General features: G+C 37.8%; 1 protein-coding gene and 2 long non-coding RNA genes across 4 annotated transcripts; 2 read left to right on the top strand and 1 right to left on the bottom strand.

The window, feature by feature from the left end:
* Positions 1-16,378: 16,378 nt before the first annotated feature.
* Positions 16,379-20,828, bottom strand: Kr (Kruppel). Its single transcript, XM_020947904.2, has 2 exons — positions 20,468-20,828; positions 16,379-19,949 (listed from the first exon to the last, which is right to left on the bottom strand). The coding sequence occupies exons 1-2, from the start codon at positions 20,502-20,504 to the stop codon at positions 18,487-18,489; spliced, it is 1,500 nt and encodes a 499-aa protein (XP_020803563.1). The 5' UTR covers positions 20,505-20,828; the 3' UTR covers positions 16,379-18,486.
* Positions 20,829-21,716: 888 nt separating this feature from the next.
* Positions 21,717-68,006, top strand: LOC147642889 (uncharacterized). 2 transcript variants are annotated; one of them, XR_015272788.1, is made up of 4 exons: positions 21,717-21,758; positions 58,794-58,847; positions 67,751-67,849; positions 67,919-68,006. It is a non-coding gene; the product is annotated as an uncharacterized LOC147642889 (long non-coding RNA). The 2 variants fall into 2 exon arrangements; XR_015272787.1 differs by lacking the exon at positions 21,717-21,758 and adding an exon at positions 57,732-57,792.
* A 50-nt stretch (positions 68,007-68,056) lies between these two features.
* LOC147642888 (uncharacterized) lies at positions 68,057-69,872 on the top strand. The gene is made up of 7 exons (XR_015272789.1): positions 68,057-68,166; positions 68,236-68,331; positions 68,399-68,896; positions 68,972-69,049; positions 69,114-69,212; positions 69,282-69,380; positions 69,446-69,872. It is a non-coding gene; the product is annotated as an uncharacterized LOC147642888 (long non-coding RNA).
* Positions 69,873-71,340: the final 1,468 nt, after the last annotated feature.

Here is a 71,340-nt window from a genome sequence, read left to right as displayed (position 1 = left end):
TGGGTCTCAAATTGCAGCGGCTGCAAGCCAAGAAATAGGGGACCACCTGCTTTCCTAATCTCTAGAATAATTGCTGGCCTGAGTGTAGATTCTGTTCCTTCAACGCTTGTGTGCTGCCAAATAAAAGACGACAATAAAAGACGAAACAATATCGAGCTGGTTATGCAAAATTCGATTGACGATACATAGATCTACTGAAAACGATATTTAAGTATGGGCTACGAGTTCTTATGCATTCGACCAGTTTTTTATTCAAAAGTAGCTGTGTGATGGCAACTTAAAAAGCTATAAGAAATATATATTTATATATATATTTAAAAATTTCTTCATCCATTCTGGTGGCCTATTGGTAAAGCCTTTTAAGAATTCATTAGATCTGCCTTTGAGTTTTTGCAGAAGGACAAGGCCATGGAAATCAAATAATGAATAGATTTTCATTGTCTGAATGGAAACAAACCCAAAATGATTGATTAGAGGCTGGGTTGTCCAGTCAGGTACCCATTAAAGGCCTCATCCAATAGGCTCCTAAACCCAATCTTGCCTAATATTTTACGCTCATTTAGGGTATTACAGGAACAGAGCTAGCGGATTGTCTGTAACGCACCCTCCGTCTAACAATGGCCTTAACTCTTGAGCGGGCCCGAAAGGAATTGCAACTGTGGATCAAAGGATCACAAAGGAGCGGATGGGAAAACTAAAACCAACGCCCGCTTGACATTTGGCTGCTAAACAAACAAATACGGCAAAAAACGGGAGAGTTGCCAAGGGACAGAAGGAAGAGGGACTGTCAGCCCGATAACTACCGATCCTGTGCGGGGGTGAGGTGCAGGTCAATCAAGGACCAAGGCCCGACATATCTTGGAAAGCAGTTGCACTTCGGGGTTACCTTTCCGTAACGAACAGGAATATGATGCTCCTTCTTTGGTAAAAAAATTGAAACTGAAATTGAAATTGTGTCATTTCATGCCAAGGGGGGAAGGGGCACATATACACCTGGTCTTCAAGCAGTTTTATGTCCTTTGTGTACCCTGCTTCCTCCTAACTGTCATTTTTAATTGTTTGCGTTTAACGGTTATCAGGCAGGCACCAACGAATTTGAGAGAGAGCACAAAATTATCGGAATTTTTTGTTTTTCCTTTGGGCTTTTTATGGCCTGAACTCTTGACGTGGCCAGTTGCCCATTAAGCTTACTTTTAAGTGCCATTCAGCCCCATTCTTCCTCGTCTTCTCCCGAGTCTTTCTCTATCACAGCGCTTTGCACTTGAAAAATTTGCGCATGCACAGCAATTTCTTGTCTTGCCTTTCACTTTGTTTCTCATTTTCATTTCCTCGCCTTCCCCGTATTCCAATCTTAATTTTTTGTTGATGCTTCTTTGGGGTTGAAAATAATTCATTTATGCAAATGAGGGGGTGTTTAAAATTAAGCAAAGAGCACGTAGGCCAAAAGTAGCGGTACCAACAACAACAGCAGCCTGGGACGGGAGCTGTAATGAAGGAGGTGACTGGATGACTGAAAGGCAGAAAGGAAAAGAGCTCGATTTTCACGAGGGCAGCAAGGGCATTGGAAAATAATAAAAACAAAAGGTTTTCGTCCGCCCCAAGACCACTCATCACTCACCCCCTTATGGGTCCTCCTTTTCCCCCGCACAGCTTCTCATATTTTTGTTCATGGATATAAGTTACAATTTGTAAGCTTTTAATGGCGGCTTTGGACAAGAAAGAATGAGAACCTGGCATACAGTTTGAAATTATGAAAATTATTCGCGGCAGTACGCCAAGACTTTTAAAATTAGGGCATTTTAATTTTAGCCAGCAAAATGTGTATATTCTGTGAAGGCCATAAAGAAATGATTGCATATATAAGTCTTAATTAATTAAGAATAAAATAACACTATTTAAAAATTTTAATACAAATTGCGAATAGAAATTAATGCATTTTTGCTATGTTAGGATCAAATTCTTTTCCCTGATCCACTTCCAAGCTACAAGTTAGCATCTTTTCTTGATCTCTTTCAATATTTATTTACAGTAACTCCTACTTCTATTGAAAAGTGAGGAAGAATAAAATTTCGAAAACCATAATCCGATACGGCTCTCCTTCAAATGGGTTAACTTCACTTATCTACCATCCATCTCAAATCAATACAAAATGTGCCTGGAATATCATCAAATAAACAGCTCATTTCTCCGAGCAAATTGATAAGGACAAGGGGTTCCGCTTTCCCCATACGAGTGTGACCCTTTTCAGCAGGAACAACAATAGCAATTGAAAACGGTGAAAGGAGTAGCTCGGCCTGATTCTGGAAAACATGACATTTATTACGCTCTATTAGCGATGAGAGGCGAGCCGGAGAGAAAGGAAATCGAGGGGGAAACTGCGAATCTCGTATGTGTGGTGTGAGGTCATGCGAATCCTTTCACCGTTCTGGGGGTGAAGCGTATGTGCTTACGCAATGACGGTAGGTGAAGGGCAACGATTTGTAATGCTTTTGGTGCGAGATTCCTTATGCAAATATGGCACACATGTGGATGTGGCCACAGGAGCAAGGCGGGTAAACCAGCACTAAATGTTGACGCGTGCTGCTTCCGCGGCCAACTCATACGCATATGTGACTGTTGGCTCGGAAAAGGAGCTGGGATCTGGGGTAATACTGGGGGAGCGCTCCGGTATTGCCCAGAGCAGTTGTTTGTGTTTTCTTGTTTCCTTTCTACCACTCTGAAAGGTTAAATGTTGCCACTGGGCACATAATTTTGTCAAGTGCTGTCAGGAGGTCTCACACTCCGCCTCTTACTCCGCTGCCACATGTTTGTGTAGTATCTGCTCCTTACGTGCACAGCCTATAGTGCTTAATGGGAAATTAACAACTTAATTAATTCCAATGCCATTTATCTTCAGTCTGCAAAGGAACTTCAACGGCACCAAAATCAACAAATTTCCATTGGTCAAACTTCAGCGCATCCCTATCCCCGTCGTGCTCCAACTGCCCCCGCAGCCTGCCTTCTCAAATGAGATTTATTTATGCGCGTGTTGCAAAGACAAATACGAAGGCGATGAGTTTGGCTTTCGGCCGGTTCCAGTATACATAGGTCCAAAGTGATTCTCAAAAAGTGATAGTTTTGTGTTGTGTAGAACTAATGGTATTTAATGAGTTTCTCGAAAATACTAACATATACATATATCAAATATATTTATATTTTTCTGATTATAAATAGTGTATCTATTTGATAATTTTCTTTAGAATCCATGTGTAGTTCATAAAATACACTTTATATTTGGCAAGGCAATTTAATTTTAATGTTATTTTATTTCTTTCTTTATTGTATAAGCCGAATTGAAAAATAATTTGTTAATACAGGTTTTTCTGTTGATACAGCAGACTCCCTCCGGCACCGCATATCGCAGCATCATGTCTCATATTATGAACTATTAAATATTCATATGCGTTTCCCTGTACCAAGGAAATACATTAACAAAATTTGGTTACTTGGACGGAAATGTCGTCGAACTTGAAGTCCTCGCTGACTTCCCTGGCACTCATCTAATTGCATTAGAAGGAACGACAGTATCAGGAACTGTCTGGAGAACACCCCAAAACGGGAAAATTGCAATTCCTTGCTAGGCATATGTTGTCTCATCGTCCTTCTGTCACCGTCACCCCTGCATAGCTTGTCTGTCGGCTGCTTTTCAAATTTTATGACATTTTTATTCGCCATGGTTCCAGGAGCCCACAAAAGATGTCAACATACCTATGCTTTTTCTCATTCCTTCTTAAAAGGCGGATTTTCGGCAAAACAAAAACATTTTTGTTTTATTTCCCTAATTTTAGGTGCTTGTGCTTTTATGAACCACCTTTTAAGTTTTTATATGCGCAATAATTGGCGTAATTGTTTTGGTAGTTTCTTTGAAGGCTACATCTAAAAGCTTTTCAGTGTCCGTTGCATACTTACATCGCAGGATATTAAATTTTTAAGTCAGAATATTGAAACTCTCTGAAAGAGTAATTCCCGACTCTACAAATCATATATATTCTTGATCAGCATCAACAGCCAAATCGATCAAGCCACCTGCAACGGAAAAAAATTCAAATTATTTAAAAATGTTATAACGGGTTGCATAGTTCAATTTGTCAAAAATTGGCAAAAATTTTAATTTTTTTAAATTATATTATTAGCCTTATAAAAACTTAAATATAACAGCTTTGATTACAAATGAGTTTTTTAGACTTTTATTTGTTGAACAAAATGTCAAATATATTATTAATATCGACTAAAAAACTGTATTATAGTTTTAGTCAGAAGCTTGTGAATGAGTCATTTCGGACCCTATAAACTATATATATTCTTAATCAGTATCAACAGGCGAATCATCGCAGGCATGTAGGAAAGAAAATAAATTTTTGTACATTTAAATTTCGTTAAATTTGTCAAAAATTGACAAAATTATTGAATCTTTTTACATTTTAAATGAAGTGTGCAGCTTTATTAGCCAAATATAAACTTGCATAGCACAGCTTTCCGAATTAAAATTAATGCTTGGTTAAGTTATGATTCACATAAATTAAACTTCCTGTCGCTCCAGCGAGCTGGTTTTTCTGCCTCTCTCTCTCTCTTGGATCGATTTTTCTTCCCCTCCTTGATTCGAAATTAGTTTCATCTTTTTGGCCATATCTTTACATTTGACTAATCATTATTTTCATTGCTTCTTCTCTTTCCAGGTAAGTTTCCTTTACATTTTCCGAAATGCGAATTGAACAATTGCAGTAGAGAGTAAGCGTAAGTAAGTGCAGGATAATTGCCAAGAAGAACTCCATATACTTCTAGCTAATTGAAGGCACTTGTAAATCTATAAAATGAATAGGGAACAATTTAAGATAATTTAATTTAATATTAAAGAGTTAAAAGAATGTATATTACGGGTTTTAAAAAGGAATTTAATACATGTATTACATTAGTGAATCAGGGAATCTCTATAAAATCCATTTCTCCCATGATTTAAAATGTAAATATAGATTTTATATCATTACAAGAAAGGAAGCTAACTTCGGCACGCCGAAGTTTATATACCCTTGCAGATAGAACTTCTATGACTTGGAACCCCAACAATATAAATTATATTTATTTGTGTTAAAAAACAATGAAGTAATACCTGCTTTCATTTCATTCACCTTTATATATTATATTTGCAGTTTTACAGTCACAGATGTGCATTTTTCTCCACTTCTAACGATCGTTTGTATGGCACCTATATAATATAGTCGTCCGATCTTCATAAAATTTTACACAAAATTTAAGACTGATATAAAATGGCTTTACCTTAAATTTGATGAAAATCTGTTGAAAACTGAAAATGTTATAATTTTTAATTGTCTTAATTTCTCGATCGTTCCTATGGGAGCCATATGATATAGTTGTCCAATTTTCATAAAATTTTATACAAAATTGTAGAGTATAGTAAAATGGCTATATCTCAAATTTGATCATATTCTGTTGAAAACTGAAATTGTTATCATTTTTTTTGTAAAAATTATCCGATCATTCCTATGGCAGCTATATGATATAGTCGTCCGATCCGGCCCGTTCCGACATATATACAAGTGAGAGTATATAGAAGGCTAACTGCAAAGTTTCATTCAGATAGCTTCAAAACTGAGAGACTAGTTTGCGTAGAAACGGACAGACGGACAGAAGGACATGGCTAGATCGACTCGGCAGTTGATCCTGATTGTCCTGAAAACTGTATTATACTTGTAGTCAAAAGGTTGTAACGCTGTGAAGGAGGCATTTCCGACCCTATAAGCCATATATATTCTTGATCAGCATCAACTGGCGAATTATTTTGGGCATGTAGGAAAGAAAATAAATTTTTGTCAATTATTTAATTTGCAGATTTTTTAACCTAACAAAAACTTGCATAGGACAGCTTTCCGAATTAAAATGAATGCTTTTTTGGCTGAGTTACGAGGTTTTTTAACTTTAATTTGTATACTAAATTGTCATATAAACATATTCATAAATGTCGATTTAGAGTGTGCAAATATTTAAGATTCGTTTTGAATTTCATGTGCATTAACTTAAATGAAGTAATCATATTAGACTTCTAGCCATAATTATATGAAAAGTGGTCTATAAACTAGAGTTGCCAAGAATGGTCTATGGATATACAGGAAGCGCCGACTCGTGTCTAGATACCCGAAATGCAAACGTAATAACAACGCTCCACAAAGAAAGTGCCGTGGGGAAACGTGTGCACAGACAGACTAGAAGGAGAAGGTAGATAAGTAGAGATATGGAGAAAATCCAGGGGCTCGTAATGAAAACGAGTCGAATGCAAATGAACAAAAGGCAACCCACATATATTTGCAACACACACAGGCCAACACTTGCAAATCGAGCTTCATCATCAACATCCTTGGCAGGAAAATCAAAGCAGCAAATGAGATAAAAAAAGAAAAAAAAGCCAAGCCAAAAACCAAAGCTAAGGAAACGCATTGAGTAGAAAAGAAGAAGAAATGGAAAAAGCGAAAAAAATTAAAATATCGATCAACATCGGTGGTAATGAACTCCAACCCCTTTGCTGGGAGCAAAATTGCCAAATGAGACAGTACCATGCGAAAGGGATTCGTTCTCGTCTTAACGGGGGGGGGGGGGGGGGGGACAGTGGTATGACACAGTATGGAAGGGGTCCTGGGTATCTTCTCGACGTGCGCTCTTAAAATTAAAAGCATGTTTGTTGAGTAAATTGAACAGGCATGTGAGAGCGTCTCGTTGTACCTTCTTAAGAAATAAGTTATCGACGAATCGGACTCTCCGACTTTCAAAAAGTGTTTAATAAAAACATTCCATTTTGACATAAGACTTTGTAATCAGATACACTTCCAACGGAAATACAGACTGGTTATATGGACCAAATATAAAAAAAGCTAGCATTTGCTTCCCTAGCGATTTATTTGCTTGAGCTTGGTCGACGTGCTCCAACATCGTTCGTTTTTCCTGCTTCTCATTTCGCTTAAGTTTATTCACCCTTTGCAAATGAGCTAGCACGATGGCAGGACAAACGTCGCGAGGGGAGCTGCGCCCACAAGGAGAAAAACACAATTTTCCACATTATCCCCCGACGCAGGCTGCGCAGTTAACGGCGGCGTCGGCGTGGGCGCTATTCAAATTTTCTACTCTTGCTTTACACGCGCGATTTTCGTTGTTTTCGCTTTTACATTTTTTAATAGCTATAGAATTTTTTTCTGCGCCTGCCTCGGCCGAGGGTGGCACATTTTTTTCAACTCGCTCACTACAGTGAGCTACAACCCTGCCAGCCACTTTGGCTGTGTGGGCTTGGCACTTAAAACGGCTGCCAGAAACTGAATTTGTCGCTGACGCCGTCGCACCCCCGCACCCATTCCCAAGCCCTCATTCCGATTTTCAATGCTACCAATACTCATCCGCACTTGCGGGTATTAAACTTAATGTTTATACTGTAATTTTATATTTAAAAGAAACGGCCAAAGAAGCTAAGGGTTGTATTCAAGTTACCAAAAAACGAGAAAGGAGTTACCAAGAAAAGAGAAGCCGATTGTATACTCCCGAAGTAAGCAATTGGATCAGAAGTCCAATTTTGAATCGTTGATATCCAAGTCATAAATGCATAAATTTCACTTAGGAAAGCTCTTTTACAGATATAGTTTTATAATTCAAGTATGGATAAATGAAGTTGACTGGGTGACAATTGGCCATGGTGTCCCTGAATGCTAAGGTATTCTGCCGCCGATGTCCTTATCCCTTCTACCACTGCCTTAATCAGAAATTACTCCATCGATTTTTTATTTTGCCATTTCCCCCGCTTGGTTTGAAGAGGCCTCTGGCAACAAGCGTAGCGGAATAAAAAAATGCTTCTGACGCTAACTTCCGATGAAGCCACCGGCAGCGTGCTTGGGCCTGCTAACGAATTTTCCTGGGACCCCCAGAACTTGGGCAAAAACCTTTGACACAGTCATTTTTTCAAGCAGTTTTTAAGGGTAGCTCTCCACAATTTTTTTCTTACCCACTGCGCATCCTTTCAAATCCTTGCTTGGCTGCCTAATGAAACGCCGCCGTCAATTACACAAATGCCACGCGTCTGTAAAAAATAAAATTACAGAAAAAATGGAAACTTGTAAAAAAAAAAAAAGAAAAACAAAAAAATATATCAAAAAAATAAAAATAAAACAAAAAAGCTACGACAAGAAGTCATCAAACACGGGAGACTCTTGATTGAAATCCTATGTAAGCAATTTTGTGAGGCAAATTAATTTTTCTGGGGAAAGAAAAAAAATGAAAAGACAATTAGAAGCTAGATACTATAAAGGATGCTCGAAGTCGTGTCTGCGAATAAAAGTTAACGCTTAGGTATTCGATGACACGATCATCAGCTATGAATGGAATCCCAGTAGTTCAGTAGGTTTTAAAAGGTGATAGGTAGGGTCTAGCTAAATAACTCCTTTGCTGCCAAGATGTTTCAGCATTTCAAATGATAAAGCATGTTTGCGATGGCGCAGCTGATATAAGCGTTTGGTTTGGATAGGAACACAATACCTGAAATAGCTTTATTATCGTGAGGCAATGTTAAATGCGTTCAGAATAAGCAACTCATATACTGCTTAGCCCAGCCACTATTCCTGGGCAAGCTTTCTGCTTTTTTTTTTTTGGCCAGGACCTTTTGTCTTCCTGCTGTGCACGTGTGTTTACCAGTTTTCAATATTTACCTCGTATGATGTCACGGAAGCAAGCTGATTTCTAATACCAACTATTGGGGCAAATGATTGGGGGCGGTGGAGGCTTGTGTGAGTACAATGTGCGGCTTGTTTGAACATGTGTCCTTTTCTCTTCGCATAGAGACCGCTCTATTTGAAAAAGGTATTTGGATGCGTATATGCTTGAAAGTGGCAAGGGTCAGCGGACGAAGCAGCACCGCAGGACATGGAAATGTCGATGGAATGGGCAGCTGTCAGTGGCAGGACTTAAGCCCGCAAGCCTTTGAGTTTTTTGCTCACCTTTCAGAACAGCTGTCTAAATTGCTAATAGGCGTAAATGAGACGCCCATTGAGACCGAAGAAAATCTTTAAGGAAAACTAATTTCCGCTACTCTCAGGGACGGATGCTTCCAACTACGGCAAAGGACGAGACGTGTGCCAGTCTCATTCTTTGCGCAAAATCCATGATGATCTTCATCTGCGTGTGCGGCCCCTAAAGAGGGATTATCGTCGTATGCAAAACGAAAAATTAGGGGCAGGAAAACTACGAACTGTAGATACGTTAGATACCGAAACCCTTTTCAAATTTCAAAATCCGTATCCTGTGTTACACACAGATCTCTGTGCTGGGGTATTTTTTTAACAGCCGGCATTTGCATACCGAAAAAAAAATAAATATTCAAAAAAACGACGCTGTGCCTGGCAGGACACACGACAAACGCACCCCTCATAGTGATTTTTTCTGTTCGTTACCCAGACAACATTGAAACTCCTGCGGCTGGGATAGCGACAACCCTTTTTTGCACTTTTAAAAAAGGGTTTCCACAACTTTTAATTTGCATTTTGTTGCTTTGTGTTGCTGTTGGGATTTGAAAATCAAGTTCTTAACTTACCCCTGAAGTTGTCGGCGTCAGGACCTATCCATAAAAAACAAATGCCCTTTTTTTGGTACAGTTTTTTTTATTCAGAATCTGGCAAGTGAATATTCAAGTAAGCTATGCAAGGGTTAAAAAACGACGACAGCTAGGGTATAGGTAAAAAAAAAACGTGGGTACTCCAGCATGTGCTCGGGCAGAATAATTTGGGTTGCTGTGGTAAGGGTAAAGAAAAAAATGCAGGCAGATGAAAGGGTGATTCCTGAAAGCAAAATTGTACAAAATCATAATTTCAGAAAATATATCAGGTTTCTGAAAATATAGTCACTTATTATATTTTTACTTAAAAAATCCATTTTGTTTTTAATAGAAGAACAATAAAACAGAAGTTAAAATATTACAAATTAATCCAAGTAAATGCTAAAAACTTCAATAATTAACCAAAAGAAGAATCCAAAAAGGCACAGTAACCTTATTTTTTTTAAATATTCTTCGAATTATCGGATTTAGCCTAGCTTTCCGAACCAAAAAAAATGTCCAAAACTTTTGAACCTATAAAACTGCTTTGCTAAAAGCGAATTACTTGAAATGCATCAAAGGTTACCCCTTTGAGCACGATGCGTTGCATGCAAAGCGAAAGTTAATCACAAAATACATTACGGGGGAAATAAAAAATAGACGAACAAAAAAATGAGGCAGACGCGTATTTTTTTCTACCGAGAGGGGTTAACTTAATTTATGCGCATCGCTGGGTTGGAAGCGTGGCAGAGACGTCGATTGCGGCAGTAGATGCCAAGCCGAAGCTGATTATGCAGTGCGCCAGCATCACGAAATGTTTTTCTTCTTCGTTCGATTTTTCTAATTTGGAAAATATGCTTCGCTTTATGGAAAACATAGCACGGTTACCACGTTAATGGGGAATGGGGTACTTCAGCTTTATTGGAAATTATTGATTTATGATTTTGCAATGTGATAAACATGACTTGCGATGTAGATTGTTATATAGTCCCATAGGCATGGTATACACCGACTACCCTTCCTTCTAAACCATGAAACTAACGAAACAAATGGGAAAATTAAGAATATAAGCTAATTTATAAATCTTTCTCAGGTCCAGAGTGTTATTTATCTTTTCGGAGTTCCGGAACTCTTAAACTAATAAAAAATGTAGGCATTTGCTGTTAAGCTTGCTCTTATTTCTCTGCACCATCTCTACCATTAGGCGTACTTCAAACTCCAATTAAAAATTATAAGCAGGGGTCCTTAAGTCAAAGGCTCACCCTTAAAGTACACGCCATATACATAATACCACCTTGATAAAAATTTTACATTAAGAAAAACTGCGTGGCCACCTGCGCAACTCGACGCCAAATGATGCCGTTAAGATGCTTATAGCAAACGAAGGGCGGCAAGTAGGGAAGCAAATACTTCAAAAGGCATTTAGAACAAAAAAAGAGAAAACCAACTCAAAATGAAAGCCAAGTTTCCCCACTGCCGCAAAGGGGGGTGGTTAAAAAGGGGTGGAAAACGAAATTAAATTTTGTACTTCGCATAAACTTAATTACTCGCCTGGGTCGGCTGGATGGGACGGGTGTAGAGGGATGTCCAGGACGAAGGACTAAGGAGACCTCGTCCATCTCCTTGAGAGAGCCTGCGCAGTCGCGAGATTCGCCCTCGCTCCGTTCATTAATGGATGCGCTTAATGGGAAATATTAAATTATGTCCGCACTGCAGTGTGCTGGTGTTGCCTTCATTTTGGGTCCTTTGCTAATTTAACCCTCCAAACGGCAGGATGCCTAACAGAGAAGCCTTTTGTCTTTCCAGTGGGATGCTTGCTTTCATTCGAGTGTCAAACAAAGTCATTTCCATGTTAATTGCGCGCCATTTTGTGCCTTTTGTCCTTGGCCCGGTTGATAGGCTGATTATCCTTTCATTTATGCAAAGTCGTAGCTGTTGTTAATTCGCTTATTTCGTAGCCGTTATCCTGGCCTGGTCTTGGTTTTTGTCTGCATCTTAATTAATGTTTTCCTTGTTGTTATGCAAAGGAGTCGCCTTATTAAATGGATATACCGTCAAGCCCTGCTTCTTGCCCGGCCACTTTGCCGGATATAAAGGTAATTAAAATTTTTTCATTTGACTGTTTAATTGCGTTTTGCATATTTTGTGGTGAAAGCCGTGGTTGCCTTTCGAAAACGCAGATACTGAAACTTACTCTGCTGCTGACTGTAGTAACTGAAATGTGTGGCTTTTATGTCGACCCGAGGACTACTTTTGGTCTCAGCCGTAAATAAGTTAAAAGGCTACCAGAACCAAGGCTCGCAACTTGCACAGGCTCTATGGTGGGTCCTTTCTTCTGTAAGCGAATTACAAATCCATTAGGACACACCAAAGGCCGTATAAGTAAAACTTGGGTTCTCGGAGCGAAGGTTAATGCAGCATTATTAAATAATAAGTGGTTGTCAGAAAATCCTTTTTGGTCCATATATGGGTTATAATTTAATTGGATACTAATAGAACTATACCATGCTGGCCAATTTCGATTGCCTTCATCCCCGTGCCCACACGCAAGCTGAAATGTATGCTACAGTTTTTATCCTTTGTACAAGGCACCCGCAAAATAGAAACAACTGTGCGAAGGAAAACCCACAACAAATCGCTTAAATCGTATCAACAGTTTGCCAACACGCCCTCTCCCACACATGCATAAGCAGATACGAGTGTGTGTAGTGAATGATAGCTTGTTGATAGCTCACTTTCCTTGGGACACAGAATGTCAACAAGCAACACTCCTCCCCCATCGACTCTCGCCCACTCCGGCACCAACCACACCATGCATATAATTTTCAAACGTTTTTTACTTGATTTTCTCTAAACAAATTTTGCAAAAAAAAAAAAAGGGGAAGAAAGGGTCTACGAACTCCCCAAGGGAGCAACGAAATCCTCGCCGAAACTCATGGAAATCGCGTGTGTAGTGGCTTTTTGCCGTTATTGTTGTTGGAAAATTGCCGTTTCCGTCGACAAACTCGTCGCGGTTTATGGATGTAAATTTGTCCAAAATTGTCGAAATTTGTGGGAAATAAAAAACATATGGGTGAGGGTGGAAGTTATCGCACTTGTCTAATGTTTATGTAATCATCAGTGCTTTTATCATAGAATTGGCATTATGGTAACTTGGGCGGTGCTACTACCCGTTGTAAAGAGATGCATTCAATGGAAATGAGAGGGTGAAAATAGTATGTTTATTTGTGAAGACCATATGTAGAAATGGAATTTAAAGTGTCGTGGGAATTCTGAATGCTAAGGGAAAACGTTTTTAAATAGCGGGTCATTGGTCGTCAACATGTTCTTCTTATTTAATTTGATTCTTACTAGAATCAACATTTCATATTCCCTAAATTATAACAAGTAAGGAAACGAACTTTGGGAAGCCGAAGTATATGAACTCTTTCAATCGAATTATAAGATCGAATCAGAAGTGGACCATAATTAAGCTTTAATATTGCATTCTCAAAATCGATAATTATAGATATGTTCATATGAAATTATCCCTAAATTATAACAAGTAAGGAAACGAACTTTGGGAAGCCGAAGTATATGAACTCTTTCAATCGAATTATAAGATCGAATCAGAAGTGGACCATAATTAAGCTTTAATATTGCATTCTCAAAATCGATAATTATAGATATGTTCATATGAAAATTTTGTTTCAACAAATCAATGTTTAAAATACTCATATTTAAGCCAAAAAAGCATAAATTTTAAAGCTGCATGTTAAGCTTAGTGTTTGTCAGATTAACAAATCTGCATACTCAATTTAAATTAAAAAAAATTTTTATTTTGCAAATTTTGGAGAATTTTAACGATGTAAATTTTTGAAAAATTAAATCCGTCCGGATGTGACTTGAGCGAAGTGGCTGTTGACTATTTGACGAAATATGACTTCCTCTTACTTAAATTAAAATACCCTGCAAGAGAATACCAGATTCGTATATTTTTTTCTTTTATAAAGCCGAATATGTCTAAATTAATTTCAGTTGGGAGCCCTGCGTTCTCCTTTCATTGCCTCCCTTCGTGGTTTTTTTCCGACATTAATACCATGAATAATATACGCTCATTTCTTTAGATTTTACGCTGGCGTTTTTTTATCCACTTCCTCGACTCCTTACATTTTTGTCCTTGCTGAGCTTCTAATTCCAAAGGGGTTGTTCGTAATTTTCTTTAAACAAAAATGTCTTTTTGCTTTTACGTTGCTTTTTCGTAAACTTCAGAGAGACCGAAATGAAAAATACAAAAGTAAAATGAGTCAAAGAAAGCGCCGAGAGCTGCTGCTTGGAAAAGCTTCTTTTTTTGGGAGTGCTATGAAAAGGGGGGACGAGAAGACAGAAAGGGAGCAGAGATGCAAAACGTCTCAATGAGTTTAACGCTCGCTGCTTGATAATGAGCAGCAAAAGGAAGCGAGTCAGCCGAAGACGAAAGAGCTTTGCCCCATCCCAGCATCCTGGCTGCTTGCCTGGCTGTGACTGCGTTGTTCCAGCATTAAACTCTTTGATGAAGGCAAAGGTGTAACAAAGACGCAAGCGTAGGCCACCCTCTCTTTCGCACACAGGCGCAGGTGGCCTATTGCCGCCATACTTCAAAACAACGAAGGTGGCGCGCGGGGTTGGTAGAGAGAAAGCGAAAGCACTTCGTATGCAAATGAGTTTTCCGTTATCGTTGCTGCGGACTCCGCTGCCACCGTCGCAGTCGCAGTCGCTGCCGTTCGAGAGGGTTGTTTTTCACTTTTTTCTTACCGTAATTCCATTTTGCCCCTTCTGCACTGTTCTGCTTTGCGTACCAGCTCGATAAGAGAAAGAGCAAAGCTCGTAATTTCCAAGCTGAAATGAGTAGAACTCTGAATGTGAAATTATAATGAGCGTTGTTCTCTCGTCTTAGTTTCTTCTATGGCACTTACAATTTTGCAACACGCTGCGCCAATGTCCGCCAACCTTCTTCACTTTCTCCATGACTGCGTGCTGTGTGAATTCTATTCTGGGCATTGTAGCAGAGTACCGATCTTGATGCCGATCCTGGCTAATTGTGTTTGCCAAAATTTGCATGCCCTTTTTTTGCATATCCCGCCAGGCGCTGCCGGGGGTAGGAGGAAATCGTTTGGTATAGTTTGACCCTTAGCGTGTGTATGTATTCCGAAGACCTTTCAAACCATTTGTCCTGTCTTCCGTCGTCTATTATATCTACAACTATTGTTCCATTTGTTTACTATTTTCTGGGACTCGGTCTGTTAACTACTCTGGCTTATTTTTGTGTAGTAAAGGATCTTTGCCATCTGACAAGAACAGACTAAGTATTTTTTTAAATTAATTCGCATATAAGAAGTTGGGAAAGCAATCAATAGAAAAATTCGATTTTCGTTTAATATACTAAATAATAAGTGAACATCTAAATTCCCATTAGCTTAAAATTAAAAGCACATAGGGATACGGTGTATTCAAAAAATGAAGACGGAGATGTCCAACACTTTTTCCATTTTCCATTCCACCGTCCATCCCCTTCAGGGAGCTTATTATAATGCCTTGCTTGGCTGGGCGCCGATTTCGGACTGGTCGAGTCTGAGCCCTCCTTCTCTTTCTCCTATTTAGACGAGGCGAGTCGCGGGTGAAAATCATAATTTTTCAATTTGAATAATGAACGGCAGTTGGCTACGTCGGTGGTTCGTTGCCAGCGAAGCCTTTAAAATTTGTTGAATGGCTTTTATTTTCTTAGGGTTTTCTTTCGCTTTCCCCACCAAAAATATCCTAACAGCCAAACACTCGTAAACTCATTTGAGAAAAAATTGTTCTGCCTCCAAATCCAAATCATTTACTGGAAAGCTAAAAAATAAGATGAAGTGGTGAGGGGAAGAAAAGCATGGATGGCTACACCTCAAACAATTTAGTGAACATTTTAATTTAAAATACACATCCATATTAATAGAGTACATATATGTATATAAAGAACTACATATTTAGAGGCTTTAAGTTATAAATTATTAACTTGCAGTCCCTGACATAAAACGTATCTTTTAGCTAAAGGCTCTAAAAGTATTTTTTCTGTGCATGCTGACAGCGTTCTCGGAGCTCCAAACGAAGAAAGGCTAAAATGCTAATAAGCAGCGCAGTACGCGAGCATTTGTCCTCCGTCTCACTCTTCTAGACCTCTCTATGTAAGCACATAAGACGCCCTTTATGTAATGCTCGTACATACTACCATTTTATATATAGCGAGCTGCCAGGATGAAGCCTTTTTTTTGGCTGTTGAAAGGGGCACAAAGAAGTGGAGGCGTCAGTTTCGCTGGAAGGTTGAATGAGGAGCGGCCGTTGAGGGCGGTTGGGCGGGTGGTGCCGCCTTCCTCTCGTGGCGTTGTAGTTGTTTGCTCTCTCGCTGGAGATTAAATGGGGAAAAACACTGTGACATTTTCAGGCTGCGCGGCGCGTTTTTTATATTCCTTTCTTTCTCAGCTGCTGCTGCCTCCAGACGAGAATTCAAATTCCGGGGAAGGGATGACTGAACGGGGCCGAGCTGAGGAGTAGGGTGGATGGGGCGTTGTGGCGACAGCATTAGTGGGGCGTCTTGTGGCAAATGTAAAATAATGCGAAAGGGCTTCGTTTGCATAAATTAAAAATTTATATAATGCTGTCCGTTGTCGCCTTCGAGCAGAAACGAGAAAAAGCGCTAGCTAATTTTCCTGCTTCGGATTGGATTCGGTTCTTGTCTTATTGTTGAAGAAAAGAAAAGATTCTGAATATTTTTTAACACAATTTTGTAATATATATTATTTCGCAGACATATAATTCGTTTATTAACATAATATATTTTAGTTTTAAAGTAATAAATAATTTTACAGTATGTACACATTTTTGTGTATCGAATGCATAGTATTGGCATTTCAAGCCTAAAAGTACAACAATAAACTAGGAATGATTATGACCACAACTGACAGCGCTGTTTACTGGCTATATACGCTTACAGAAATATTTAATGCAATCATTTTATTTATTATAATTTGTCTAGTTCATATTTCCTAATGCATTGCAGAAGGTATTTTATTTTTAACTGGCTAATATGAAAACTGGAGAATGACTCTTGATTACTGCTTAGCGTCGAGTATATTGGTTGTTTAATCATGCGATGCACAACTTGAGCTGTAGAATATTTACATAAAAATTGACTTTTTTATACTAGTTACATCTAAGGATTTAAACATACTAAAGATTAGCGTCGAGTATTAATGTACACAATTAATATGAAACATGTGTGAGGTCTTTCGTGCAATGCGCGGAATTTCAAAGGACTTGAATCCGCTTGCCATCTGATTTTATTTTTTTGTAATCATTTAATCTTGAGGAACTTGTATACCATACACTTGAATGAACAAAGAAAATTACACAATATTTTGTTGCATTTTTATGACTTTAGAACATACAAACTAAGGAGGCATCGGCAAGTTTGTTTGCTCATCGATGAATTGAACCAAAGATTGCACTAAAATTATTATGTATTGTACGTTTTTTTTTTTTTTTGTTATTTACAACCTAAATTAATGTTTATACCCATAGATATTATTTACATTTATTCATAATTTTTCTAATCCGCCAAAATCCTGTTTAATCCTAGACCCTTTAAAATATTCATCAAAATTACAATACATATAACTTTGTTGCTTTAATTTTTTGTTTTTATAATTTTTTTGTATATAAATTCAGTTAAATTGTACGATTGCCAAATTGTTGTATGTATATACTGTTCAGCTCACAACAATTTCGATACAAAGAGGTATTGGAGGTATTTGGTTATAGCATTTTCTTCCTGTTTACTTGGTTCAAGTCTTACAATAATAGTTATTATTTACGAGTATAAAGTTGAATGATTAATATACAATTTGGTTAATGCATTGAGCTATACGTTTGTTATGTACGAATGCTTTGGGAATATTTTTAAGGTTCCTAATAGTTCTACAACGATAACCAAAACTATCATTATGAAATGGAAGATGAATAAAGTCTAACAGGGCCAGGAGCCTATGCTATAAAATATTCTAAACTGTTCAACGAAAAAGCAAACATATAAAAATAAATCGATGTTCTTTTCAATTAATTTATTTTTTCTATTGCATGCGGCAACATTTTAACTAAATATAAATTTAAATTCGAATTAAAAGTGAAAATTTAAGATTTAGTTCAATAAAAACGAAATTAATGTAGTTATTACATACTAGATGATTAAATAATAGTACTAAATATTAATGGCAAACAAAACAATTAGCATAGAAAAAATTCTGTTTATTACTTTAACTTAAAGTTAATTTTGATTCATGATTATTGGCATTGCTTTCTTTAAGAATTCTTTTAAATTAAATTAAAAATAAGCTAAATTACTAAATAAGAGACGTTACTTAATTTCATGATTTTTTGAGTCTTTAAATTTGGTAATTCAATAAAAATTTTTGGAGCGCCGTATAATTTACAATTAGCAGCTGCATATGCTGGATATATATACAATTTTTTGTGACTTGAAAATCTAACGATATAACTTAAATTAGGATAAAGAATGGCACGACAATTTCGGTTCGATTTGGTGGGGTTTGGCGGCGATAAGCTTATGGCATGTTTAGCTACTTTTGTACAATTTTTGTGTTTTTGTTTTGATTTATGTGCTATTATTTCTCTAGTTTTATATATATATATATATGGTTGATCTTTAGTTACTTGTACTTAGCATTAAATTCCTGTTGCAAAAGTGTTCGCTCTCCACTTTGAAATGGCAAAATTTTCAATTTTGTGTGGATCATTTCCAATCGCTTTCATCTAATGAAAACTGATCATGGCTATGTACAATGGCGAGCTTGACTGATCTAGTGATGCTGTTGTCGCATATAAAGGGCTGCAGCATCATCCAGATCGTCCAAATCAATATCTTCGTTATGTTCGTGGGACTCGGCGGAACGGGGAGAATGCATGCTCAGATCCTCAGGTTCGGTTTGCTCGGGCATATCACTGGCAACATGAAGGATTTGAGGGGGAGGCAAGCGGAAAACTCTGCGAATATCCTGGGCCTTTCGCCGTGCAATGCTGCTGCTGCAATGTCCATCAACGGAGCTGGCTCCATCCTCTGACAAATCCAATGGGGCATCGTCCTCCAAAGGACCTTTCTCCAAGTCGACCGATTCTTCAGAGCCTCCATAGCTTGCGCACATTGCCGCAAATTTGGTGGTGGAGGACTCCAAAGCCATTGCGGTGACTGCCATGGGGAAGTCGCCGCTCATGGCTGGTGACAGAGCTGGAGTAGGCGGCGACTGAATGCCGCACTTGTGGTTCATAAGATGGTGGCGCCGTCGGAACTTCATGTGGCAACGTTCGCACTCAAAAGGCTTTTCACCGTTGTGCACCAACATATGGGATTTGAGTTGATTGGAGTCGCTGAATTTACCGTCGCAGATCTCACATGTGTACGGACGCTCTCCAGTGTGGACACGCAAGTGACGCCTGAGGTTTGCCACCTGAACGAATTGACGATCACAATGCGAGCAATGATATGGCTTCTCTCCAGTATGAAGACGCATATGGGTCTTCAAGTGGTGGTCCCGGGTGAAGCGTTTATGGCACTCAGGACATTCGAAGGGCTTCTCGCCAGTGTGGGTGCGCTCGTGGTTCTGCAAAACGTGCTTGTAGCCAAAGCTGCGGGAACAGATTTTGCATGTGAAGCTCTTGTCGCGAGATGGGTCCTTGGCACCTGCATTGCCACCCGCGCCCTCATGAGTGGAGTTGGGAGAGCTGCCGCTGGAAGGCGGAGAGATGGGACCACCGGGGGTGTGGTAAAGGTCATTTACACTCATGCTGATCTCTGTCTGAAACTCCTTCTTTACGGACAATTTGCGAGCCTTCTTTGCTGGCTCATGGTGCTGGGGGGTGCTGTTGGGGGAGCTCAGTGGATGCTTGCCACTGCCCAGAGGTGTGGACACCGGCGAGTGTGGACTAGCTGGCGGCGAATGCATGTGTGTGCCTTGAGGTGGCAGTGACTGCTGGGCGGCCCAGGCTCCAAACAACGCCGCGGGATTGTGCGGGAACAGGGTGTTGGCCAATGTGCTCATAGGTAGTTGCGCCATGAAGGCGGCAGCCTGCCGGTTGGCAGCCAGGAGCTGGGTGGGTGAGAGCATTCCAAAGGCAGAGGCAGCGGCTGCCTGTTGAAGACCCATTGCCGGGTACATGGCTGCGGCGCTGGTGGCTGATGTGTTGGCCGACATGGGTGGCGATAGCGACATAGAGCGATCAACAGAAGCCTCCTCTCTCTTGATGCCTGCCAATGCAGCAGCTAAGCCTGAAACAAAAGATAGTACAACAATTAGTCGGCTGTTCAAGTGCTCTTTAAAGGCAAGTTTGGCGGGCAGAAAAGGACGAGCGTAGCGGTTCTCAAGGATTCTCTGTGGAATGTGCCTCTCGCTACGAGCAGAAGCTCATAAGAGCAAAACTTTCACATGTGTGTTACATATGTGAGCGAAGCTCCATGCTCTCGGTTCTCTTCTGGCTGCTCTCTGGCTGTTCTCTCTAGCTTTTGTTTTGGTGGGTAACGAGTTAAGTGCCGGTTTCTGGCCAAACTTGTAAACAAAGCCTAATTGATCCAAATGTGAGCTTGTGTGTTAACAAGAATGTGTGTGTCTGTAAACATGGCGTCGCCCATTAGCCTAAAGACGTTTAGACGACGCTACTGTCGAACGAATTGGGTCTTGGCCCATTCTCTGACAAAATCGTTTAAGAACGAATATTTAAAGTCACAAAAACCAAGGGACGCCTAAGGGTTTTAAAACTAAGATTGCACACATTTTAAACAATACTTACTTCGCGTCTGTGCGTCTTGCAGCATTGATATGGCCATTGAAGCGTTCTGCTTTCTGTGTTTAATTCCTTCGTATGGCGTTCACCAGAGCAAATGCAATGTTGAGATTTGCTGATATATTCTTTGGCTTGATTTTCTTAGCAAATTTTCTCTCACTTTCTTGTAAGGATATGAATTATTTCGTTCACGCACTTTTGTACTTTGAGGTAGAGAGTTTCACTGATTTTTCCTTTATATAAAAGTTCACCGATTTTGCAAAATGAGGTAGTTGTAATTTGATTAGGTTTGTGTTATTCGCGTTTGTGTGTGCGGCACAACAAATTGTTGTTCCTCTCACTGACAGAGCCAAATCACGACTGATACAAATTCGCTGCGTGAGCTAACTATAAGTACGCTTTGCCGCGGCGAAAGAATCCCACTCACCCTCTCACGCACTCACATTACCACACAGCCACGCACTCAATTCGCTCTCCCGCTCACTCGCACACAGAACACGCATGCAGTGAGCAGGAGAAAGCATCAAGGCGACGGCGAAAAACGATCCCCAGACCCGAAGCAGGTAAACTGGAACTGGGCACTCCGTTGAGTTGAGATGAGCTGAGTTATTTTCATCGGTTCCTTTATTTTATTTTATTTTTTTCTTGTTTGTTACCTAAAAGTGCTGATTTTTCATATGCAAATTGGTGGGACAGAGACAGCAGCTGGTACATTTCAATGTCGAAGCCGTAGATGACTCTAGTTCCACAATCAGTGCCGTTTTTTTTACCAAAAACAAAAAATTATAGATGAGAAATATTCTAAGTTTGCGCACTACTAGGTTTTACGGCCTCTGCGTTTTTTGGTAGTCATAAAACATAAAAAATGAAAACTATGTGTTGCCCATGAAGAGGCCTTAAAAACTTATGACTACTTCCGCTGCTCCTGTGTTTTTAGAGCCTTCATAAAAAGTGCACTAGGAAGAGGCCGTGAGAGGGACCAGGATCAGATGCGAGCTCCTTTGATATAGGCTCGCGGCCAACGGACTCGCAAAAAACTCACTCGGATATCCCATGTCAATTTTTCCCTTCGGCGTGTGAGTTTTTTGGATAGCCACTCAACTGGCGAAGGGGATGAACGCCAAAGGAGAACTGGGCGAAAGGGAAAGGGCGAGAGCGAAAGAGCCAAAAGTCAGGAGAATTAGATGCCTTGGACGGGGTGGAAATTCAAGCGTGCGCCGTAAGAGTGAACAGGAAGTAAACAAAACGTCGGCTTGGCGAGACCCCAAAGCAGGAAAAAGGAACGAGTCCAAAAAAGGTATATGAGTGAGTTTTTTTCTGTTTCCCTTCAGCCTGTTGAGCGAAGTCACAAAAAAGTGGAAGTTCGGTTTAATGGGTAACTAATTATTGACACACGCCTAAAAACGAATCACCAATGCGGAACTAGTAAAAAACAGTCTCAGGTAGAAATAAAAATCAACAATCATAAAAAACAGTCGGTAGAGTTGGAAGATCGACTTATCTCAGCTTGCTTCAGCGTTTTCGGTGATATTTGCGGATTGACTTTTAAATGGTTTTATGTAGATTTTTATGGCAAGGACATGCTGTTCTGAACTTAGGTTGAAAATGGGTCTAGATCGGTATGCTGGTGTTTGTAGGTAGGACAAGGACGCGCAGGACTGGCTGAACTCACCGGGCGGTTAATGCGAACTACCGTGGATTTTCCGAAAGTGAAACCGAACAATAGCCGAAAGGGACGCGCATATCCTTGCTCTGCATAATGTTACGTAAAATTCGAATAGTTTTTGTCATCGAATGAGCATGCTTGACTTCAGCGAAAGATTTTAGCAAAAATAAAATTCGCAGAAGGCATTAAACAATATTTGAGAACCCAAAACTGACCCTATTGATAAGGATTTCTGGGGTTTCGGGCTGAACTGACCGGCTTGAGCATATTTTCGCTAATTCCCAGGTTTCGGATTAGTCAGAAAAAATTTCGGCTTGTTTGCTTGATAAGGAGGGAGTTCGACTTAGTATTGAAAAAGCAACTTAAGCTCAACTGATTTTATTCAGATCCGGGCACTATCTCCCATGGCTGTGCCGACAATCAGCAAACGAGACTATATTATCACAACGAGTGAAAGCAAAATATTCGAGATTTGGAATCGCAAATTGAACAGAAATCGTTCGAGAACGCCTTCCACACGTGCTACACAGTGTGCGTGTGTAAGTAGGGCAGTAGTGCGTAGAAAAGTGCGTATTGTCCGTTGATAAGGTCCAATCTTCGGAAACTAACCTAGGTTAACAAAGTGTACCAAATATTTATTAATTTGATAGTATTGTTCATATATTCTCCTAACGTTGTATATTAAAATACAATAGTTGCCTACGTCAGCTGCTAAGATTTCACTACTAGAACATATATATACGCTATACGCGCTTAGTTCATTCTAACCCTAACCCTCTGCTTTTCAAAAGAATATAACAAAAATATATATACTGCTGGAAACAAAAGCAAAGTTCAGTCTTTTTTAGGAAAAAAAGACAAATTTTGAGCAAATATATCGGATGAACACAAGGGCTGTCAACATAGAGACAATTGTTTTATTAAAAAAGGGGGAAAAGCAGAAATAAAATCGAAAGTGAAGGCTTACAACATCGAAGGCAACGCATGTGCATTAAAGCACCCCTACGATTGCAGCATAGGGGTTTTTTGTATTGTTTGGCTACCCATAAGTGTGCCCACAATTTTAAAGTAATTTGTAACACTCGATCGATTTTTTGCTGAGTTTTTTAAGGAGTCCAATTTCTTGATTTATAGTCAATCGTTGTGGTTGACAGTGGTTGAAACATCCACTAAATAGAGGAAGAAACCTATGTGGAATTCATTATTAAGTTTTATTACAAATTACATGGTTTATGTAGTAATCCGTGTACTTAAAGTCTGGACCGGGATTTAAATTGTTCTCGTACTTATCATTAACCATCCGCTAATCGTCTGCCTTAATCCACGGATAGAAAATGCGCAACCTTAAACTGACGTGGCCAAGGTTTCGACTCATTAAAATCCACTTTTTAATTCGATGGGAAATCCGTCGAACGAGTAACGCAGGAGAGAATGTGCGATTATTGCAAATCTAGCTGGATTAAGGACTAGCAAAATTTTATATGAGAATTAGCCATTTTTCGAATTTTCGTTACTTAAAAAACTTACTTTAAATCAACATTATTATTGTTGTAAAAACCTTTACCATCGAATTTCACCCTGATCCTGCCGCATCGCCTTCAGCAGCATCCCTAAGTCCAAATTATATCTCGTTTTTTACTGACATGGCGTGCATGCGGCACGCTTATAGAAAGGGATGGAATTTTTATATCAAATTAATAAGAGGGAACCCAAGGGGCTTCATTTCTTATCTTTATCGCATGCCAAACGTACGCCATTTCAAAAGCGGGTGCTGAGATCATTTTGAGGGCAAGGGTTAAGAAAGAGTAGAAGAATCAACATTTTCAATGAATTGGCTCTTCACGAGCATTTTTTCGTAATCCTGGTGATATAATCAGGAAGCCTTGGATCATAGGATTACCTAAGCTGGTCGCGGAAGAGTTCCTACACGGATTAAGATTAGGCTGCCACAGCGTTTGAAGACAGGATTATGGTCATTTCTAATCATGCATTTTGGCTCTGTATATAATATACTCATATTCCAGCCAGGCTTTGGTTACATTTAAGTTTCGTTCTAAATTATCAAACTCCATTCCTGGTATATTTTATGCATTTCTTAGCGAACGACAGTTGATAAACAATTTTCGCTAATTGTTAGAGAAAATAAAGGATAGGTACAAGAGCACTACATGTAAATAACACCCACGCAGAGGGGATTAGAAGGCTAATCCGCCTGGGCCAAATGACCAGAAAAATATGCCTTCCCAGACCCCGAACAATGACTATGAGTCGTTGCTTGGAACATATTTACTATTTTCGGTGGGCAGTTCCTCAACTAATTAAATTTGTAAGCAGGAAAGTCAGGGTAGAGGGTACATTCTATATGGAAGAGTACCGCATGTAGTTACATAGTTGGCTGGACCTCGATCCATGATTTATATAGTAACCTTCATTCAGAAGCTGCGGTGCATCGCCCCCGAGCGGGTCAGTTAAAAAACTCTAAACATCCATAAAATATCAGGTAACCGAACTCATAATAAAAAAAAGCATTAAAAAACGGAAGTGCCAGTAAAAAAAGTCAACCACTTGCATTCGTAAAAAAGTCAAGAATAGCATAAAAGGAGCGGGAAAGAGTGGGATGGCTGATTGAACTGCCATCGCCACCCAATGTGCGGCGAATTCATTTACGACACATGCAAATGATCAAAAACGCCGGACGGCACGGCCTTGTTTATGACGCAAGGATCCTACGACCTATGACGTTCTTAAGCCGGATTTAGTTCAGTTTTGCATATTTTTTGCATTGTTTTTCTTTTGCCCATTTTTTCTTTTTAAGCGAAATTTGACTTCTTAATTGCCGGCTAGCTCAAGGCTGGCAATCGCTCTACCTGTGACTCGCAGCCAGTCTCGGGCTCAACGGGCATAGAAGGAACCCACGCTTACAGGTAGCTCTGCTCCCTAGCTCTGCCGTCTGCCCTTAGTATATTTAGGAATTCCATAATTATGATCCTCATTGGGCCCAGAGGCCTGCGTTCTTGCGAATTAAAGAATACGAAAGAAAAAACAAAGCAGGCCGAGTCGCGAAAAAAATCGCGACGCGCTCTAAGCCGGAGATTAGCAAAGGGATTTAGAGGAAAATCCGTCAATATTACGCCCCTTTTGCAGGGGATCAAGCTTAATCGCCATGCTTAAGACTGGCTTATTTGTTTGAAAAAATTTAATCCGTTTCTGAAGGTAGACGTTACGTGTTTTTTCTATACCAGTCCAGATCCCAGCTGCTGGAAAGAGGTAAAACTCTGTAGTCGAAAAAATAAATTGAAGCAAATTTCTTTTTATTAGCATGCGTGCAGAAAAAGTTGAATCCCCGGATTAAGTTGAACCAGTTGGCGTATTCAGAAGACCTACGCAGGTAACTCACTTACTTCGATCCCGGAAAATGTTGCTTAGCTACTGATCCAGTGATCAGGCTGGGATTATAGTTAGCATAAGGAGCCCGATTAGACTTAATCTTCGATGCGGGGCAGGAAATTGTAGGATTGTGGTGCAATAAGTAAACCACATTTCCGCAGATCACGATTAATCTGAGGATTAAAACTGCGCCACGGGGAATTTCTTGTACGCTGGACCAAAGAATTTGAATGAAGGTAAACCATTGAAAACAATTGATTCAGCCAAATAAGTATATACCATACTGTTATATTTAACATACATTAAATCCAATTATTAGGTAAAATAGGAAGCTAAGGTGAAGAAAAAATGCAGTAAAATCTGTTAATAGTTGACTAGGTGCTTAGATCTAGATCGATTTGTGAGTCGACGGCATCCTCATCCATTGAATCATTTTATGAAATTGTTAAAATGTTTCTATCCGTTTTCTGAAATATTTTGGTCTTTATTTTCACAAAAAAAAATATTGAGAAATAAAGGCTGCTTACCCTTACTCATCAAATCGTTAGGCTATTGACCAGTTAGTTTATTGTCCAAAATTTCAACTTCCTGTGAGATTACTTAACGAAGCGAAGGCAGCGGCAATTATTGAATACCTATTGTTAGAATTGAAATATTTTTATGAAGTTGTTTTATTCTTCGTCCTGACAGTTATTTCCGACTTACTTTTAACAAGTGAGTTTTTTTTTCAGCTGTCCTTACTATATATTATATTTATATTTTGAGTATTAAAGGGGTATTAAAGATATGTTCTGATGCATCTTCAACATTTTACTGTTTTATCCGGCAACAGCAAATGCAAATCACTCCCAGATGTATAATTGGTGATTGAGTTTCGTGGCTTTTCGTCCCAGGCGTGGCTTTCCTTATCATTTCAATAGCGTTGCCCGCTGGGTCCATCACGCAACTTTCTGCTTATGAGCACTTGGTTTTCTTATCAAGGTTTGTCCCGCGATGCTGAGCTAAATTATATTAGACAAATATACCTATAAAAAAACCTTTAGAAAAAAGTAAGCATAAATTTGCGAGTTGAAACGCAGCGTCAAGATCAAGGATTTTGCTATGCTTATCAGTAGGTCGTACAATGCACCCGGAGCGCATTTTAGTCAACCAGTTTGTTATCAGCATCAAAGCTATTTATTTTTTCAAAGAACTCGCCTTCCTTTCGGTTTCAAAGAGTGGGGGAATCGTAGAATCAGTAGAAACGCTTGGCAACAATGTGCCAGGGATTGTCACGTAGGCAGTGAGGTGAACAATTAACATACGACCCAATCATCTTCCTTTTTATTCTCTTGCAAGGGTATTCTAATTTTAATCAGAAACTTGTAACGCTTTCAAGGAGCCATTTCCGACCCTACAAATCATATATATTCTTGATCAGCATCAACAACCGAATCGACCTAGCCATCTCAGGCAAATAAAAAAAATTTTTACATTTTTCAAAATTTAATAGGGGGGTAAAATTATTTAAAATGGTCAAAAATTAATTTTTTTAATTAATTTTTTTATTTATTAAAAAATAACTAATATAAGACATATTTCCGAAATAAAAGTAATGTTTTTTTGACCACGTTATAAGTTTTTTAAAGCTTGATTTGACGAAAAAATTGTCATATATAAATATCGATTCAAGGAACACAAATTTTTTCAGCTTAGTTATGGTCAATTCTCGATTTGATCCTAGAATTAAATTGCGAACAGTAAGGGTATATAAACTTAGGCTTCCCAAAATTAGTTTCCCTTTGTGTTTGAGATAAAAGGAAAGCAATACCCCTAATACTAAGGAATCCCTAAGCCTTGTTTTTTTTTTTTTAAATTTTAATATAAGCTGGTATGTTTATTTTTTCTTATATGTATACATCTATGAATAATATGACAAGAAGAGGTTAATTCATAATTTGTTTTAAATTAATGCAGAATTCATTAGAATATGTTGATTTCACTCCAAGAACGCAACTTTTTAATCTAGCAAGATAAGGTCCAGGTTTCAGTCATGGCCGTTCATGGCAAAAAACAGCGCCAAAATTGGAAAGGTGCAATAAAGATGTTGACATGATGTCACTCACATGTCCCCAAGTCAATCCAATTAAACAAAACCCCACAGTAGAAACCGCAAAAAGTTGAGGCGTGACAGGATAATCAGGCGGCGATTGTTTGGCAATTAGACTGAGGCGAAGTCGTAGAAAAGTCAGCTAACAAAAAAAGAACTCAAGACAGGCATTAAAACTACAAAAAGTATACAAGTATCGCATTTCACACGGCTGAGCAGCTTTTTAAGTCGAAACTTGAGGGGTGGCTGGTCGGGTCCTTTGTTTATTAGTGGTTGGCTGTCAGCAGTCCTGTTTCTACTCTTGTCACTTTTTTCGTAAAAATTTGCAAAAATGAAGCTGTAAATTGCACTGATTTTCCGTTGACAGCTGGACGACAATTGATATGACGAGGGGCTCGAATTAGGGCCACACGCATATAGCCGGTCTGCAAAACGCAAGTATTTGTAAGCATAGGTTGTCAACAAGCGCGCCAAATGGCAATTTTGAACAGCCAATCCTTTTTAGGCTCAAGTGGGAAACGATTAATCAACTGTAATGCCACCTACAACAAATGAAGGTAGTGCCGGTGAATCATTAAATCAAACTGCATGATTTATGAATGGCGAGGGAAGCAGCTCCTTTTCTGTCCCTGCCCCTGAAGAATTATTGTGTATGTCGCTGGCTCCGATGTTCTTTTTTTCTTGTCACTGGCATTTTAGCTTTGTTTAGATCTAAAATCGGGCTACACCATTAAAAATTTAACAACGACTCTCAGCCAGTTGGCTAACTTCTATTCCAGCAGATTCATTAATCATAATACAGGCATTGCCCACTTCAATAGACTTTTTACTTCAGATTATTTGACGTTATTCAACAAAAGACAAAATTCAAGACTACAGTTGTGGAATTTTCAATGCCCGGTGAAGTTGTTAGCTACTCCTGTGGCTCTCTTAAAAATCCTCGTCATGCGGTATCATATTAGTTAGTCAACTTTACAAAGAAAGGAGAACTGCAAAAGATCTTCTTCTATCTTTAGCGTGTTGGCACAATTGATTGAGAGAAGCAGATGTTTTAATTCATAAAAAAACACAGTTTACTGGCATATTGGTTAACAAAGTATTTTTACACAACTTTAAGAATTGAAAGCCAAAGATGCAGGGACAAGCCTTCCGGATATTTTTAGTTTTATATAGAGCTTACTGAAATGCCTGCGGAGTCGACCGAAAAACCTGTCAAACCGGCGCCTAGGCAACTGATGTGTTGGTCGGTATGAACTATCAGCACATATCCGACCGCGAGCAAGGATTTTTGGATTCATCTTTGCAAAGGGGACCGGTGCTTCTCCGTGCGGCGTTGTTAAGTATTTCACCATAGAGAGTTAACACGTTTCGACCTATTGTCCAGACAACCGATTGAGATGTCACCTTGAAGTATTAACATAAATCATCGATTCGTTGCGAGATTCTTACGTGATATTTCAGCAAATTAACAGACATTCAACCCAATAAGATTATCCTTTCTTTCTGTTTCTTTGATCTACCGCCCTATACATATAAGAGCGTGTGGGTTTTGTAAGTGTATCGAAAAACTTGTCCCTCTTGAGTGACACGCTGCTGGAATTTGGCATCAAACTCTTAATGCCGTCCTATATGTGCCTGCCATCCTTTTGGTTAAGGAATATGCACGTACTCTTTTCAGTTCAATTTGGGTTGAGCATAGTATGCAAAAATTAGGTTTGTGGTACGTAGAAACCATGATACTTGCATAACGGTTAAGAAAGTCAATTTTGAAAATGGAATTTACAAGAGCTCAGAGAACGGCACCCTTTACAGATAATTTTTTAAGGAAAAACAAATTTCAAGCCACGATAATCAGCAGCGTGTTTTTTACAAGAGTGATTGAGGGAAAATGACTGGACTCCGATGCGACTCGAGGGAACAATTCGAATATGATAACCCAAAGTCAGTCTGGTCAGTGATTGTCGGAGAAAGCAAATGCATTTCCGGCTATGTTTACTCAATTGCAATTTCAATCGACTGTCACCGACTAAGCGACTGATAAGAGTGAGAAATTTCCACGACTGGAGCGGGGAGTGTGGAGCCACAATGTATTTTTAAAATATTGTTTTGAATAGGCAAATTAAAATGTTGCTGAACTTGGCCTCTTTGTGTGTGGATGATGACAAGCCACGTCTTATCTATTTTAGAGGCGCTCCAAAAGTGACTGGACATTTGGTTAGGTAAAATGCTTATTTACGTTGTGGCGTCAGTCAAAAGGGGACTAATGAACTTGACCCAGCAAGGTAATAGAACTTTCAGTACCAACCTTAATGGGGGACGATAACCCCTGAACCCGAAAATAGATTATTTTTCCTTTTGGCTCATTAGTTCATGACCAAGGCAAGTCCTCTGCAATTTTGCCACTAGAAAATTCCAGTGGTCTAGAAAGAAATGAAAATAAAATACAATACTGACCCTAATCAGAGATGCCCAAGAAACCCACGCAAGATATGTGCAATCTTGCGCAAAAGGATAACAAATTTTAAGCATATGGGAAGGCAGGATATCGTTGGCTATCCTTCTGACCAGGGTGCCGTCCCGTTGATGAGAAACGCAGACGAAGAATGTGCGCATTGAGGCGAGCATGCAAAATGTAAGGCCGGCCTGTCCTCTTCGGCTAGGAAAACAAGTTCATGCGGTACAAAACACATATGCCTCGTTGAATTTTATTTTTCCACTTCTTGTTTGTTAAGCGAAGGTCCTCGTCCTTATCCCTCGAAGAGAAACCCGACACTTGGGTAACTAGGACATAAAACACAAATAAATCAGAGAGGCGCTCGATAAAAGTAAAAACCATTTCCGGTATCAGCGTGTAGTCCAGGCAACTTTCGATTTCGATTGTACATCGAAGGCAGGGAGATTTTCTATAATTTCCACGTCAAATCGAGAACAATAACAAGGAAAGCCCCGCCCCTGGAACATTCAAATTTCATTTCCGCGTAGGCAGGTCTTTGGGTAACGATTAAACGATCGAATTTGTTGACTGAAAGTAAAATCGGAATTTCCGGCCAGGTATTGTGTGGTTTCGTAATGATCGCTTATCATATTGCAAAAAAAAAAGTAAAAGTAGGCTTTACTTGGGAGTAGTTTGCGGTTTGATGCCTTGACATTCCGGTTTTTGTGGTAACAATTTAGAAAGAAAGCCCGCATAGTTCCCTTAAAATTAAAGTAGCATTACCATTGTGACAATTTATTTAGTTCATAGAGGCCCCTTCTATCCCACCCCTAATGACTGGACAATTTAACAGAGTCTAACTAAATATTTCCGCTCGTCGTTATTCAATTTTTCGTATACAAATTGCCCTTTGCAATATTCGAAAATACCCAATTTTACAAAGCCTAAAATCGATTTAAATATATCAAATAGATGCAGGCGTAACAATTCATTGAGGAGGCAAACATACTAAAAACTGTCGTTTATACACATTGAATAATTCCGCAGCCACAAGTGCTAAATTTAAAGGAAAATGGGGTGTAAATTGTTTACTTAAGATACATTTTAGATTTTGATCCATTTAAGAGTTTAAAGAAAGTTAAAATGTGTAACACAAGAAGCAATTTACCGTCAACTCTAGTGTGAACCTTTTTTCCAGTTCCTGGAAAAGATGTTAATCTCAATGGACTGCGTATCCCACGCCTATAGAACCATTTAATCACGATAAAAGTAATTCGATCAATACTGAAATCATTCCGCATTTGGAAAGCCTTTTTCGAATAGAGATTTTTATGATTCTGTGTACCTGTGTCTAAAGTAAAAATAAAAAGTATCAGGTGACTTGGTGTACCCATAAAAAAGGAAGGAATCTGCCACCGATGCTATCTAGTGGTTTTTAGTCACTAGATTCTACCAATGTTAATTGTAGAGATACATATAGATATGTATCCTTATATATAGTCACTACCTTAGCTCAATGTTAAAGTCCGTCTCCCGTATTTATAAGGCATAAAACTAATACGAAGAGGTTTTATTTTGAGCTCTAGACGTTCCCCTACCGTTAAAGGTAATCCTTTGTTCGGACTTCGGCTCGCCTTCAACTCCGTCTCGTCGTTTTTCTATTCCTTTTGTCTGCTCTCCACATTGTCCAGTAAAAAAGGTTTGAGAGTACAGTCGAAATTTCGCAACATGTTTCACATTATAAATGATGAGCCGCCTCGGTAAGAGGTCTTTAATTTGTGCTGTATTGCAGAATAGGGATCATATTGAGCATCTCATAAGGGATTTGGAAAACATGTCGGAATATTTCACCACAGGATATCGCTTAGAGTACACATGGCCTTGTATAATTGCGCTTGACCGGCGGAGTTCTTCTTTAAAATTAGTTCAGTTGGTCAAGCGTGAAGCGATGATTAATTAAGGTGGAATTCGATCATATGTATGAATAACCTACTGTCCTTTTTAGTATGCAGCGTAATGCAGAGGGAATCTAGGAGTGCGTTAAAGGATTTCTTTAGCAATGTGCTACAATCACTTTCCCATGACATGCATCCTTGCATCATGGCATCCTTTTTACATGTGTGGGAAACGAACACTTTCCTTTGCTGCCTGCAACACGCTGCTCGTCTCGCATTACACATTGTACATCCTGTGGCAACCTGCAAAGGATTGACACACAGCAGACAAGTGTCATTGTAGTAAATACTGTGTATGTCGTCTTGTAGCAGTGGGAAGAATAGATTCAGAAGGAAACACAATATTATACACCAACTAGAAATAGTAGCGGAAATAAAATCCAAGAAATAAAACCTAGTTGAGTGCTAAAAGGGATATTAGAGCCTAAGTGTCCTCGAATCGTAAAATGGCCGCTTAAGCCAAAAAAGCAATCCCATTGTACAAGACTCGATTCTACGTCGGAATTTGTGTACTCTTCTGCGGAGATCTAAGGATAATTCATTGCCAGTATAGAACTGTTTTTAATATTTGTTACCGCCACCGTCTTCAGCTGAGCACATTGGTTTCATTTGAAAAAAAAATTGAACTAGAATTTCTACCGGAAACTTATTCAAAAAATATATGTGCCCCAATATACGGCACCCAAACGCGAATGCAATTATTTGCAGACATAACAGAGCAATGATGCTGTCCTTCAATTTTTTTCGCTTACACGGGCAATAAGTTGCGTTCGTCCTGTGAAGCTACTACCCCACCTCCCAGGCCTCTGCTCCTCGTGCTTTTATGGCGTAGCATTGACACATCGGTGTGTTTTGGTGCAAATTAGCTGCCACCCTGCTATAAGTGGCGGTCAAGTCCAGTTTCTTAGCTTCCTGGGTTATTTTTTGCGCCGTTGAATGTTTTACGCATCTTGGGCGACATTAAGCGCACCATTATGTGGGCATATAGGATTTCTTTGAAATGGGTGGTTTGTTTTTCTTTATGGATTAGATGTGTAAGTCAGGGTACTTTTCTTGTGGCGATATCGGTTTTGCGGCGTGTTTAGAAAGGAATAATATAATTTAAGTGAGTTTGCTTGTGAGCAAGGTTTATTGTCTTCCTTATGTCAATTTCATTCTGGTTTTAAGTTGGACAATGTGTTCCCCTCGGTGATTAGAAATAATTCATGTGCCTTTATTTAATCGTAAGAGCGCTATTTTTGTCGGCAGTTCATTTTCTCATTCGGGTCTCCCCTCTGTTTAAATCAAATTCGTATCCGACAAGCGTGCTCAGCGCCTGCTGCATTTAAAATGTTAAAAAGTTCAAATATTTCCTAAAGAAACCCCAAGCAAATGTCTCATTTCCTGCAACAATTGTCTCCATGTGCTCACCACTTGGGGAAACGAATAATATTTTTTCTCGGTTGAGCGTAGGGGAGGAGCCAAGAGACGTAAAGAACTCTTCTTGCATAGGACAAAGCATATGCATACTCTCAGCCCTGCACATGGTCACCTTTGCATGACCTTCAGAGCGTGCTGGGGAAATAGGTATAAGGGGGGCATTAGGAATTTTTAGAAACATGTATTATCTTTTCGGTTAGCGAGTTTATGAATCAAGGGGAACAGCAATATTTTCTTAATTTTCTTTGCGTCCGTTCGAAAGCCAATTAAATACACTGTCCCTGGTATTTGTAGAATAGGTGAAATTCGGATTGCAGACCACAAACGGCTCATGCATTATGAAAGATAATCTTTTTGAGGCCGGACAACAAACAAAACCTAAACACCTGAACTGAGGAACACCTGTGCGAATGTTCAACAAAACGCAAAGGATGCGCAGAAATTGCATGAATCCAGAAACACGTAGAGCAAATACCAAGACGGAGAATTTGAGACCACTTAACTCAAACAAAAACCACAAGGATGCTGCCGAATTTATGAAACTGAGCTGAACAGCTCTATGAAGTGCATCCGTTTGCATTTTCACTTTCACAATGAAAACCAAAACCACAGCGAAAAAATAAACATGCTTGTGTATGTATGCACAGGATATGCTATTATAATGTCCTTGCCCTAGTGTCCTAGATTGAAATGAAAAACAATAAACCGGACACTGCGATCGTATTGCCAATGCAGATTGCTTATAGATAACTTAAATCGAAAACTGAACTTACAAACTACATACATTTGTACACTAGTAGACAACTTAGTATAGTAAATTCTTGTAACAAACAAATACCTTCATAAATTTTACACTTTTGTACGGCCGCCGCAACAGGACGTGACAGTTTCTAAGTCTTTAGTTCTTTGTTAAGATTCTTCTGTGTAACCATGGGAATTTTATACCCTTTTCTAGTTTCGGCAAGTGTCTGGAATCTATTATTCTTTCCCTTTTCAAATCCTCATTGTGTTAGGCTCCGTCACCTCGTCCCCAAGATAAAGGACAATTGCGGGCATTGTTTTCTTTTAACCTTTTACTTCATCAGAGTTGTGTTGTATACATGTGTGTAGGTTACAAGCCGCAAAGTCGAGGGACTTTAATCGAAAGGATTCTGACTTAAGTCCTTGCGCAAATTTTGTGATGGTATTGGTCAAATTGATTGTAAGATCTAGGAATTCTCTCCTACAGGTGTAAATGTATGTGTTACCCCATTGAAGTATTGAGACTTCTCTGAACTAAGCTTTGAATATCATACAAATACGCTGCGCCTTCCGTATTTTTATGTTTTCCCATTCAATAACGTGACCCCGTGCGAAAGGCATTCCACCTAGTTGGTGGCGGCAGCGGAAGACCTACACGTGCTCCATTGCTGTGCGCCCACCCATAACAAACAAAAATGGCCGCCAAAACAGAGACGGAAAACAACACGCATGTGCTCCAATTTAACACTTTCGCTCTCTTTCGCCCGCACGTGTCGCCCAATTTAACCCTTTTAATGCCGTCTCCGTCTGCTCAGCGTCTGTCGGCCATTGACTTGCGCTCTTTCATATGTGAAGCTCCATCTTGCTCTTTTCGTCTCTCCCCAATGCGTCTGCCATAACATATCGGTTCTCTCTTTACTCGTCACCATCGCACTGTGACGCTCTTCGCCGCAACCTTTTCGCTCAGTGAAAAGGGGAAGCAAGAATTTGAACGCTTTCTTCTACCCCTTCACTGAGAGCTCATGTGTTTGAGTGAGTTTTTTTTACGCGGTCTCTACTTCTCTCTTTCTCCGCGTTCTATACCTATGTATATGCATGTGTGTTTGTATTTACTATTGAAAGCGAAAGGATTTTGTACATTAAAAGGGTGAATGGGAACATTTGGGGTTGCTTATTCTTATCGATTTCTGAGTTCTCGCGCCAGTATATTAGTGCGGCGAATACACACATACACACACTCGTGCACGACCCTTTCATTGCCATTCGCTGTTTCCCTCTTAACTCTTTATTTAGCGTTCGTGCATTATTTTTATTTCGACAGCGTGAGTGTGACTTTGCATCTGTGTGTATTGCGATATATTGTCGGATGAGTCAGCCAAGTAGGCGGAGTTTGATCAATAATATTTACGAAATGGCGTCAACTCTTTGAATTTCCGGTTTTTAAATATATGATTAGCGCCATAAACTTGTAATATACCATTACAGATTGCTATATTTTTACGTCGGCCAGAATTAACTTATTCATGAGAACTACCATAATTAAAAGTTTACCACTTTTGAACAAAACCTACAAATTCTTTTAATAAGATTTATTATAATACAAGTCGAATGTTTTTTTATATATGGTACATTAATTTTTATTTAATAAATAAATAAAATCAAATATTTATTAAATAAAAAACGTAGGTATAAATAGGTTTTTTATTTATTAATGTACCTTAATTTTCTTGGAGAGGACTTTGAGGATTCCCTGTAACCCCTTAAGGTCTACAAAACGTTTAATACACAATTAAAAAAAAAAAGTTCAAATGTTGGGTTACTATATGGAGTTGAAATTATTAAACCAGTTTTAACCATTCTACGCTAATAGGGCCTTTTTCTTTCTTAAATTGTAAGTTTTGGGAGAGCATTTTGATGAATTGCCTGCTAATGAAGGCCAAGCGCTTTAACCAATATATAAAAGTCCATATAAGGCGTGAAACGGATGTTTCTTCGGTTGTGCCGAGAGAGGTGTAGTGGAGAACTAAATTTGAATGATGTCAAACTAAAATTAGAGTAGCCCTTAATATAGTGATTTCGGATATATATGTACATGTATATAGGGTAACATAAGAAGTATACAAGAGATCTGGCTGCCGCTAGTTCATCCACCTTATGCATTCTTATCCTTGGTCTACACATAACGTGTTCATTAATAACTAATATCCCGAAGCCACAATAACATTAGCTCTGTGAAGAGACGGCCCATTGTTGTTTTGCTTTTGGTTTTCAATTACATATGGGGCATGTAGCTTAAATGCCATGTGTGTGTGTTCGTCCGAGTCTATAGATCCATCGATGAAAGTTTGAAAGTAACACCAACAAGAAAGGAAACTAACTTCGGAAGGTCGAAGTTGATATTCCCTTGCACTTCGCAATTGAATAATAGGATCGAATGGGAAATCTATCAAACCGAGCTTAAAATATATGCTCGATATTTTATATGACAATTTTGTATTAAATCAAAGTGTTTGAAGCATGTTTTAAATGCGTACAACTTTCCAATGTTAGTTTTTGATGGTTTAGAATATCTGAACACTCTTTAAATTTAATTTAAAATAATATTTTTAACAATTGGCAACAAACTATTTTTCTGTTCTACATGCCTAGAAAAATTCGCCTGTTGATGCTGATCAAGAGTATATACGATGTATAAGGTCGGTAGTGACTCCTTCACAGACTTACAGGCTTCTGACTAAAATTATAATAACCTGCAAGGGTATACAAATTGTCAGGCCAGGACTGCGTAATTAATGAGTAGCGAATACCCCCGAGAAAATAAGAAACTTTGTCAAGACATACACTTCACAAAAGAGGGGTATATTTATTATGAAAGTACACATAGGCTTAATTTACTGTGATTCGGTTATTTCCCTCTGTGCAGTAAAGTTTTTGTTTGTACAATCGGTCAAACTACTCGAACTTGGCTTGTGGCAGCCTACAAGCAAATGATTTTAGCTACATCCTCCTTGCCCCTCATATTTCCTATCCACCTTTATTCCGTTTTAGTTTTCCAGGGTTATCTTTAATTTCATCTTATAAAGATGTAGGACTTGTAGCCAAAAGCCTTCCCACGCAGCTTTTCAATGTATATACATATAGTTTTTTTAAATTACTTGATTGAAAATAAGAGCAATAAATAAAGTAATTAGAATCGGGTTCTCTGGGAATCGTCTCCAATCGGCCCCTCCAATTGAAAGTGATGTGCTGATGACCACATTTGCGTGCTAAGGCTGTTCATTAAAATGAGGCTTGCATGATGTGATTAATGGCAAACACAATTCCCACCGCCATACGACTTTAAATGCCTGAAATCCAATCCAATTCGACTACAGGAAGCGACAACGAATCATCCGAAATAAGCAATCCGTTGCGACCGCAGCGCTTCTTAAATCGGCCTCATTCATACGTTTATCGTGGTATATTCAAAGCAAATCTTGTTTAATTCGTATACAAAAGACTCATTTATAGAAAAGAATATATATATTTTTGGCATCCATCTATACAACGGATTGAGATGGTCAAACTTTTGTACTAAGTTTAAGTGGATAGCTAATAAAAACGGGCGACTGTGTGATGATTAAGTCCCCGATGTGGGTGTCGCTTTGTAGGTGGATCTGTTTCAAAACTTTGCCGGAAAGCATTATTTTGAATTGCCAGACGGGTGTAATGACTGGAGTTCTTATAATGCCCGGAACTACTTCTTGTCGTATTTGTTCTGAGCATTTAACGAACATCATCAAGCTGTTATAAAAGGTTTGAAGTTATATTCCCATGATCGAGGGTGGACAGCACACCACACTCCGAAACGATATGGTCCATTGAAACTAACGATCGGCACATGCAACTAGTTAGCATTGTCTGGGTAAAGCTATAGGGACTGAGGAAAAATATATTGATATTAATGTGCGATCAAACATAGTTAGATTCCCAATTTATGACCAGTTAATTGGTCCTCCAAGAAACAGGAAGTCCGATCAATGTCTTAATTTATGTTAAGAGGTAGCCCAAGGCTCACCAATTAGTTTTAGTTTTTCGATTGAAATGCTCGCCCATTTAGTACGGAGAACGCCTACAAGAAAACCAGACGAAGCCAATTAATAGAGTCGCAAAACAAATTAACCCCAAGAAATCAACACGAAAGTTCTCGCCGCAAGACTGACACACGTCAGAGCGTCAAGACGATAAACGCCATATGGCATAGTTCTAGCCCCGGCGGTTCCTCAAATGTATAAAAGTATACCAAGCAAAAAAGTCAAATCCGATACAGCGCACATGCCGAGATTTCTGGATGAGAGACGCGTGCTCCAGTGACCCTTTTATAAAGCAAGATGCATAGGAAGCATAGGCAAACTATATTGAAGTGGGGAACACAAACTGACGATGATCACTAAATTAGGGGTTAAACGAAGATGAGTACGAAGAAAAAAAACATATGAACAAAAAACGGAAGGCGAGAGAGTCAAGAAAGGGGTGCCTTGGATAGGGAACAAAGCCAAGGGACACGATCTCTAAATACTTGATAATGAGCTCACATTTTATTTCCCCCTTCGTTATCCCGAAACAATCTTGGGAGTCTCCCTCGGAGTTCAGAATTGAATTATCTTTCGAGGGTGCCCTGTGGCATTTTAATGTGCCTAATATGTCACCCTTTCCTGCTGTCGAAAGAGTTCACATGAGGACCGCCCAATTGTCAGTTGCGAGGTGATCCTCGAGTGACTTCCTCGTTTATTCAAGTCGCTCAAATGTCAAATTAATCATTTACTGTCTGGTGTTTGTGTTGGAAGTTGAATGTGACAGGTAGTTGATTTAGCGTTTTAGATTCCAATCGCAGGAAACGTTCGCGTTAGTGGCGATCACGATATTGATTATGGTAAGGTAACCGATTGGGATTTGCACCCTTATAATTTTAGTCAGAAGCTTGTAACGCTATGAAGGAGTCATTTCCGACCCTATAAACTATATACATTCTTGATCAGCATCAACAGGCGAATCTTTCTGGTCATATTTAAAAGAAAAGAAATTTGTAAAAAAAAATTTCAAAATTGTATTAGGGGTTACATCGCTAAAATTGTCAAAAATGTTTAATATTTTTACATTTTAAATAAAGTATGCAGATTTATTATCCTAACAAAATCTTGCCTAGGACAGCTTTCCGAATTAAAATTAATGCTTTTTTGGATAAGTTATGAGCTTTTTAAACTTTGATTTGTTGATCAAATTGTCATTTACAAATATAATTAATATCAACTAGAGAACTGTTTTATAGTTTTAGTCAGAAGCTTGTAACGCTATGAAGTAGTCATTTCCGACCCTATAAACTATGTACATTCTTGATCAGCATCAACAGGCGAATCTTTCTGGGCATATTTAAAAGAAAATAAATTTGTAAAAAAAATTTCAAATTTTATTAGGGGTTAAAATTGTCAAATATTGTAAATATTTTTAAATTTTAAGTAAAGTATGCAGATTTATTAGCCTAACAAAAACTTGCATAGTGCATATTTTCGAATTAAAATTAATGCGTTTTTCGCTGAGTTACGAGTTTTTTAAACTTTAATTTGTATACAAATTATGTATTTTCTCATACAAACATACATATGTGACTCTTAAAGATAATTTAGTATTTTCCAAGAAACAATAGCAAGCAAACATTAACTTAACGCCGTTTCCCGGAAAATGCTTAAAACTCCATTTACGTAAACCCCACCTGATGATGGCTTATCAAATGGCTTCACCTGTATAAGGCACACACTAGCATCCTGTAATGGCGAGCTAGCCAAATGGTGGAACGGCTGCAGAGCCGGAACTTATCCTTAATTGAACCACAGCTCTTATCGAAAATTACACAACATACACTCAGGCAAATACGAAACGAGCGAAGATCGTCCTAAACAAATCGCTCTCGGGCTTTAATTTTTATCAACCGCAGCATTGTGTTTTGGTGCAATTAGAACAAACATCCTTTTCTGGTGAGCGGCGCGCGACGAACGTTATCCTTCTGTAAATATTGACGTCTTCGCGTGCTCAAGTGCTCATTGGGAATCCTTTCGCTGCGATACATTCTTTTTTGTGGGTTCGCCGACTGTCGCGTTGCTTTCATCTAGTTTCTGGGTTGCGATTTGTGTGTTAACCAATACCAGAGTCTCAGTTTGTAGATCGCGGTACCCGACAAATATTGACCGGCTCTAATTATTCTTTGTTCTTTAAAATCATTTGACCGCATTTCTCATTGCCTGTGGTATATTTTTACCGCCGTGTCAAATAACAAAATTCGTTTTTAGGCACTTGTAACTTTTTTCATTTTCAAAATTTCAGAATCTATTTCTATATCCTTATTGCATACATAACGTAAATTTTTACAATATTATAAAACGTACTGATGTTTCCATTTCGAAAGTAAGGCTCAATATATCAGACAAAAACTTATGAAATTCTTATAATAAAGATATAACCCATGTTTAAAATTCCAGCGAAATACAATAGCCAAAATTGAAGCTGGTTGCTAGACATCTGTTGTTTATTTTCGAAAAAAGAAATTTGTTCCTCGAGAAGGGAAGAATAGACAGTTAGCAAGTGTTGCGATCCTAGATTGTAAGGCGGGTCGAATTCTAACTGGTGGCACACGGTGCTAAAGAAACCACAAGGAAGGGTCAAATTAGTGGAACATATGCTTGAGTGTCTGCGCTGAAAGTGAAGGTGACTAGTGTGATGTTGAAATTGAAGCATTGAAATAAAGGGTCTTGGCAAAGGTTAAAGATACCTCTTGGGGAGAGTGCTGTCGCTTACTTTCATTTTCCGGCACGGCAGCCACTTTCTTCAATGATTAGTGTGGCACATCTAATTGATGACATGTGGACCTTTTGAGGGTTCCTAGATCTTCTTAAGGGGTAGTTTCTTTAAATGCATCATTTTATTGGAAAAATGCTTATATAGTTGGTTTCGAATAAGAAACGTCATCAACATATCTTTGGCAGCTGCAACAATCAAGACGCGGAATGTACGCTAAAGGATTTGCTCCGTCGCCTGAGATGCTACGGCCACACATCATAAACAGCGCATCCCAATCCGAATTCCCAGCCAAATCTCAATCTCGATTCCAATCGCCGCGTCATCAAATCAAGCACCAAAGGTTCATGCAGCAAGTAAAAGTAGTAAAAGGTTGTAGGATAGAAAGGAAATTGGTGTGTTGGCAAATTGTGATGGCATTATTTGGTGTACCATGTTCCATCCCGTAATCATTGCTGGCATTCACTGTCCAACCCTTAAATCACAGTGAACGCAATTTTCTTAATAATCCTCAAGACAATATCGAAAGGCCATAACAATATCCTTTTCATGATTATCGGTTTTCTTGTTTGACAGTAAGTTTTTCGGGCCTTTATACATTTCACGAAAAGCTTCCAATCACAAAGGACCGGCTTGTCGCTTGTATGTATGTCCATTTTATTTTGACGCAACAGTAACGTAGATGTTTATTGGTTGGGTTGGACCTTGAATTCTCTGTTCCTTCATGGCCGCCAAAGGTTATGCGAAAAGGTTATTTCTTTTTGAGTCCGGAACTTTATGCAATGTATTATTTTGTGGTCAAAAAAGTCACAAAAGCCCTAAAGTTATCAAAACAAAAAGAAATTATTGCCTGTATTCCGTCTCAAAAAATGTTCCCAATATTTCTCTTGGATTTTACACAATTCATTATTTTTCTTCTATACGAGTCATTTAAAATTCTTTTCATGCCCAAACGTGCCGAAGTAGCCAGCAGTAAAGAAAACGGAAAAATAAGTAGAAACTCAAGAAAAATATTATAGGTATTAAAATTTTAATGCAAATTGTTATTTTATGCAAGAATTTGCGCTCAAATGGCCCTTGTCCTTACCAAATCCTTTGGAAAAGGACTGCCTAAAGGATTTCCATGGTCAAACATAAGGCGAAGAAAAATGTTTTTGTGTGCTACTTTTTGCTTTTTCTTTATATTATGCAGAGCAGTCGACCTTTAGCTTGGTAAAGACCTAGATGTGCACGTGTGGCGTGGGTGTCCTTAACAGGCGGCTTCTCAGGCACATCGGACTGCGACCCAGGCCTTTTTCAATAACATAGTTTGTTATAAGGAAAGACTCAAAGTTTGGCTCACCCTTAGGCAAAAAGGATAATTGAATTGCGTTCATCGTTGGTTATTCAAATGGTTTGCAGCTGTCCGGTGGTAGTTTAATATTGTGTACCATAAATGCTGCATTAAATCATTTAAATAAAGGGAAATAGCGAAACACTTTAAATTATAATATATATTAACTAATTTTCTCAAAATTCACAGGATATATGCGCTTGCGGGTATATTTACGTACAAACAACGCTATCGAACATGTTATATTTACCTATGTTATCCTAAAAATAGGTCTGGTTCAAAACCTATTGCATTGATTAACTTTCTTCTCCCCGTAACCGAGTTTTTATTTAGTATGAGGGCCTATCATTAAGTAAGAATTAAACATGCGGCTATGTCTTCCTGCATTTAAAAAAAAAAGAAAATGTTATTCAATAAAAAAAAGGGTGTTTTAATTTTTTTTTATTATTATTCTATTACGAATTTATTTTATATAGTCTTTATTAATGCTCTTTAATGTTTAACAGGGCGCCTTTAACGTCAAAAGTGTTAGGAAAAAACTGTTTAATATTGCTTTACTCCACTTTAAAGGTTAGAGTATACTTTAATATATTTACACAAATGTGGTCAGTGAGGTCAGAGCAGTTTAATTAAAGGCCAACGTTTTGACAACAAATGGGTTAAACGCTTGGCTCGGGTTATCTCTATGGTCACAACTTCGGTTTCGGCAATAAAGCAGTTCGTTTTTCATTTTGTTTTGAAGTAAGCCGAACAACCCCAATATGTAAAAGGGTTGTGTAGCGGTCGTATAAAAAATACTTGCAAAGGGTTGGTATATAAAAGGGCGGAATTTATATTTACATATCCAAATAACCAATGAGAACAAGCTAAGCATTAATGTATAAACAAAAAGAAAAAAGAAAATACATATTTCAAATGGGAAACCACATGTGTTAAAGTTGTTTTCGCTTGTTTATACTGCTTCTATCACGATATCTTCAGTCTGCTGTCAACTTATTACCAACCAACAATATACTGTAAGCATTAAAAGTACTTCTATTGGTGCTACAGCAAACTTAACTAAACGATCTCGAAATAAAATAACCATTAAGTTAATTAATGTGACTCAATTACGGTCAGTAAAAAGATTATTAACGCAAAACTACGTAGTTTTTAATCAAGAAATGATGTGAAAATATAGCACATCATGTGTTACTAGCACGCCCAGAATTTCCTAAACCTCCTGCAGAAACGTTCCAAGAAATCTTACATCGAAAAAAATTGCACCCCGCTGTTCACACAACCAATAAAAAATCACTTACACATCCATATATGAAGATGCAAAAACTAATTGGTTATATAATGACTCTGACTGTTTGTGGGTTGCCATTTAGTCTTCGCAAGGAAACCTCCGGTAATATTGTTTAAGTTTTAGTCTTATATAACCGTTTCCATTTCAAGCTAATTACCAAAACAGTCTTTCAGCGTTCGGCAAAAAATCCGATGGGTGTTGAATTTGTTTTCTGAGATTTTAAGTTGAGTATGCCGATTTGTTAACTCAACGAAAACAAACATAGGAAAGCTTTCCGAATTGAAATTAATGTTTTTTACGCAGTTATGTTTTATGATACAGTAATTCAATTGCAAACAGCAAGTGGAAACAATCATCGGTTTCCTTTTATGTTAATTTCAATTTTAATACTTCTTATTAAAGCTAGTAAGGAGAAATTTAAAACTCTACAAAGACTCTTTACTGTTCATTTCTACTTTCCTGCTTATGTAATCTCGTTTTCAGCTTCATTTTGTGTCCTCGTCAACAAAACGCAATTAATTAAAATTTTTCTTTTATAAGTACTCTGAAGCAAACATCCTTTACAAATAAACTTACCGGTGGGGAAGAGAATAGAGGTCGTTAACGGAATGAAACGTTAGGCGCCCGAGCTAAGCCTAAGGCGTGGGTAGTTAAAAGCGTTATCAATTCCACGTTCTTCGCCGCGGCTGTTTTGTCTTTAATTGCAAATTACATTTTGAAAAATTATGCTTGAAAGGCCGTCAAAGATTAGCCTGGACTAGCTTAGGCATTTCTCCCTGTTCCTTGTGCCACGATGTCCTTAAAAAGGCAAGCGACCTTCGCGTAAGTAGAAAACAATTAGTATGCTTTTGATCCTTTGTTTACCCCAACAACAGCCAAAGCAACAAGGACAATACGCACAGGCATCGTTAGCACCCAGCAGACCACGTCCAGCTTTTTTCCTTTTTGAAGAATTTTTTAATTTTCGAAAGCAAATTCTGAGTCATGAACACCCCCATCCGCCTGCTTCCCTTTTAGCTTGGCCATGATGTTTCGTGCGATTTGTTGTTTCTCATATCCGTTTCGTAAAATGCCCCTAAGACGTTTCGCGTCGTATCCACCTTCTGCTCGGTATACACTCGCGCGTTAATACATATATATTGCGGGTGTTGAATTCAAATGGCCGAATTGGGGTTGGGGCTGAGGACTGGAAGCATAGCAATGCCTCCGTTTTATTTATTTATTTTTTTTTTAAGAAAAACATACCGAACTCCATCTTTTAAATAAAATTTCAATTAATTTTCGGTTCTTATTCCTCGTTTTACATTTTTTCGGCCAATAAAACAATTTATTGACAATGTCAAAAATGTAGCAAAAACTCTATTCTAGGAACATAACTAAAAATATTATGTCATAGTCCGACAAAATACATCTTTATTGTAAATGTAGCATTAAAAAGGGGAAAATACATCTCGAAACTAGGTTAAAGTTGTTTCCAGAATTTTAAATAAAAAAAACAAGTTTAAGTACAAGAATCTACCGTAGTTAAAGATGGTAGATTTTTCTGTTATTCAGAGAAATCAATAGTCTGTTTAATTTTTAGATATTCTGTATACGGCACATAACCCTCTGCACCCACAAGTAACCCTTGTGATGATGGTGCGAACACCACCAACCCTACGCTATCAACCCATTTGCTTTTTCGTTGCTTTTTCCCTTATTTTTGACAGAGAAATCAGCAGTAACCGAAGACGACATGTGGCCAAGAGCCAGAACTGGCACTGGACCTGGCCAGACCGGTTAGTCTCGTCGAAGTTCAAGCAAATACACCAAGAGCGCTGTAAACGTTCTGGGGTGGGTTTTGCACCAAGCTAAACATAAAAATAAAAAGTTTTTATACGTCTTGCGAGGGTAAAGCGGTCGCACTCATCCAGCCAGCCTATATACACTTGAAGGGTACGGTTGTGGGACTTTTGTCACATGTGTCTCAATGTGCCGTTGCCTTTCATGCCCCTAACTGGCGTTTTATGTATATAAAATGTTGAAGCTCCTCACAACATACGAAAGGCTCTGGATATCCTTTCACCCTTTTTATTGCGTCTTGAAGTTATTTTATCTACCCTATGTATTGGTGATTTGTCTTGTGTACCATCTATATACGTGTACATCTATACATACAGCTTGTGTATCCAGAGCGTGTGTTGAATAACCGGAAATATGAGACATCAAGGCTTTTATAAATGGCGGCCGTATATGCCTCTTGTTGATGTGTGATGGCAGCGTCCTGTCGATGGGGGAGTTTCGAAGTTCGCCTGTGAGATTAGGAGCGGGAAAAACGAAGTTCTTGACGTATGCGTTTGACAGGCCCACATAAGGGGTAAATTGGGTTTTTACAAGGGTCCGGGTAAGAGGTATAAGCAACTAAAACTTTTCGGACTGTTTGCGTTGACCAGCTTCAATCGTACACATGGCCAACGGGTGGTCCGTGGCTTTGCGTGGGAGAAAGCGGTCGGAAAAAATTTAATAAATGACTTTATAGTTGTTTTCGTGTTTCTTAACCCAAAATAAGAATAAGAGTATTGTTTGGGAGAAGAGCCAACCCCTTGCTATGTATTCTCACAATTTATGGGCACTTATGCGTGTGCGTTTTGGTGTGTGGTTGTTGGAGTCATTTGCCAACGGCTGGCAGGACTATCAAAAATTAATACTTTTGTCTGCATCCCCATACTACCCCCTTAAGCAATTTTCACGTAATACTTTGCGACCCCGCAAATAACGAAAGCTGTAAATATTTTAATTTTCCCTCAATATTTTTGGCATCCTATGAGTTCAGTGCGTCATATGTGTTGAAAATAAAAGTGACACACACACATTTAGGACAATTCCTCAAATTCACGCGTCTTCTTGTGCCTATTGGAATTTGAATGCTGTATAAAAATACAATTTTCCCTGAGCTAAAATTGTATTGCTATCTTAGGCGGTCTGTTAGGCTTTGTTCTTTTCTGATCAATCCCAATTAAATATGTTCATTTTATATCAAACCATGATAACCAAACGTCAAACAACAATATGTTTTAAATGATTGTTTCACCTGCTGCAGGTTTCTCTAAATTGGAAATTGGACAAAAGACAACAAGGTATATTATCCATATACGTAACCTGTAAATTTCTTTTAATAACATGTTTGAAACGAATTCGGCTTTCTTCTTTAATCACTTTAAAAATGACATGCGAGGAACGACCACACAAAGTCCATAAAAACCGACGAAGAAATAGACCGAACCTCGAAATAATTGGAACAATTTCCTATCAAATTTATGTGCCATAATCGGTAGCAGCAGGTTCAAAGATAAAAATCGAACGCATTACAGTATGGAGTGTCCCGAGTGCTCGTGCGCACGCATGCTTTTGTGGTTGTGAGGACAGGTGAAAGTGGTCGCGACCATACAAAGGATGTGAATACCTTGGGGTCATCAGAGACGTTTTTTATTACTTCCAAATCGCTTTCCTAACAATGATTTTTTTATCCCACCGCGTGCCACTATTTTGTGGTTGACTTAACTCCTTAGGCTCTTACAAGGGCCTCGTTATATCCTTCCCTCAAATTCCTTCTTTCTCTTCTTATCGGAGACATGCCATCTCGGCGCAAAGGGCAAAGTAACCAACAACCGTCTCGTTCGTTATTCTGTCACAAATGTCTCAATCGATGCTTCTGTAAATTGGCTCCGGTCCATAATCGAAATTTCACTGGAACGTAAAATTGTCAAGGCCAGAAGTCAACAAAAAGGTAAAGAGATTACCAAGCCCTTTTTGGTCATCGCAGTCGTAGGCGCCATTGTTAGCATTTCTTTTTTTACCCTTTTATTTTGGTTAATCTGATGGTCCAATAAGGTATTTCAAGGAACCTTTTTAAGTTTTATATATTCGTCCAATGGTGTGTTAAGATTTAACTAGATAATTCCCTTATATTCTATTCTAGGTTATTGATAATTCGGTTTATTGTACGGCTACATTTCAGATTAAATTGCAAATTAATAATACAAAATTTCTTAAAAACACTTTTTTTCTAAAACGAAATATTCTGCCTTGCCGTCAGTTTTAAATGGCGTTTTGCTACCTGTCATTGCCTTCTGCAGATGTGACCGAATCTAATCTTATCATTATAATGCTCCCAAGGCCGTGTCTCTAAACGTAGTCTTTTATATACCGTCCATTACTTCTATGGAATATATCAGCAGGTGTAACTACTCCATTTGTTATAATTACACAAAACATTTATGCGGCTTGCACGCAAAAGAGGAATACGGAGGAATAAGGTACCGGAGTTCGACTTTTGCCAAGTCGATGATAAGATAAATGGCAGAATTGCTGCACATGCCATTCCCGATACCGATCTTGGGACCCTTTAAAATTCGCCCGCTGTGAGGATGTTCATTCCGGAGACGAAAGGCTAATAAGGTCGATGAACAACATCGTGCTACACTTGTATTACATGCGCTGCCACTGACCGTTTGACTCCGAAATGATTGATTTCCTTAAAAGAGTTTTTCCTATATGCCAGGGACCATTGCCATGCCATTGGACACCCCATTGAGCTGGCATTCATTTTTACAGATCTTTTCATTATAACAATAAGATATATTATTTTCGTTTTAAAACGGGTAAATGAAAGCATGATTTGAAAAATCTGCCTCGGTAATAGCAAGATTTTATTCTATATCACCCAAGCCTTAATTGGTTTATATTCATGGCAAACAGCCATCTTTTTGGTTGTTGAGAAATCGGTAACGTAAAGGACATGCAAGTCAAACTATGTCTTCAGGCCCAGTTACAACATTTGGTCCTTACTTCCTTGCACACGTACCATTCAAAATGTTAGACTCCTTCCTTCTTCTAGGTCAAAATCCTTAAATTTCCATGTATCCTCTAATTACTGTCTTCCGGCTTAAAAATAGGCGAGGGCGGACGCCTCGAACAGTTTTCGCTTTCCTTTCGTCATTCAGCGGTACAATTAGTGCCTTTGTTATGCCCCACTTGGGTTCTTGTGCCCTGTTAAAAGGGAAAGCGGCCAAATTTCGATTTCGATTCGAAATCCGAAAACCCATAATAGAGTTTCGATTTTATTGATATGAAAATTGGTTTGCGCCAAAGGAAATCGACTTGGCAGCTGTCTTGCAGGGCAACACCTACAGGACGCACGTGTGCCTGTTGTGTTCTTCTACGCGTTGGCGCTCAGAGTCGGACACGCGTTCACATACCGCCATCAAGAGTTTCCGATTTTCTTCTGTCGCTTCTTTGCTGCATTTAAAAAATTTCCTAACATCCACAGCAAAATATTTCAATTTTCTAGGTCAATGGAGAAGCAACCATTCAAGAAGGAACTTGGATCCATTTTGGGCGGTTGTCGTGGCGACCGTATCACGCACTACGATAGCTTCTCCGCCTAAGGATTTGTTTGTCAAAAACAGATAACGAAAACAGCAGCAATGAAGAGAATTTAGCTTGGACTCTTTTGATGAGTCGCCTGTCAACTTTCAACTAGGTTTATTTATTCTTCATTTCGGACCGTGTCTAGCCCGCACCCATATAAACAAATTCTTATGCATTGTATTGTATTGAACTGCTACTCCTGCTTCTTGACTTAAATGCCCTCAAAATATATCTATCCTTTGAAATATATATCTATCCCTTGAAATAAAAAAACATTGGCAACAAAAATACAAGGATTTTTTAGACTGCAACTATTATTTATGTTACCATAAAAAGGTAACTCAATTGGTAAACCTTTTTCGCAACTTACTAATACATTTTATTATTATATTTTCGTTAAACGAAACTAAGACATTCCCCTTTTCTTATATTCAATAAATTTGTCAGGCCTTCGCGATGACAGCATTTCAGGAGATATATGTATCTTAGCTAGCCCAGTCATTATACTGGTTCTTAAGCAACATTTAATGTGTTATTTTATGTCACCCTTCAATTGAATCAAAAAGGGAAAAGGGTTGATTTATTTGATTGTTTGTGTTTGTCGCTGATGACACCACTAATTGCTGGCTAATTTGGAAAAGTGGTCTATGAAGGGGTTGTCGAAAAGGTTATTGTTTCATTTAGGGTTGCCTTACGTATTTACAGAGGCATTGGATACAATGCATATAAAGACTACTCGTATTTCATATTTTCGGTGGCAATCAAACCGTCGAAGTAAAATCATATAGCATTTGTGGCAGCAAGTCGTCTGCTCAAAAGATAGGATTCATTCGCGTGAACTCATGTGAAAATTTAATTTCTATTGTCTTGCAGTATAATTAAAAAACAAAGACACGCGATAATGGCATAGTGAGTCAAAGTTTGCTATGCAAATGACAGGACAATGAACACTTGCTGCCCATCTTCGTCTTTATAATACATAATGGTCAGTGGCTAATTAAAAACATCGCCGGACGAATGTCGTAGAATAAACAAAAAGTGGAACGCGATAATGCAAACAGAAATTAAACGAAAAATATAAAGGCAAACTGTGAGTGAAGTTTTGGCACTAAGTCCACTTATTTAAGACACCTAAAATAACGTGTTTGAGATTAATATTTTTTAAAATGATGTTTATAATATTTATCGCAAGCTCTGGATTCTACGGTCACAAATGTGTGCAGGTTTAGTTTTTAGCGTTTAAAGTCTCTAAGTTCGGTTGACTAAGGATAGAACAAAAATGAGCCCCAATCTTAATTTAATGTAATTATTCTACTATATCACCTTTTTTTCTTTCCTGATGGTCATTTCTTTTTTACTTTACCCCAACAGCACATTACCCAACCGAAAATGGCCATAAGAACCGCGTGCAAGGGAAAAATTCAAATTGGCCACGATTTTTTTACGTGGTTGGTTTCTATGTCCATTGTTTCATTTCACTTTTTACTCATTTTTCACTTAAAATGAGCCGCCGGGCATTCAGAGCATGTACTAGCAGGAGTAGGGAAAAACGGTGTCGGTTTAACGCCACACGAACGTCGGCGCCCAGTTTTCAATTTACGCAACTGCGCCCAGCACATCCTTTTCGCGTGTCCTTCGAGTTGAAAGCAGCTTAGACAACCTCTAAGTTTGAAATCTTTGTTTGCTTAACCATTTTTTCGACGTTAGCAGCATTTTCCATTAAAATTCCGTCACTTTTTTGTAGCTGTAGCGAGACAACGAGCAGCAGGACGAAAATTTAGAAAAATAACGTCGGAATTTAAATAATAAAGCAAACGCGCACAAATGAATCTAATTTTTTACGAATGGCGAAGATGAGGAAAGGAACGCAAGGGTCCAGGTCCAGTATCCCGGCGTCCGAGCAAAGTGCCCTTCACTGTGGAGTATGGTTAGCTGCCTGTGGGCTCTGCGAAAACGATGGAGCGGAGGAGATGAAAATGGGGAGACTGCGGAGCGGTTGGGGTAAATGAAAAAGTGTTTTGCTTTCTGCTTCTTATTTTTGTTAATTTTTTTCTACACTTGTGAATTAATTTTCATTCGTAGAAACGAGCAGACCCTTATTGGAGTCAAAAGGAACTTGACATTTTTGAAAGAAATGGCTGTATATACACTGGCGATCTGCAAATACACAGGCCTCTGAAGTTTGAGGTGTTCCGTTTTTTAAAAGCAAAAGAAGCAGCTTGAAACTATTTAACAAAACACATAAACCCTCTTGCTTAAAAATTGAATTTGATCTCACCCTTTAATGCACTTTTCACATGCCAACCTCCGATTGTTAGGGTGCTCATAATCAAGTGTGACACATTAGAGACATGTTCGACCCTGGCTCCCACATCTGTTTCTGTTACCCCGTTCTAGGAACAATAGTATGGCAAATTTCCAAAAAAATGTTTTAAAAAAATCGAAAAAATTCGTTTTTGTGTCACGCATGGAAAAGTGGTGCAAATCACAACTGTGAGGCACACTCATACTCATGCCCGTTCATTAAATCGTCGAACTTAATCAACGGTCTGCACAACCACCAAACGACGAGTTGGTCGAAAATCAACTTGAAAATGGGTGAAAAAATTGAAAATTGATACAAAAAAATTTGTAATGACAGAAATACAATAGAAACCGGGATTTTTGTACGAGGGGGAGATCGCCTAGGCTGATTATAGGGTTGCAACAATTTTTTAGCACGTGCACATGAAAGGATTTAAAGGGATATGACTAAAATTGGCAGAATTTTTCCGTTAATTTCCCATCCTGAAAATAGTTAGAGGATACAGAGGGTGGACGCAAAAGGCTAGTGCACTTAAACACCTCCAGATTAGACCAACCCTTACCCAATATATTATTGATGCCAAAATTGTAGTAAGAATTCCAACAAATACTATAGAGAATTCTGTATCATCCTTATTTGATGAATTCTCACAGTTTTCTAACCCCCGGATCCCGTGTCCACTGGCGCAGTGACGCAAGGCCTCTTGGCGGTTCCGTTGGTCAGTCTACTCTGCCTTTTCACATGACCAGCATAACTCCGATCAACCCCTAAAATGGCAACTCGAAAGGGAGAACAGCTGGTCAAGCCTAAGTCATCGGTAGGTCCGGAATTGCCGCCAAAAAAGAACAGTTTTAGAAGGATGCATCCCTACTGCATATCAATTATTCTAAAGGATTAATTGACGTTCATGCAACACCAACGGCTGCTCGTTTATAAGCATGTTCTTTAGTTTCGACAATTGTTGATGCTTAGAAATCTATACATTACTGGTCATAAAACAATTCAATATTTTGTTGTACTTAATACTCCAGCGCAGTCCATCTTAATATATGTAAGTATGAATGGTCTATAGGCCAATATTTAGTTTTAGGTTAGTTCCCTCAGCATTTAACGACTGCCTTAAACCCCTTAGTCTCGAATCTCGACAGCTGAGCCGTTATGTGTCGTTTAGATGACCTCTGGCCTTAGTCAGACGCACACACACACACAGCGTAGCAAATATTCAAAGCCATAGAGAGAAATATTCTGGGTGACTGTCGTTATATTCAGGACAAAGGATAATACACAAAGGACCAAGCTGACGCAACAATAGCCACAATTTTTAAAAGTGATTTTATACTGTACATCGAACGCTCGTCTACATTTTGTGTGAAAACTATAGAAAACTAGGGAACGGGTCACGTCGGAAGAGCAACCCCACACTAAACAGCAAGGAAACCTATAACTATGCCGAATAATAGTTTGTGTTTCTCTTTTCTATCATCTATGGGCTTCCAAAAGAAAGCAAAGAAACTGTTTCACGAATATTTTAAAATATAGAATTTACATTATTTATATTGTAAAAAATTAAACATTTAATTTTAGGTTGTGTTTGTGTTTGTGTTTCTCTTTTCTATCATCTATGGGCTTTCAAAAGAAAGCAAAGAAACAGTTTCACGAATATTTTAAAATATAGAATTTACATTATTTATATTGTAAAAAATTAAACATTTGATTTTAGGTTTATAAATGAATAATAGTACCTTTTCCGAGGGGACATATTAATTTTTTAATCGTACCAACTGTGGCCGCGATCAAATGTCAAATCAAACTAAAAATTGACAGGGAAAGCAGAGAAATCCAAATATTAACAGTCAGGGGAGATGAAACTAAAACCACTCGGCTGTCAAATGATGTGTGCAGCACATTAATCCCCAATGGCAGAAGTAGCATCCCAGCTCTCCGCCTCCGTCCCCCTAAACAAGAGCAATTAAAAGCCACAAGGCACGCGTTCCCCTTCGAGTTTCCTTCCGTCTCCTTGGCATGTTGACAATTTGGATATGTAAACGTGCGACTAATGAACACTTTAAAAATGTCGCCGCCCCAGAGATTGGAATGCTCCAGTCGCATGGCAGCTGTTTCTAAAAAACCAAGGGGAAGGAAAACAGAATATTAAATCGGGGAAGACAAAATGCAGAAGCCGTCAAAGAGAGCGTTTTCAGGTATCTAAGGAATCGAAGGAAGACCAGGATAAAAATCGTCGTCGCGTGCCACCCTCGAATGCTGTGAGCACACTTTTTACGATCCTAAAAAGTTGCAGCTTCCTTGTTCCATGCTCTTGATCTCGTGCCTGGCAGACGGTTCTCCTCTCGACAGAAGTGTTCCCCTATCAAATCGAATTTGTGTCCCGTTTCATCCGAAGTTGCCTACCTATTTTTTGTAGGTAAATCTCTTTTAATACGCTTGTGCCGCTCCATCGTCAGAACTGCTTGTTGTTTGTTGATCGTTTGTATATACCTTGCGTTTGTTTTTTAATAGGATTTTGAGTATGCCTCAACTTTTAGTACGAAACACAAATCCCCACCGCTTACTTTAGTCGCGTGCTTTGGTTTTCTATGTTACTTCCCTTTCTGTTGATATTTTTTTATCTTAATTAATTAGAGCAGCATATAACAAATTATAAAGGTTTGTTGAAACATTGTCTACGCTTGCAATCTATGTCAAATCTTTTAGTTTTATTTATCCAAATGGTCAATGTATTTATATTTTTTTAAACTTTTCGTTGTATTGTTTTAGTATACTTTCTCTATAGAATGCCCTCCTATGCCTGGCTCAAAGCTGCAAAGATAATAGTTTTTTACTTTTAATACAAAAATAAAATATAAACAAGAAAGGTATGTATGTATGTTTGTATATATATAGTCCACCGATTAGCTATGCTCTGACTTATATACTAGTAAAATTATATAGAAGAAAAAATGCATATTTTCATTATATAGCTTGCTCTTAAATTTGTTCCAAAACAAATCTCTCCCTGTGCATATTATTCTCAACTGGTTCCAACATCCCCGGAACGAAGTGACTTTTGCCGGCCAAGTCTCAGAAAAGTGTTGTGTTACAAAAGTTGCAAGTCATTGTTTATTAGTGTTTAAAATTAGTAAATGATCATCCATACTTACTGGTCATAGATAAATAATAATATTTTTTAATATAATATATATATATTTTATTTTTTATTTTTTATAATATATTTTATTTTTAAAAGAATAAATTTATTTAAAAAAACTTACGATTAGTATAACATATCATGTGATGTCTAGGAATTTCCTCATTTTTCCACGTGTACTGCCTCTGTTCCAAGTTAGTAACTGATAAATCATACTTACTGGTCATAGCTAGTTACTGATCATAGTTACTTATTGCTCATACCTAATTCCTGATCATTGATACTTACTGCTCATAGTTACTTACTGCTAATAGATACTTCCTGATCGTAGTAACTTACTGTTTATAGTAACGTACATTTAAAACATACTTACTGATCCTCTAAATTTAACAACCGTTTCTCTGGCAGTAATATTATATAATATTGGAATTTCAAAAAAGTAAAAACAAATTCTATAACAATAAAAGATACCTTTGAATCAAATTAGATACAAATTAAAATCTTGAAAAGTTATAATTTTTTTTCTAAAAATTTTGCGATCTTTTCTATGGCAGCTATGTATAATATATAATAATTTGTATAATATATAATATATATATGATCGGAGACGACTCCTTCACTGCGTTGCAAACTTCTGACTAAAATTATAATAGCCTTCAGGGCTATAAAAATAAAAATCGCTATGCGCTCAACCTACAACATCTTAAAAAATTCTTTAAAATACCATTTTGATGTAATAACCAGAATGTTCCAAGTCAGAAAATTATTTCTTCTTTTTAAACTGTCCTTTCTAATTTTGTATACATAAAATTCTGAACTCAAACCCGACGTAGCAACTCTAAAAAAGTTGGCAATTGTTATATAGCATTCGGGAATATGCGTGGGTAATATATAAGCAGAAGTCGACTGTTCCCTGAAATATCAACCCTCATGAAGAGCGTTATGCATAATGCCCACCCTTTTAGAGAGTAAGCACCCACCATATATGCATAATGTCCACCCCTTTTGGGCAATGAACAGCCACCCCGTTAAAGTTACAGCCCTCGCTCAATGGGGTTAAACAAAAATGGCGAATGTTCCTCCATCTATAATACACACAAAACGAACTATATTTGAATCGGTCACGCACAAGGATGCTGCGATGCATCATATCAATTTACGCAACATATGCAGATACGATTAGAGGGCACCGAAAACAAGAAAAAATAGAGAGGCGAGTTTAAGAAAAAACTCTAGTGGAGAGGCTGAAGGCACGCTTCACTCTTGGCACACTCCAAACGTGGTCCTTATACTCAACACGTCGCGTGTCGGAAGCATCCTCCTCGAATCCTCTTTTTTGCATGGTCCCAGATAAAAAAATAGTTTTAAAATGAATGGCAAAATTTTTCAGCATCCCAAAAAAGAAATAAAAACGTGAAAACTGCCCAAAAAGCAAGCAAAATGTGTATATGCGAGTGAGTTGCATCCCTTGTCAACAATGGCATGAAAATCCCGTTGCTGACCTTACGATGACCCCAAGCGGAGGTCTATGGTCCTCTTTCCGTCCTTGATGATTTTGTGTTCCCTTTGGCTTCATTCAGGCTGCAAACAAAGGGCCGGCATTTCTGTGACTGATTACGTGCTACGGCAGCATATCCCTGCATGAATTTTGTTGTTTGTGTGAGCGAATCCGGCGCTTCGACCAAACAATGATTTCGCAGACCAACGTTTTCTGCTCGCAGTTTGGGCGCACCATTTGCATGTTTCCAATACAATGTTTTCCCTTTTTCTATTTTAATGCCAAACGTATACAAAATTAGAAATGAAAAGGGTCCCCTACTAGAAATCACAAGCGCCCTGTTATAAAGGCCTGCAGCGTTATGCAAAAAGGGGACAATACAGGACACTGCAATTCAGAAATGCGCTTCTTAATTTTAGTCTTTAAGGATATGCCAATTTTGGAAATAGTTAATACTGTTAACAGTTTGTGAACATTTTCGTCGTAAACTCACTCCTTCACTGCGTTGCAAACTTCTAACTAAAAATATTCATATTAAATAATATACATTCTCCTTTTAAAGTTTATAAATTACTCTTCAGATTTTATAAAATTTCCACTAAGAAAATAAGAAATGTTTAAGCCGTTTACCTAGACCGCTACAGTTTCCAAAATGAGATTGTTAAATGACACAGCACATTCCACGCCCTCTTTTAATTAGGACACACAAACCAAAAAACCTTTTTACAATATTTATTTTATTTTTGCAAGTAACGTCTGAACTGTTTGCTTAATTTAAGGAAAAGGATAAGCCGTCTGGGTGGGTGGCTTAAAAAAACAAAAGAACCAAAAGAATAGTCAGGCATACAAATAATACACTTACCTTTATTTTTTGGTACAAGCTGTTAATTTTAGGTAGGTTGTTTATTTTGAGATATACAATTTATATTAAATACAACAGCAATCATGTCATTAAATAAAGAGCCCACTGCAAGGGTATATAAATTACCACATATTGCCGCAAAGATAACTCAATTCGATTAGCACGGTTAAAGAAATAAAGACTAAAACCCAAAGAAATCGAAGGTAATTCAACAACATGCTAATGCATTGGCCCCCAAATGGCGCACAAGGAGAACTGTATAATAGTCTATATCAGGGTGAGGTAAGAGGGCTTCTCCGGGGGTAAGTTGACATGTGTGGGAGTTTGTTGTTAATATTTTTATTTGCACCCTCATCTTGGAATAGCACACAGTCAAGCTCCCCTTGCAATCAACTTCTTACAGCCACAATCGAAATTTGCCTACAAAAAAAGGACACTCCGTATGGTTTTTATACTCTTACAGGGGGTGAAACAACTATGCAAGAACTTTGTATTCTGGAATTATTTTTACATGTCTGTATTTCAGGCAGTTTTTTTTAATTCTACAATTTACTTTAATACACAGTTTCTGAATAAAATATTTTAGGCTTACGTTTCACGCTTGCATAAATGAAACTACAATAAACATTATTAGTTTTTAACACATCTAGGGTATAAAGAGTACGGCTTGCGAGTTAATGCCAACTGTCTTGTTTTTTATGTTAGAAGTATAGGCCTGGCCCTGGCGTATGGAGTAGGATGATTTTGGGTCACTTTCAGATAAACGCATTAAGGCCAAACTTTTGTTAGTAGTATTTGGCATATAAGTCAATTACATAGATCATTTATTACATGACTAAAGAGACACTCGTATTTTTCTTTGGCTGTTGACAACGGCGTGTGTTTCTAATGTGATTTTTTATTTGCAGACACTCGAGGTTGGACAAATCCCATCTTTTGTTAGACTGTACTACTGCATTTTTTCAGCATGTAAGCTAAACTACTAAATTGGTTTAAGTATAATTGCGAAGTTAGCGGAGCTGCCTTATCCAATGTAAATTATTCAAACATTATATATTTAACACTAATAATGAAAATTCATGGCATTGCTTTGCTGGATATTATTAGATTGCACAATTATTTTGGTTTGATACAAAAAATATATTCGAGTGCATTGTATACCTTTTATTACATATCTATTCAGCATACATTTCATTTTTCGTGGTAGAATTCTAATCGAAACAGCCTGTGATAAAAAAAACATAAACAGTTCTTCGGCACAGCTTTTTTTTTCTTTACTCCAAACATGGTTTAGCGAAATTTCTCAATTTTGTCCGTTTACTACTGGGACTACACAGATATGCTAAAAAAACGAATGGCCGTTTTTTCCATGACTTCCAAAGCTCTAGGAAAATATCTGTCACTGAAAGATACAGATACCCCCGATTCCCCGGCTTATTTGCAGGCTTTCATTGAGTGTGATGCTCCCGTGAGATAGTTTGATTAATGGCCTAGGATACATGTTTTGGTTTGCCGAGTTGTTCTTGTAGTTTTTATGTAGACGGGGAGAAAAGGAAACTGTTAACGCACATGTGGGCTGGACACTATTAACTTTCGACGCTACATAAACAAAGACGAACTTTTTACGTAAACAAAAAGTTCACTGTTTATAACGCGAAATCATCAAGCTAACATTTACGTTTGATTTATGGCACGTTCATACGATTTAGTGCTTCCAAAATGTATTGGTTCCGTTCAAATTTTCAGCACGACAGGGGAAACCCATCAAAACCTTCCTGGTGCTGACAGTTTGCGTTTGTCACGCGAAGGCATTTAAGCGCTATTGTGCAAGGCGTTTTATAAGTATACATTTTCTAATCGCCTAGAGACCATGTTTTTGGTTCTTATGGCAAACATTTAAACTATACCCGTTTCGTATTATACATTCAAAATACATATGCGTTTTATTTACAAATTACGTTTTCTTACAGAAATTCAATCCAACAAATTTACCCCTTCGCTATGAATGAGACTACAATCTGCTGGTGAGTTATGCCTTTTTTATTTAACCCTTCTACACACGTTAACACTTTCGTTACCCGTTCTTCTATATCATTCTCTGAAAGATAATGATCGCATGTTTCCATGCAATACACAAACACCCGAAATTAGCCCCAGTTTAGTGCCTTTTTTCTTTATTTGCCCTATGTAACCCCTAACTGAAACCGGCTAACAAACACATAGTAACTATTCCGATTAAATTCGAATTATGGGCACGAACAGTTGGGTTGCCCTTTTCCTCGATAAAGGGATATGCCTAAAATGGTCACTTGAACTAGAACCAACATGTGGCGCGATGTTAGTATTATTGATGTTCTAATTAGTTTGACCTATGCTTTAAGAGCTATAGCTTTTTATTCTGAATTTTAGAACTTTTTACAGGATTTTAACCAATAATAATTTTGTATCTGTTTTTTTATTTCCCATGCCTAAAATCGCAAACCATAAAAAAAGATACAAATTTCATAAATTAAATAAATAAATAAAATAAAAATACAAATATTACAGGTTATGCAGTGTGAATTGAAGTATACTATGAATTTATTATTCAATTCAATCATTCTATTTGTACACATTGTTTCTTGGTGTTACTTTATTTCAAAGTGTTAATTTTTCAGACTATTGCTTAACTAAGACGACTCATCATATGGTGTTCTTACAATCTTACTCATTCCAAAAAAGGACCACGATTAATATAGCGGCCAAATTATCTACACCTAGTTCGCACGAATCGTTTTCTGAAATCTTGTCTAATTTTACTGCAAGATATATGAAAAACACTTGACAACAAGAGCCTCTCTATTATGTATTCAAAAACACGTTTGCAGCCGATTATGCATTCTTCCTTGAGTTGTGGTTACTGGGTTATTTCTGAACAGATGTACATTCGTTATCCACAAAGAAGAGTACACAAATAATCCCTTGCACACACCTTGGAACCAAGACAATGCTAAACCTTTGATTAAGAATACTGGGATGTAAAGATATACATGGATTGATTGCACCAAAAATGCAAAGAAATCTGAAGAAGCGAACTGGCTCTAAGTCGCCGACAGCTGTTCTTGGGTGGCATATGCAGAGCAGAATAGAGAATTATGCAACAAGGTATGCGGGTCTTTGGGATTATAGTTCGTGTTAAAACTGAATTCTTGTTTAAAACATTCTTAAGAAATGTCAAATTAAAAAAATAAAAAAAAAAATAAGAAAAAATCTATTCTGAAAATAAGTTATATTCTGAATGTGCATTACAGTTATTTAAGAAATGTTTAATGATACTTGACTTTTGGGATGGAACTACTACCTTAAAGGCAAGATTTTTTGATTATTCTAATATAGGAAAGATAGCTTTTCTCAGCCTATAGTAGTACTTTGCAGAGCAAGTAGTCTTACACATTCTTCCTGTTTCTATATCTTATATTTTTTATCCTTTGCTTTTCTCCCCCCGACACAAAGAAATCCTGATCAAAATCCTTTTTCTTAGATTTTAATGGTTCTTCAATTCTGAAGTGCGTTTGTGTTCACAAAGATTTATAGTTTCTGGATTTTCAATGCTCCGGCTCAGTTCTCAGGAATGTTGTTCTGTGCTCTTTGAGCTGCTTAACCTTTCATGTAGGTGCGTTGATTTATTGGCATTTTCACGGTTTTTGTTCGCAATTTGATCAGTTGAATTACATAAAGGCTATTTTCCCATTATTTTTCATACTTTTTAAAGGAGGTTTAAAATCCGTAGTCCATCTTATAAAATTACAGTAACTGTGTTTTTTAATATGCAAGTTTTTTTTTTAAGTTTACTTCTCCATTTTGTCACGGGATGTTTTTTCGGCGTTCTAAACATGTTAAACGCCTTTAAATTTGTATGCGTCTGCATTGCATGGATATACCTGAAAATAGCACACGCCTTGTGGCGTGTAGGTTCTAGTAAGGAAACCAAGATAATTCCTTTGGATCACCTTACACTAACAAAAGTGTTACGATCAATAGCTTACCTAATGTATACCCACCTTAGGTATTTAAATCTTACACAAAGGATATGCAAATGTTGCCGCTTCTTTCTCTTTGAAACTGGACCCCGTAAACTGAACTATTTTTCTTCCAAGAAGGATATCGGCGCATGGGTTAAGAGGATTGTCTAAAGCTGAACAACCAAATGAAATTGGTGCGAATTTTGCTAAAGAAAATATTTACTAGCTGAATCCTGCCTAGATTTATACTCAGGTTGGTCCTACCGGTGAATCAACGTTGGTATTTCCTTACCATAAAAACAAATCCGGTAAATTGACAATTATACGACAATTTTCTAAAGCTTACTCATTCAATTTGTATATAAAAACCACGTAAGGCGTGTTAAGCCTCAACCAAAAAAATCTTTGCCAATAATTTTGAATGTTCTTAGTCCACACGAAGGGGAAGTGCGGTGTGGGCCATGAAAATTTGTTAGGCAACTTAAGCTGGGCATAAAAATGAAGATACTTTTTATCCTCAAACTATATGTGTGCTTGTCAGTTGTTATAAGGGACACATGTCTATGTCCTGTCTCCTGTCAGCCAACCGAGCTAAGCATTAATTTTTTATTCAAACACACAGCACAGTCTACAAGTTATTGTTTTTATGAGCTGTGACATTGGAACGCCTTTAACAGTGTAAGGAAGTCGTACTCAGATCCAGTATAGGCGTTGTAGTTAAGAAATCAAATTGAACATTTCAACTCCTTTTAAGGTAAAACTTGTTTTTTAATAAAACTAAAAGGGAAGCTTTGTTTTTATTTAATAATTTTATATTAACCCTTGTACATTTTTAAGATCAACAATATACGTATAGGCAATTCTCTGGTGTCGAATGCGACATTCGTGCGCATTCAAACCAAAAAAAAAAAAACATGTACCAAGACTTTATTTTAATTTTACAAAAATGTAAATGTATAGCTCTTGGTTAGCACTATAATTGGTGCTAAGGTCGTTTTTGAATCCTTGGTAGTTTTCAAGATATTCACTAAAATGTCCCTTGCACGCGACAAAAACAAAAGTTACATTTGCAAGAAACCAGTTTAACCTCTGATTTCAGCGAAGCATCATGAAAAATTGTAATGCAATAAATTTTATTTAATTATGCAATCAATTACCTTAACAATGTAATTTGTTTGATTTCAAAATGTTAAGTAGTTATTTTTTAAATTGATGGCGCACGCGACCTTTTTGAAAGCGATAATTTAAACAAAAACTGTACGAACATTGGTGATCGCATATATCCTTTTTCACTTTATTTTATATTATACTTTATTCTCTGTGTGATATTAGAAAGCCAAAGTAAAAGCAAAATGCTTTTTTTTTAAGAGATTGGCATCAAAACAAAACATGTCATTTTTTATTACTTTTTTTGATAAAAATTAACATTATTTGCGGTTGCGCGTGTTGGACATCGATTTTTTTAAAGTTATTTTAGAAAATGAAAAAATCTCTTAGTCTTGATCAATCTAACCAATTTTGTATGTAATCATGTTAAAAATACTAGTTTTTAAGCAATTTTAAGTTTTTGGCCGCGGTGGACCTTTCTGGAGAATTCCCCAAATGGATAAAAATTATTTTTACTGCGTTGCAATCTTCTGGCTAAAATTATAATACCCTTCCTGGGTGTAAAAATTATTTATTTAACTATGTTTATTCGCGAAATAAATCAAACATGTTGAAGTTTACCAATAAAAGTAAGGGAAAATAAATACCAAAAAATAAAGGACGAAAAAATATTTTTTGTGAACAGCGGGTGCACTCGTTTACAATAAACCGCTTTTGTAATGAAGTAAAGTGCTTAAGAACCGCTGTGCTTACTAAACAAACCAAGCTGGGTATGTGAACCATTTACAGATTTGTTCAAATTATACATACTTACCTCTTTATTACCAGAACACTTCAATTGCAATTGACACGTTTTCCTCTTAACAAATGACAGTTCATAAAATTCCTAGTCAGTGAGTTTGTGTCAATACACCAACATTATGTTTCAATGAATACTATTGGGCACAGCAACATGTTGCCAAACGACATTACATATATCTTAAATTTATGTTAACAAACTTTATATAAGTTAAGGACATTTTTTCACAATTAAATGCCCCTCCAATAATTTTTATTTTGTCAAAAAAAATTTGCTACCGTGGTAACCCAAAGCCCCTAAAAGAATATCCACGAACACCCCATCCCAATCCCCCACCTTTTCAAAGCTAATAAACTCCATGTTACATGAAAGCAAATACCACGCACTGGACTTATCGCCATCCAAGCAATAACCAACAAAAAATAGTACCTAGCCAGCTTCCAAAAAAAAAAACTTAAATGAAGAAGGAAATTGTAAAACGAAGGCGTACTTCACATTTCATTAAAAAGGAAAAAACGAGCAGTGCCAGCGGCCGCCTTGTATAGCAGGAAAGGCCATTCATTGAAAAACAAGCTAAAACAAGTGAAATTCTTGCCCCTCACTACGACCATTACCAGTACCACAGATGAAAGTTAACAAGGCATCAAATAACGGGAGGACGTCTCCAAAGTAGCATAAAGGGTATCCTAGCGACGATCCAGGTTGGAGGATAAGATGAAGGATGCCAACAGCATAGAATGTCCAGCAAAATACACGAATGCGAAGCTTAAAATGTCTCAAATTTGGACGTAGTAAATAAGCAGCACATACACAACATATGTTACGCCCATCATATGCCCCTGGACTAAGCGGCAACCATATTCTTAAAAAAAAGGCCTTTCCACACGCACTTGAAAATGCATAAATAGAAAGTTATTTCACACATCTGCTCTGATGACGCTCCCCTTTCAATATTTTCTGTTCTTTGCACACTTTCGTCTCTTCTAAAAATTCATTAAAAAATCTTCAGCAACTATAAAAATAAAATTCTAATGTGTGAGCAAGTCCCACCTTGCAACTAAAACTCGACCTCGAGTTAATTTGTCATTATACTTCCTGTCAGCTGCCAGAATAGTGGAGCACAAAAATATGTGTATTCATACAAACCAAAGTCTTAAGAAAAACAAGAAAATATATGCTGGTAGGTTTTTTCCATTTAATATTATAAATATAAAGAACAATTATTGCCTTATAGAAATTTGACTCTTTTTAAAATGGGTGTTCTTTAATAAACTAGTTTTATTTAAATCATTAAAACTGGCTGCCCAGATTGCATTAGTTTTTAAAATGCACATTGTCCAATTGCAGACAAAAGGCATGCAGCGCATCCATGCTGGGAGGTCAAATGCCAAATGCAGCTGTTTGGTGATGGTCAACCCAATCCTGAGTGCAGGTAAATTACACAACAGCCAGCATAATACCCAATCCTTTGGCAGCACTTTTGAACCCCTCCCGGTAATTTTGCGCTTTTTCTGAGTAACTTTAATGTTTTTCCTAACAATCTATTATTGTTTTTCTTTGTCCTGTCTGCAGTCCTTTTTGACCACACATAATTTATTGGTTTTCTTCTTTTGGAGAACCAGTTTCCCACGCAAGAGACGTGCCGGAATTGCATTTAGCTAAAATATATAGAAGTATAGTACTGTATCCTTGATATACCGTCGCAGGGTAGTATAATTTTAGTCAGACGTTTGCAAAGTAGTAAAAGTGACATTGCCGACTATAAAAAGTATAAATATTCTTGATCAGCATAAACCTCTGAGTCGATATAGCCGTGTTCGTCTATCCGCCTGTTAAGCTGATAACGGCTATAATAATCATGAATAAATAAATAAATATAAATAGTTGCACCCCTTGGGTAAGGTTTTTCACAAAAGTGAGACAGCAGCCATTGCCAGAAAGTTCAATTTTTAATGTCGCGCCAATTGAGATGTGAACATTTAGGAGAAACTATTCGATATAATCAATTATTAATACTATGCCGATGCATGGCCCTGACACGTAGCGTCAAGACCGCAATCGCCCATAACTAGGCAACTAGGTTGCCTTCCGATATTCACCATCAAACGAGGAAACTGTATGAGAGTTGGTATTTATAAATACACACATTTTTTGATTAATTACCATATCGCTACAAACATCGATATACAAACATTATAATATATAAAATGCTATGTAAATCTTGGCTATGCTAATGGTTCTGTTTTCTGCTAAAGCGGTAGGTTTTCTGGAAGTTCATATCTATTTCCATGGTTCCATGACGCACATGGCGCGCACTGTGAGGAACCAGATATGAACCTGCTAATAGTTTCGTTTTCGTTCACACATATAACAAAAATACCAAATCAGACCCTATTGAAAAAGGGTTATCCAGTCGCTGAACCAGACAAGGTAACCTCGCAACGGAAAATATTTGGCTACAAACGGCGAATTTATTTGGCTTGTAAATAAAAATTAAAAATAGACAAAAAATCAGTTTTATTCTAATCGCCTGACCCGATTTTGATAAAACACATAGCAAAATCCTTAGAAAGTCCACGTCGTCCATCAAACATATTCATTTTTGAACATTTAATTCATGAAATTGTTTAATATTTATCTAAGAATAGCGAAGTAATTTGGTTTGCAAAAATAATAAAAAATATACGACAAATCAAGTGTCTTTTGAACGACTGACCGGATTTTAATAAAACACATACCGAAATGCATATCCAGTCTCTGAACCCAACAAGGTATAATGTATAAAATGCTATGTAAATCTTGGCTATGCTAATGGTTCTGTTTTCTGCTAAAGCAGTAGGTTTTCTGGAATTTATATCTATTTCCATGGTTCCATGACGCACATGGCGCGGACTATGAGGAACCAGATATGGACCTGCTAATGGTTTCGTTTTCGTTCACACATTTAACAAAAATACCAAATCGGACCCTATTGAAAAAGGGTTATCCATTCGCTGAACCAGACAAGGTAACATCGCAACGCAATATATTTAGCTACAAATGGCGAATTTATTTGGCTTGTAAATAATAATCAAAAATATACAAAAAATAAGTTTTATTCTAATCGCCGGACTCGATTTTGATAAAACACATACAAAAACCCTGAGAAAGTTCACGTCGTCCATCAAACGTATTCTTTATGAACATTTAATTCATGAAATTGTTTAATATTTATCTAAAAATAGCGAAGTTACTTGGCTTACAAAAATAATCAAAAATATACGACAAATCAATTGACTTTTGAACAACTGACCGGATTTTAATAAAACATATACCAAAATGCATATCCAGTCTCTGAACCCGACATGGTATAATGTATAAAATGCTATGTAAATCTTGGCTATGCTAGTAGTGCTGTTTTTTGCTAAAGCGATAGGTTTTCTGGAGCTTCACATCTATTTCCATGGTTCCATGACGCACATGGCGCGAACTATGAGAATCCAGATATGAACCTGCAGAGAACCAGTCGCTGAACCAGACAAGGTAACCTCGCAACGCAATATATTTTGCTACAAATGGCGAATTTATTTGGCTTGTAAATAATAATCAAAACTAGACGAAAAATCAGTTCAGTTCTAATCGCCTGACCCGATTTTGATAAAACACATAGCAAAATCCTTAGAAAGTCCACGTCGTCCATCAAACGTATTCATTTTTGAACATTTAATTCATGAAATTGTTTAATATTTATCTAAAAATAGCAAAGTTATTTGGCTTGCAAAAATAATAAAAAATATACGACAAATCAATTGTCTTTTGAACGACTGACCGGAGTTTTAATAAAACAAATACCGAAATGCCTATCCAGTCTCTGAACCCGACAAGGTATAATGTATAAAATGCTATGTAAATCTTGGCTATGCTAGTGGTGCTGTTTTCTGCTAAAGCGATAGGTTTTCTGGAGCTTCACATCTATTTCCATGGTTCCATGACGCACATGGCGCGAACTATGAGAATCCAGATATGAACCTGCAGAGAACCAGTCGCTGAACCAGACAAGGTAACCTCGCAACGCAATATATTTTGCTACAAATGGCGAATTTATTTGGCTTGTAAATAATAATCAAAACTAGACGAAAAATCAGTTCAGTTCTAATCGCCTGACCCGATTTTGATAAAACACATAGCAAAATCCTTAGAAAGTCCACGTCGTCCATCAAACGTATTCATTTTTGAACATTTAATTCATGAAATTGTTTAATATTTATCTAAAAATAGCGAAGTTATTTGGCTTGCAAAAATAATAAAAAATATACGACAAATCAATTGTCTTTTGAACGACTGACCGGAGTTTTAATAAAACACATACCGAAATGCCTATCCAGTCTCTGAACCCGACAAGGTATAATGTATAAAATGCTATGTAAATCTTGGCTATGCTAGTGGTGCTGTTTTCTGCTAAAGCGATAGGTTTTCTTGAGCTTCAAATCTATTTCCATGGTTTCATGACGCACATGGCGCGAATTATAAGGATCCAGATGTGGACCTGCAGAGAACCAGTGGCTGAACCAGACAACGTAAACAGTAGCAACACAAAATTTTTAGCTATAAGCCGCGGTTTTATTTGTCTTGAAAATAATAATCGAAAATTACAGTGTTTCCATGGTTCCATGACGTATGGCCGTGATCAACGATGAACCAGATATGAACCTGCAGAGAACTAGTGGCTGAACCAGACAACGTAAACAGTAGCAACTCAAAATATTTAGCTAAAGCGCGGTTGTTTATGGCTTGTAAATAATTATCGAAAAATTACGCAAAAATCAAATTTCTTCTGAGCGATTGAACGGACTTTAATTAAACACATACCAATATGTTAAGGAAGCCCATGTCGTTAATAGCGCATATGATTTTTTGAACATTTAATTAATCAAATTGGTATTATTTTCCGTTGCTAATGGTTTCGTTTTCTGGTCAACGATATGTGTGGTTATCTTTTTTTTTTTTTAACTGAATCAATGTTTTATATGTATTGTTGCAGCGACGTCAACAGAAAAGCAGAGGCAGCGGCAAGATCAACAGAAAAACAGGGACACCAACAGGGGCTGCAAAAAGAATATGCGTAAAAGCGAGACAACCGGTATGTCTTTTCATCGCTTTGCAAGGGTTTGTTAAACTGAATCATTGTTTTTTTTTTGTTTTATTGCAGCGAATTCCGCAGAGCGGCAGCAGCAAAATACCAGGTGCATCAGTAGCGGCAGAAAGAAAAATGCGTGAAAGCGAGACGACCGGTATGTGTGTGGTTATTTATTTTATTTTTTTTTTTGTAGTATGTTTAACTATATCAGTTTTTTATATGTATTATTGCAGCGACGCCAGCAGAGCAGCACAAACTGCGGTAAGATAAGCAATCAAAAAGTGGCAGCATAAAGAATATGCGTATAAGCGAGACGATCGGTATGTCTGCGTTTACCTAATTTTTGTGGTTTGCTTAACTAAATCAATGTTTTGTATGTATTATTGTAGCGACGCCAGCAGAGCAGCATCACCGGCAAAAATATCAGAGCAACAGGGGCAACAGCTGCGGCAGCAAAAAGAACATGCGTGAAAGCGAGACGCCCGGTATGTGTGCGATCATCTATTTTATGGTTTCTCTAACTAAATCGATATTTTATTTGTATTATTGCAGCAACGACAGCAGAGCAATGCGGGCAGCATAAGCAGAAGTGCAGAGCAGAGGCCGCAGCAGCAGCAGCAAATCAATTAAATTTTATATTTCCAATAACAAAAATATTTTTAAAAGATTCAATTTACTGTCTGCTAATTTTAAACTTATTTAGTATTTAAATTCAAAATACGCGCGAAGGCGAAGGGTTTGGCAAGGCTGGCGCGGGACCAAAAGTTTGGCAACGCCAAATGCTCAAGTATTTGGAGTTGCCAGACTGGCATTTAGCAAAGTTTTCACCCTTTGCCCACCATTCTTATTGGCGATATCGCCATGTTAATGTTTAGTATTTATTTCTTGGTATTTCAGACGCAATATCCATGCAACCACACTGAAAAGAATGGCGTCGTTTTTATTATTGCAGTGTCTTTAGCGGAGCAGATAGATCTGCAGAATAAAGAGCATGGCAACATGGCAGCAAGAGCGGCAGAAAGAAGAATATGCGTGAAAGCGGGACGACCGGTATGTGTGCGGTTATCTATTTTTTTGTGGTTTATCTAAATCAATATTTTATGTGTATTGCATGGACGTAAGCAGAGCAGCGGCAGGAACAGCGAAGCAACAGGGGTATCAGCAGATGCCGGGAAAAAAATATGCGTCAAAGCGAGACAACCGGTATGTGGGCGATCGTTCCTTTATTGTGATATGTTATATTAAGCCGATGCTATATGTATTGCAGCGCCGTCAGCAGAGGAGCAAGAGAAGCAGATAAAACAACAAAACGACAGGGGCAAAAGCAGCGGCAGTTAAAAGAATATACGTAAAAGCGAGACGACCGGTATGTGTGCAATCATTCTTTTTTTGTGTGTTTTTTGTTTAGCTATTTCCGTGTTTATTTGTATTGCAGCGACGCCAGCAGAGCAGCAAAATGCTCCGGCAGAAGCAGCATAGTAATAAAAGAGCAGCAGAGGCAGCAAATAAAATATGCGTAAAAGCGAGACTACCGGTAAGTGCGCGAACATTTTTTTTTGTGGTTTTCTTGGAAAATCATTGTTCTTTTTATTATTGCAGCCGCGCCAGCATACCAGCATTAGGAAGAGAAGAAAAACAAAGGCAGCAGCAGCAAAAATAATATACGTGTAAGCGGGACGATTGGCATTTTCGTTTAACATTTTTTTGTGGCTTGTTTAACTAAATCAAAATGTTATTTGTATTTTGCAGTGACGCCAGCCGAACAGCAGCAGAGGAACAAGGCGGCAGATTTCAGACGCTAGTTCGGCGCGACCGCACGCCAATAAGATCAACATAAAAGTGACAAGGAAATTGATTTAAAGGAATCTGCGTCAATGCCAAAGGTTAGTGGCAACGAATTTGTGTGCGGAACAGCTCGAGACGCAAGTGGAAGCATTGTTTACGTTTCCCTTTGTGTATTAGCCGCTGGAAGGTGCAGCCACGTGTAATTGGAGTGAATGAAAGAAATATATGTTTTGATTTCTTTGTTCCCCGTCTTTCTTTGCATTTGTGGACGCATATTTGCACTACTCTTGCTTTTAAATTGTTTTTGCTTTAGAAATTACTGTACAAGGTTGAGTTACTATCATTGTTTGCTCTTGCGCCTTATTTGGTGGCATTTTAAAGCAAGAGAGGCACATGGGGAGAATATGATCCGCAGTTATTTATATTTGAAAGCCTACTGCCGTTGTCTACATCATTGTTTAGCTATTTAAAAATTAAAAAAGGCCAATTTCTGGAAACTGGTACTCAAAACGATGGCAAAACCTAGTAAAGCTTAAACTATATAAACATAAATTAATTTTTAGCATATATTTAAATTATTTTTTATACCGATTTTAGTCATTTTTAAAACTTGTTTTCGGACGATTTATTATAACTTTTTGATAACTTTCCGACTATTAATCAATACCATTTCGAAAGCAATTTTTTGATAACTTTTAGACCACTTTCCGATAACATTCCGATAACACTTTTTCGATAACTTTTAGACCACTTTCCGATAACATTCCGATAACACTTTTTCGATAACTTTTAGACCACTTTCCGATAACATTCCGATAACACTTTTTCGATAACTTTTAGACCACTTTCCGATAACATTCCGATAACACTTTTTCGATAACTTTTAGACCACTTTCCGATAACATTCCGATAACACTTTTTCGATAACTTTTAGACCACTTTCCGATAACATTCCGATAACACTTTTTCGATAACTTTTAGACCACTTTCCGATAACATTCCGATAACACTTTTTCGATAACTTTTAGACCACTTTCCGATAACATTCCGATAACACTTTTTCGATAACTTTTAGACCACTTTCCGATAACATTCCGATAACACTTTTTCGATAACTTTTAGACCACTTTCCGATAACATTCCGATAACACTTTTTCGATAACTTTTAGACCACTTTCCGATAACATTCCGATAACACTTTTTCGATAACTTTTATACCACTTTCCGATAACATTCCGATAACACTTTTTCGATAACTTTTAGACCACTTTCCGATAACATTCCGATAACACTTTTTCGATAACTTTTAGACCACTTTCCGATAACATTCCGATAACACTTTTTCGATAACTTTTAGACCACTTTCCGATAACATTCCGATAACACTTTTTCGATAACTTTTAGACCACTTTCCGATAACATTCCGATAACACTTTTTCGATAACTTTTAGACCACTTTCCGATAACATTCCGATAACACTTTTTCGATAACTTTTAGACCACTTTCCGATAACATTCCGATAACACTTTTTCGATAACTTTTAGACCACTTTCCGATAACATTCCGATAACACTTTTTCGATAACTTTTAGACCACTTTCCGATAACATTCCGATAACACTTTTTCGATAACTTTTAGACCACTTTCCGATAACATTCCGATAACACTTTTTCGATAACTTTTATACCACTTTCCGATAACATTCCGA

The sequence above is a fragment of the Drosophila serrata genome, unplaced genomic scaffold, assembly GCF_035046125.1.
Source record: "Drosophila serrata isolate PLE 108 unplaced genomic scaffold, ASM3504612v1 contig_334, whole genome shotgun sequence".
In the NCBI taxonomy this organism is placed as follows: Eukaryota; Metazoa; Arthropoda; class Insecta; order Diptera; family Drosophilidae; genus Drosophila; species Drosophila serrata.
Note: the sequence above shows the minus strand (reverse complement) of the source record. Positions and strands in the feature narration are given on the sequence as shown.

Excerpts from the sequence above, each read along its gene's own strand:
- Kr (XM_020947904.2), bottom strand. The coding sequence starts at position 20,504 with ATGGCCATATCAATGCTGCAAGACGCACAGACGCGAA. Across the intron at positions 19,950-20,467 it reads GCAAGACGCACAGACGCGAA|GCTTAGCTGCTGCATTGGCA; the intron begins GTAAGTATTGTT and ends CTTTTGTTTCAG.